This window comes from Pseudocercospora fijiensis, assembly GCF_000340215.1.
Source record: "Pseudocercospora fijiensis CIRAD86 unplaced genomic scaffold MYCFIscaffold_5, whole genome shotgun sequence".
Lineage (NCBI taxonomy): Eukaryota > Fungi > Ascomycota > Dothideomycetes > Mycosphaerellales > Mycosphaerellaceae > Pseudocercospora > Pseudocercospora fijiensis.
This window is the reverse complement of record NW_006921536.1, coordinates 5652452-5724540: the sequence shown is the minus strand read 5'-3', so window position 1 is coordinate 5724540 and position 72089 is coordinate 5652452. Positions and strand designations below refer to the sequence as shown.

Here is a 72089-nt window from a genome sequence, read left to right as displayed (position 1 = left end):
GTATACTATATTAAAAGCTAAGAATAAGGGCTTTAAGACTATACTGAATCTTAAGAAGAAGAAGCGGAAGCGTAGTAAAGGCCTCTTTTAAGAGATAAGGCAATAGGACAACAATAGTACTATATTCTTCTTATCTAAGAAGATTAATTAAGCTAAGGCTCTTTAAGTACGTAAAGAATAAGAGAAGGTTAATAAACAGGTTTCTAAACAGATAGAGAAGAAAAGGCACGTATAAAGGCTTAGTAGAAGAAGATTGCTATATAACTATATAAAGAAGAACGCTTATAGAGCGCTAAAGAGAAGGCTACCTAGTAGGCGGTTAAAGCGGCTAATAAACAACGTAATAAAGAGACTAAAGAAGCGGACAAACAGCTAGCTAATACTCTCTAACAGTTATTTAAGAAGCAGACTAGGCGCAAAGCGGTTGTTATAGAGCCGCTAGTTGCCCTATAGTTAAATGCGGAAGTATAGAAGCCTATAAGCCAGATTTTAGCAAATTTAAGACCCTAGCGTAAAGCAATACAACGATATAAGCTACAATTATAATTTCAATATTAAAATGAAGCGTATTATCTCTTTAGTCTACCCTTTTAATATAAACATTATATCTCTAGTAGTTATTAAGATATAGTGTCGCAAAGTATAGTAGTAACAACCGTAGAAGTATACGATACGCGGGACTATACGTTACGTAGGTTAAACTTCTACCCGCCTAGGCCCTAGTATAACCCGAGGCTAGTACTATTATAGAGTCGCCTTTATATAGAATTACGTACTCTTTCTATCTAATATAGGCTGTTTCTATTCTTACTTAGTATTATTAATAGGCGCGTAGCGCGTTATCTAAGAAGTTATTGCTAGGGCTAAAGAGGTTATACGTAATTGGTATATAACTAGGCTCGAGTAAAGCTAGGGTCTTAGTGCCTTAGGCAGGGCTTAGCACTTAGCAATAGGCTAACTTGCCTACCTTCCTCCCTCTCCTTCTAGTGCCTTATCGAATACTACTTGTACCTACTACTACCCTATCTACCTGCTAATATAACCCTTCTTATATAGTATTCGATCTACCCTTTAAGCGTAGCAGCTAGATAGTTCTTATTTCAAGCTTTTAGCGGTATACCTACGAACAAGACTAATCTAACTATATTACGCCCGAAGAACGGGACCTATACGTACTATTCTATCGAAACAACTATACTAATTATTAAGCAAGGCCTTCTATACGGCCTATTATACTAAGTTAAGCATACTAGACCGATATCTACTAATTCCGCTATATCCGCATCTTAAGAGCTAACAATATATTATTAGTATCGCCCCTTATAATAGCCAGTTTTTTACGAAGCAACAACCGCGGCGCCGCTAGTAGCGCTAGCAATAACAACGCCGGTAGTGCTCCTAGCAGTGCTAGCAATAACAATACTAGTAGCATAGTTCCCGCTAAAGTGCCTACTAAAGAGCCTACCGGAGGGCGTACTAAAGAAGAACCTATAATTCTAGGTAATAATCTAGAATTGCCTATTAACGACATTCTTAACAATATTATTAATCGACGATATAGCTAGCTAGCCTTTAGCTCTTAACTAGTAGGGAGACTTTAAGAAGCTACTTAAAACAGGCTTACTACCCTACGTTAAGAATAATAACTAAAGGATAATCTCCTCGAGATTCGCCGCCTATAGGAAACCCTAACAACTACTACTAGACTAGAACTAGTAGTAGGACCTTCTATTTAAAAGAAGGACGCTAAGCTTAAAGACTATACCGTATTTAATAGCTCTAGCCGCAAGCAGTATAATAATTATATACGCGATTGTAAATTGAACTAGCGGAATATACTAAGGGCCCTACTAGACGACTATTCGCTAGTCGTCTATACTATATAGTACATTAATAGAGACTTAAAGCGCACCTAGGATAACTATTTCGACTCCCTTACTAATTAGACCGCTGTTTAGTAGCAAGACTATAAGACTATTATACTAGACACCCTTAGAAACCCTATACTAAGGCAACAATACGCTTAGGACTTATACCTTCGAGCTAAACAAAAGACTAATTAATCGGCTCGCTTATTTAAGGCCTATTTAAAGACCCTCGAGGACGATTTGCTAGCTAAGACCGACTCTATCTAGATTTCCGAAATACGCCCTAAATTGCGATAGGAATTAGTCCTTAAATTAGACCGCCGTCGTGTGTTCGAATAGACTAATCTAACGCGCATTTAATTTATAGTCGAAGTAGAAATAGCCGAACGGGCTGTTTAGCTCTAATAGCGACTAGAATCGAGGATCCGACTAGCTAGTACTAACCGCGGCAACCGTAGTGCCCGCGGAGGAAACTAAGGTTCCTACTAAAACAATAGTGCTAATAATAGGAATAGTAACAATAACCGTAGGAGAGGCCGTAGCCGGCGACTATATAGAGGAGGCCGCGATAGGAGCCGTAGAAGGGGCTCGTATCCCTATAATACTAACCGCTTAACTAACAATAGTAGTAATAGCGGCTATAGCAATCCCCTAACTAGATTGAAATGCTTTAACTATAATAGTACTAGCTATTTACTAGGCTAATGCGACAAACCTAAGGATTAGGCCCGAATCGACCGTGCTACTACTAAACACCGTAAGCACCTTTTAGCCGCTAATACTACCCCTATCGGTCCTTCGAAAAAAGAATAAGCGCCGCACTAACTGTTAGCCTTATACGGCGTAAAACTATCGATATTGTACTAGCTATTATACGTACCTGCCTTATATAAGACACCTAGGGCACTAATTACGAAACTAAGGTTACGCTAGACTTAGGAAATTTAGTTAGTGCCCTTATTAACTATCGCCTAGCTAAGTAATTAGACCTTCGACAATTAAAGAGGGCTAACCTACTAACCCTTACTTAGTTTAATAACGCTCGGCACTTAACCTATAGAGCCTACTATATTCCTATAGTTCTAAAGGACGACCTCGGCAATAAGCGGTTATTAGACTTTACTGCCTATATAGTAGATATAGATAGCCTTCTATCTAATATTATTATCGGCAACCCTGTCCTTAAGCACTATACTATAGTTATAGACTTAGGCAGTTAATAGTAGCGATTTAGAATCGCTAGGAGAGAGGACATTAAATACATTAATATTAGCGAGTGTCCTAACGATATTAGGGTCCTGTTTATTAGCAACCTAACACCTGCCTTAGCTAATCCGATAGCTAACCTTCTCGGCGGTAATAACGATAAACCTATGCCCTCTAATAGTATAGACTCTAACTAACTTACTCGCATCCTATAGCCTATTCGCGAGACCTATATTAATATGTTTAAATACTACCTAGCATCGACGTTGCCTATATTTAAAGAGACGGACTATAAGATCGATATTATATAGGGCAAGGAGGTACCTTTTAGGCTACTTTACAATCTTAGTAAACGAGAGCTTGCTATATTGCGTAAGTACCTAGATAAGAACCTAGCTAATAGTCGAATTTAGTATAGCAACAGCCCTGCTAGTATACTAATCCTGTTTATTCTAAAGAAGGATAGTAGCCTACGCCTATATATTAATTATCGTAGGCTTAATACTGTTACTATTAAAGACCGCTATCCACTTCCGCTTATTAATAAGACCCTCGACCGCCTTTCTAGCGCCTGTTTCTATACTATATTAGATATTAAGGATACGTACTATCGTATCTGCATTCGTAAGGGCGATAAATAGAAAACAGCCTTCCGTACCCGTTATAGCTATTTTAAGTACTTAGTTATGCTATTTAGGCTAGCTAATGCCTCTGCTATATTCTAGTCCTATATTAATCGGGCCCTATTAGGCCTACTAGACTACCTTTGTATAGTTTACCTAGATAACATCCTAGTTTATACCTATTTACCTAATATTATAGAACACTAGGCTATAGTACGTAAGGTACTCGATCGTCTAAGGGCCTACAGACTATATTGTAAGCCTTCTAAATATACCTTTGCTACTAAGGAGGTAGCCTTCCTTAGCTTCCTCGTATTAACTAATAGTGTTAAGGCTAACCCTAATCGGATTAAAACTATTACTAAATAGCCTATTCCTACGTCAATTAAGGAGCTATAGTCGTTCCTTAGCTTCGCTAATTTCTACCGCCGCTTTATTAAGAGCTATTTACGGTACGTAATGCTACTAACTAAGCTTACTAAAACTAAGACTAACCCGACTAGAGAGTTCAAATAGACTAATAGAGCGCAAGCCGCTTTTAACGGTCTAAAGTAACGCTTTACCAAAGTCCCTTTGTTATACTATTTCGTACTAAGCAAGCAGATCCGTATTAAGACTAACGCTTCATAGTTCGCTATATTAGCTATTATGTTATAATAGGCTAATAACAATTACTAGCACCTAATCGCCTTCTTTTTACGGAAGATAATCGATATAGAACGTCGGTACGAGACCTACGAGTAGGAGCTCTTAGCAATCGTAGAAGCCTTTAAGCACTAGCGCTATTATCTCGATAGTGCTTAGTACCCTGTTTAGGTCTATACCGACTATAACAACCTACGTAGGATTACTAGGGTTATACGGGTTATAGGTCGATAGGCTAGATAGGCCGTCTACCTCGCTAGGTTTGATTTTAATATATTATATCGGCTAGGCGTAAGTAACCCTACTAATAGCCTATCGAGGCGACCTAATTACGATAGCGAGACCTAATACATTAATTCTTTGTTTCTAACCCTGTAGTACAAGATTGCTATAGACCTTACTATAAAGCAAGCGTAGGATAAGCGGACTTCCGGACCCCGCGGCGGTAACAAATACTATAGCGGAGTTGTCGTTCTTCTAGTATACGTTAAAAAGGACGTAGATCGCTCGAGCTATAACGACTCGATTAAAGATATTGCTATCTATAGCGATAGTACTATAGAAGAGGTTGTAGTAGTTCCGGCTACTAGTGCTATTAGATGTATATAATACGTACCTCGTTCGACAGCGAGGGTGCTATTAAATAACCTTGTAAATAGGGATAGTTAATCGTTTATAGATAAGCTATTACGGGCTTAGCAGAGGGACGCCTTTGCTATTAAACGTATTAATAGGCTTGTAAGTAGACGAGCGACTCGATCTAGTAAGAGTAACTAGTCGATCGATAATAAGGGTTACTTAAAGTTTAAGGGCAGATACTATATCCCCGCTAAACAATCGATTAGGTAAGAGCTTTTAAAGCGACACTATAATAGTAAGCTTGCTAGTTACTATAGTATAGAGAGGTCGCACGAGCTCCTATCGCGTATATACTACTAGCTAAATAGTAAGCGGTATATAAAGGAATATATATAGAGCTATATAGTATACTAGCGAGTTAGAGCACTAAAGTACTTACTATTCGGCGAGTTGTCTTTACTTCCCGTTCTAAAGAAACCATTTGCAGAGCTTATAATAGACTTTATTATAGGCCTTCCGCCTACTAAGCGTAGGGGTAGTAAGGACGTATACGATACTATCCTTATTATAGTAGATCGGTTTACTAAAGGCGCTCGTTATATCCCTACTCGGAAGGATTGGACTTCTATTAATATAGTAGAAGCGCTATAGAATAATATCTTCTATACCTATTAGGGAACCCCTAAGGGGATAGTTTCCGACCGAGGCTCGATATTTATATCTTACTATTAGAGTAAGATATGCCTATAGCTAAGACTTAAGTATCGGCTATCTATAGCCTTCTATCTATAGATAGATAGCTAAACCGAGAGGCAGAATGCTACCCTATAGTAGTACCTATACAGTTATATTAACGAGAACCCTAACGACTAGGTTAACCTCCTATAGCTAGCTAAATTCGTGTATAATAATAGTGTCTACTTATTAACCAAGGTGTTACTATATATAGCTATAATAGGCTAGAACGCTGCTATACTATAAGACCCCCTATCGCTCGAGGCCGAGCGTAAGGAAAGGGAAGCGGGTTAACCTAAAACACTAGCGGCTATTAAGAGGGTTTAAAAGATGCGAGAAATTTACGCTAAGATAGCTAACAAACTAGCAAAGGCCTAGGCCTATTAGAAGGCCTATTATAATAGACACTATACCCTAATAACCTTTAAGCAAGGCGATATAGTTATATTAAGCACTAAGAACCTCCGTATCCGTAAGTACCTATTACCCGATAGCAAAACAAGGCCTAAGCTCGTACTAAGGTATATTAGCCTATTCCGCATTCGAGAAGTTAAGGGCTCCTCCGTATAGGCCTATTAGTTATAGCTTCTACCCTATTATACTATTTATAATACCTTCTACGTATCCCTCCTTAAACTATATTACTAGCGCGAAGGCGATAAAGCGCCTACTAAGTTAGAAGAAGTCTTAGCCGATAGGGAAGAGCTATAGTCTATAGAACGTATTCTAAAGCACTAGACTAGGCAAGGCAAGAAGGAATACCTCCTAAGATAGTAAGGCTATTTACCTAAATAGGACTCGTAGGAAGCTAAAGACTCTTTTAAAGACATAACTAAGTTATTAGATAAGTATTAGACTAGTATAAAGAACAAGAAGAAGGCTAAGGGCCTATAATGTCGCCTAAGAACAATGCTACCCCTAGGGTGCTATTAGCTAACTAATTAGAAGCAAGCAATTGTTAGTAACGAAGGACAATAAGACTATACTACTATAGCGAACGCGTACCGAGTATTAACGAGCGCGCTATAACTGTCGACTAATCCCCTACTCTTTTAAGGGATCTACCTCTTTACTAGCGCACTCTATAAGACCCTCCTTTTAACGCCCCCTTTTATTCCTTCCTTATTCTATCGAGATCTCGAGGCCTAGGCGGTCGGCGGGGATAGTGCGCGTAAATAGTAATAATAATAATAACGACGGCGTAGCCGGCGCGGCTATATTAGTAACGGTATTACGGAGTGTATTACTATTTAAGAAAGAAAGGACATAGCTATATTAGTAACGGTATTACCGAGTTGTTATTAGTTAAAGAAGGAAATTAGAAGAAGGTAAAGTTAGCGCTAAGACGGCTAGCGCCGCTATTATTAACATTACCTACTATTGCTACTATACTTACGACGACAACCTTACCTATACTACGGCCTAAGGCTAGAAGCGTACTATACTAATTAAGTTAAAAGAATAGCTATACTAAAGGTTTAATTAAAACTTTAAGGCTAAGTTAAAACTTTAAGCCGCCTAAAAGATTGAGCGACTAATAGACTAACTAAGGGCAAAACTATAGAGCTAAGCTAGCCAGGGTCGATCTTACGGACAATAGGTTACTCCTCGATCTTTCCGACCCTTTAAGCGAGGCGAACCTTAACTATTACACTTATAATAGCCTTTACCTATAGAAACTAGGGGAACTAAGTTTTTTAAAAAGATATAATTAGTTAACACTTAAAGGCTGCTAAACCTAACTAATTAGGGCTAGTAAAACTACGATAGTAAATAATAGCCCTCGTAATAATAAGAGCAACCCTTAGAAACGGACAAACCCTCGGAGCGGACATTTCTAGGTCTTTTAGAGTAGACGCAAAGAACTCGGAACGACATTACTTAGAGCGGAGGCAGGGCTGCAATACCTCGTATATCTAGCTATTATAGTAGGGAAGACGCGCCCGTATTATAATTAGTCGATAGCCCTTAATTCTTATAGCTCTATATCCCTTTACTTTATTATATATAAGGATAGCGCAGTTAGAGTTATATATTGTATTGTGTTAGAGGTAAGGTTTAATATAGTTATATAATTAGGTAGTTAAGTGTTTAATTTAGCGCGGACTAGACAGCTTGTTATATCTGCTAAGTTAGTAGTAATAGAGGTCGAGATTAGAATATAGATAGGCTACGAGGGCGCGGCCTTTAGAAGGGAAGCGTATGTTAGGGCTAAAGAGGTTATACGTAATTAGTATATAACCGGGCTCGAGTAAAGCTAGGGTCTTAGTGCCTTAGGCAGGGCTTAGCACTTAGTAATAGGCTAACTTGCCTACCTTCCTCCCTCTCCTTCTAGTGCCTTATCGAATACTACTTGTACCTACTACTACCCTATCTACCTACTAATATAACCCTTCTTACAGTTATATTTCGAATTCTACTATAGGCCTAAAATTCGTATTTCTTTCCTCTTTTATAGTAGATCTCCTAGTAACTATTAAAAATAGCTAAATCTCTATTATATAAAAAGTTTCTTAATAATCTTATCGCTAGTAGCGTAGTAGAGATAGTAGTAGAAGGCGCGCTCTTAGTAGTAGAAGAAGGCGTACTCTTAGTAGTAGATAGTATTAGAGATATTAAAGTATTAAAAATATAAAAGACGCGCTATCGGCGGCGGTAAACCGTAAGTATTAAGCTATAGAAAGAGTTAAAAATATTAATAGACGACGCTTAATCGATAGTAGTAGATATTAAGTCGTAAGGAATAGAAATAGTAATAGACGGCGTATAATCGATAGTAGTAGATATTAAGTCGTAGGAAGAGGTCCGATTTATCTTAGAGATATGTATTCGAGGTCGCTATCGCTTACTAAGCCTACCTCGTAAGCGTATCGCTTTGTCTAATAATAGGTTAGTATTACTATAACCTTAGAAGTACCTATTCTCGCTTAAGGAGTGCCGCTATAGACCTTTACTACGAGAGTTAATATTTAAGTCTTATTATATCCTTATCGAGTACGTCTATATCTTTAGAAAGTTAACTAGATATAAGTTTAAGTAGTACAAGCTATAGAAGAGTAAGAATAAGGTTAAATATAGGTACCTCTTCGTATATAGTTACTACGGTTTACTAGATAAGCGTATCTAGAGAAAAGAGATAAGCTAGAAGTCGACTTTAAAGAAAATAGAGTATAGGTTCTATTTCTATACTATTACTATTAATCTAGAGTAGCTAGAAGGTTAATAGATAATTCGCTACTCTTTAGAAGATAGCTATTATTATTATAGCTACGAGAAGGACGATATTATCGCCCTTACTATAGTATAGTAGAAGTTAAGAATAGCGGCTTTCCTCGAGTAGTTAGAAGAGATCTTTAGTAAGCGCGAATACTAATATTAAAGATTATAGCCTATTTCCGCGACTATAGTATTATCCTAAAGCCTAAGAATATATATAATACTACCTAGTCTTATAGTATTAATACTCGATAAGAGATAAACTAGGCTTAGTAGATAGTTAAGTTATTAGACGAAAACGGTATGTTTTATAAGGCTAAAACTAATCTAGAAAATAGAGCTATTCGTGCTATAAATGCCCTCTACGGTCTACCTATACTTACTAGAAGCCTTTAAGAGCACGCAATATATACTAAATATTAATAGTACCTATTCTACTAATATCTATAATCTCGGGCTTATAGATATCGTTACCGCTAGCCCTAGAAATAATATAATTAAGCTTAGTATTAGTCTTATCCGTCTGAAGTTAGACAAAGCGGACTTCTTAAAGCTACTACGTCTACTATAGAAGGGCCTCGGGCAAGCCGGTTATCTAATACCTCTTTTTATTAGTACTAATCGTAAAGAAGCGCTTATACTAGCTATTAATAATAAGTTTCCGAAAACTAAGAATATCGTCTATAATAAGTATCTATAGTAAGATATACTAACTCGAGTCTATAAAGAACGAGGCGAATTTAGATAAGTTAAAGCAGATAATAGAGGCTAGATAGATAGTCCTTAAACTAGCCGCTTCTTAAAGCTCTTTATATATACTACTCGTAGTTAAATTATATAGGAGTTTAATAATAACGCTTAGAAGTTAGAAAACGTATATCCTATATTTAAGACGTACCTAGAAAAGAACTAGTAGCGCTATAAGATACGTATTATTTACTACTAGATAAACGAGGTTCTATACCTCGGCTATAAGACTACTTCTCGTATCGAGTCGACCTATAGGTAAATTAAATAATAGCTTTATTATAGTAGCCGCTACGATATCTTAAGAGCCTACTTAACTAATAGTACTAAGGTTACGAATATCGTTATATTCGTTTTACTAAGAATCTAAAAAGGTATAATAAGGCACTAACTAGACCCTTCTAGTCTATTATAGCTCGTATAATTAGTAATTATTGCTTACTCGAAGTAAAGGAGTAATATCTACGTATATTCGGCCTTCTATAGACTACGACTAATAATAATAGTAACGAGGTTTAGTACTCGGCCTATTCCTATACCTATCCTTACTATATCTATACTAGTAACTATATAAAATTAACCTATAGCTACTCTTATAAATACGATATTATATAGCTTCTTAATATAGGCGGCACTCGAGTTATACTACTACTATCTTACTTCTATTCTTGCTAGCTTATTAACTTCTAAAAAACGGTCTATTTACGAGAGCTAGAGGTAATCTATAGTAACCGCAAACCTATAACTAGTAAGACTACTTTATATAGTACTAAGAGTATAGTAATAGCTCGATAACTAGACGATTCAAATACTACTACTATTACTAAGAAGTAGAAGATAATAACTGCTAGAATAGTTAACTTTAAGTTAGAACTAGGCGTATCTCCTATATAGCTTCGGACGACGGTTACTAAGTACTATAAGTACGTAAAGAGCTAATACCGTACTTAATATTAAGTTAATAATATCCTTACTAGAGGGCTAACCGTACGTATAGCTCTACCTACTATCTAAGCGGCTTTAGGTACTATAATTTACGAGTCGAGTCTTTACTTCTAGCCGCTCTAGAGTCTAGAGCTACCCTCTACTAGTAAGCTATATCTACTTCGCCGAGAGGTTAAGGACCTATAAGTACGTAAGAACTAACGTCTATAGGTAGAAGAAGAGCGAGCGAGGCAATAAGCCAACTATAGCCGCTAGTAGGCGGTATTATATAAATAGTAATAACGAATTAGTTTATAGATAAAATTAAGAAAATCTCGAATCTGTATAAAGTATAGATAGTAGAGGCTACGTAGAAATAGAAGGAAAACGCGAATATAACGTAGATAGTACCGGCGCTAATATATAAGGTTAGGGATAAGATCTAGCTCGACTTAAGGAACTACTAGACTAATACCCCTAAGAAGAGCCTTAACGTAAAATATACTAAGTATACGGTCGAAGAAGTTCTCTCCCTAGTCTTAGTACGTCTTTCTAGGATTCTAAGTAATATTTACCTAGTATTCTTTACCGATCTCCTATATCTAGCGAGTACGAATCCTCTACTAGGGTAGGAAATTAATAATAAATAGCCGGATTCTATACTATTCGAGACGTATAAAGAATAGTAAGTCGAAGAACTCTTATATATAAGGAAAAGGAAGCGAAGTAAAGTGCTAGGTATACGGTTATAGTACGAAGGTATCGTAACGGTTGTACGGTATAAAAGTTAATGCATTCTCTAAGGTACCGCGAGGCAAGCTATCTATATAATAGTCCTACTATTAGTAGTAATAGCGACCGCAGCGGTTAATAGTAACCGCTGCCTACTATCGTATATGTAATAGTATTATATCGTAACAGCCTCCCCCCCTATAAAAAAGGTCGGCACTATCTATAGTGTCCTAAAACAAAGGTCCTTAGTAGGCCGCACTATAGGAAGGTTTAAGGCAAAAGAGCGTAGTAGCGTCGTACAAAGGCTAAGCCTAAACAGTATGCTAGAACGGTAATACTAGGTACAGAATCGTATCTCTCTAGTAATAACTGCGTCGGTTTTATACTTGCTTATTACGACGGTTACGAAGGGCGTCGCGTAAGCTAGTCGGTATAGTCTAAACCGCCTTTAGCTACGGCTAAGGCGCGACGGTCTTTATAGTCTTATTATTAGATAGCGAGGTATTAACTACGTCTACTATAGTAGTAGCGCGGTCTAACTAATCGATAGGGATATTAGGGAAGTCGGTACCTAGTAATAGTAGCGTATCGGCATCGCGTATAGCACCGTATAGCTTAAAGTAGTCGGCTATCTATACGTTAAGCTTCGCGATCTTATTTTTAGTAGCATTGCCTTATACGCCGCCGAGTAGCTTAAAAGCGTCCTCGCTAATTAGGTATAGTATAGGGATTGCCTATTGCAGCGCGACGCGTAAGAAATCGTAGTAGAGATAGGTTAGCGATAGCGTAAGAGACTCCTTTAAGACCGTAGCGGAAAGACGATACTACTAGGCTATCTAGCGCTTAGTTGCTTTACGGATCTATACCTTAGCTAGCATCTACTAAAGCTAGTATACCTCGGTTACTACTAACTCGGACTAGCGTATATAGTAGAGCGCTTATAAGTTAAGTATACGTATACTAATTGCCGTCGCATTATATTAGTACTATCTATACGCGCCTATAGTGTTTTCCTATAGAGCGGGTAGAGGTAGCAAGCGTATCGGAAGCGATAGGAGCTTATACTATAGCTATGTAACCGTATTATTAGGCGGTAGTAGCTAAGCCGCAACTAGAGCCTTCGTAGGTATAGAGAATAGGTTAGACGGTAGCGGCATCTTCGACGATAGGCGAGGCGCTAAAAACGGGCTAGCGGTTAGCTTCTAGCGAGTGTTTAACTTAGTCGATAGTAATACGCGTAAGGAATTTAGCTAGATCGCCTTAGTTAGTAGGGCAACGGCCGGAGGTTACAGCTTAGCCCGAGTCGCGAGCTTAGAAGGGATAATTTTGCCGAAAAGGTACGCGTTAGTAAGGTCGGTCTCGTCTAGCGAGTAGTCGGGTAACGGTACTAGGAATATACCTATAGGATCCTAAGTATAGTCGATATTATACTACTAGTAATTCTTATTCGTTACTATCTTATCGTACTTAAAAATAGTATTGCCCTATATAATACGCTCCTAGACGCTTAAAGGATCGAAGACTAGATCGGTAGAGGCCTTCTTCGGTAAATCGTAGAACTATAGCGTTAGCGCGGGCTCTAATCTATTAGGGATAGCGCCGTCCTTAAGCGTCTAGATATAGGCGATAAAGGTAGATAAGGCATATACCGGATCGCTCTAAGTTAGCTAGTAGACTAGGCTAAAGTCTACTAGGCATTAATAGTTAAGGAGCAGTAGAGGCATACCTTTGCCCTTATTAGCGGTATAGGTACCGTTCTAGTAGTAACCGCTACCTATAAGCTAAGCGTACTATTCCGTACGCGACGTATTAGTAGCCTTCGTGTCCGTAAGCGCCTTATTAGTATAGAGAGCGGATGTGTAGCCCTCTATTAGGACTAAAGAGGTTATACGTGATTAGTATATAACTAGGCTCGAGTAAAGCTAGGGTCTTAATACCTTAGGCAGGGCTTGGCGCTTAGCGTTAGGCTAACTAGCCTACCTTCCTCCCTCTCCTCTTAGATCTCTATCGAATACTACCTATACCTACTACTACCCTATCTACCTGCTAACAGACCCTTCTTATATAGTATTCGATCTACCCTTTAAGGGTAGTAGCTAGATAGTTCTTATTTCAAGCTTTTAGCGGTATAGCTACGAACAAGACTAATCTAACTATATTACGCCCGAAGAACGGGACCTATACGTACTATTCTATCGAAACAACCGTACTAATTATTAAGCAAGGCCTTCTATACGGCCTATTATACTAAGTTAATCGTACTAGACTAATATCTACTAATTCCGCTATATCCGTATCTTAGGGGCTAACAATACATTATTAGTGTTACCCCCTATTACAATAGCCGGCTTATTACGAAGCAACAATAACCGTGCTGCCGCTAGTAGCGCTAGTAATAACAACGCTAGTAGCACAGTGCCTACTACTAAAGTGCCTACTAAAGCACCTACTAAAGTGCCTCCTACCGAAGAGCCTGCTATAGGACCTGCTAAAGAAGAACCTGCAATTCTAGGTAACGACCTAGAATTGCCTATCGACGACATTCTTAACAATATTGTTAACCGTCGATATAGCTAGCTAGCCTTTAGTCCCTAACTAGTAGCGAGACTTTAAGAAGCTACCTAAAACAGGCTTACTACCTTGCGTTAAGAACAATAGCTAAAGGATAATCTTCTCGAGATTCGCCGCCTCTAGGAATCTCTAATAACTACTACTAAGCTAATAGTAGGACCTTCTTTACTACCTATCTAAAAGAAGGATGCTAAACTTAAGGACTGTACCGTATTTAATAGCTCTAGTTGGAAGCAGTATAACGACTATATTCGTAACTATAAACTTAACTAGCGCAACGCACTAAGAGCGCTACTAGACGACTATTCCTTAGTCGTACACGCTATGCAGTACATTAATAGCGACCTAAAGCGTATATAGGATAACTATTTCGACTCCCTTAATAACTAGACTACTGTTTAGTAGCAAACCTACAAAACTATTATACTAGATACCCTTAGAAACCCTATACTAAGGCAATAACATGCTTAGGACTAGTACCTTCGAGCTAAGCAAAAGACTAACTAATCGGCCCGCTTATTCGAGGCCTATTTAAAAACCCTTAAAGACGACCTTCCGCCTAAGACTAATTCTATATAGATCTCCGAGATACGCCTAAAACTTAGATAGGAGCTTATCCTCGAATTGGACCGTCGCCGCGTATTCGAATAAGCTAATCTAATACGTATTTAATTTATAGTCGAAGTAGAAACAGCCGAACGGGCTATTTAGCTCTAATAGCGACTAGAATTAAGAATCCGACTAGCTAGTACTAACCGTAGCAACCGGGGTAGCCGCGGAGGAAACTAAGGTTCCTACTAGGACAACAATGCTAACAATAGAAATAGTAACGATCGTAGAAGAGGCCGTAGCCGGCGGCTATATAGAGGAGGCCGCGATAGGGGCCGTAGAAGGGGCTCGTATCCCTATAATGCTAACCGCTCGGCTAACAATAGCAACAATAGCTACGGCAGTCTACTAACCGGATTAAAGTGCTTTAATTATAATAGTACTAGCTATCTACTAAGCTAATGCGACAAACCTAAGGACTAGGCCCGAATTAATCGTGCTTCCGCTAAATACCGAAAGCACCTCTTAGCGGCTAACGCTACCCCTATAGGCTAACCTTCGAAAAAAGAGTAAGCGCCGCACTAACTATTAGCCTCGTACGGCGTAAGACTATCGATATTGTGCTAGCTATAACACGCTCCTACCTTGTATAGGATACGAAGGGCACTACCTATTAAACTAAGGTTATACTAGATCTAGGAAATTTAGTTAGTGCCCTTATTAGCTATCGCCTAGCTAAGCAATTAGACCTTCGACAACTGCCGAAGACTAACCTGCCAACCCTTACTTAGTTTAATAACGCTCGGCACTTAACCTATAGGGCCTACTTGTTACGGATCTAATTGGTTAGAGTCCTTACATGATCTTAGAGCGACGCCAAGACTAGTAGGCTGAGCTGTCGCTCTATCTTACTAGGAGCGATAGGAGCGGTCGAGAGCGACAGCGTCGCTTACGTCGCTCACGACTACAGATAAGATGTCTCCTTTGTATTTAGGAACGCCGGAATGCCCTTATAGCTCGAGGCGTTCAACTTATATTACCTACTCACTAATTGGAATTACCTTTGTACCAATTATTCTGTCTCTGCCTCCCGCTTGTATTAGCCTCTCTAAAGAAGCCTCGGCTTGTACGTAATAAGAAGTTACCTGACGATCTGTCGCGAGTAACCGTAACACTTTGAACGCCCTCAGGATAAGTGCCTTATTACAAGTCGGAAGGGGAACTCCCGCCCCTAGCGAGATAGGCAGTACTCGACGTACTACCTCTAGTGCTAGCAATGCACTCGGAACCTATACCGGAAACGATTCTCTCAAGATCGGAAAGCCAGACTTTTATTACGGCGACCGAGACAAATTCGATACCTAGGTTAGCTAGATAGATATGTATTTCATGTTCAACCAGGTTTAAGATAACTTAAAGCCAGTCTTCGCAACGACGTTTATACGAGGCAGGGCTTAGCATTAGGTTAAACTATTTCTTAGGACCTATCTAGATAGCAACGGGACCGACAATTCGGATAGAATCTTCGCAAGCTACGAAAATCTCAAGCGTGCGATAAAGAAGGTCTTTAGATCTTCTAACGAAGTTACTACCGCAGTTAGGGTTATCTAATATTTAACTCAGAAGGGGTTATGTGCCGATTACGCCGCTAAATTTCAGGAATACGCCTAACTTACGGATTAGGACGACGAAGCTCTTATAACAATGTATCGGCGAGGTCTTAAGGACAACGTTAAAGACGAGCTTATACGCGACGGTAGAAAAATGGATAATATAGGAACATTAGTTAAGGTTACGATCGATCTCGACGATAGGCTCTACGAACGAGCTTTAGAACGACGTTACGATTCTAAGACTTCTAGAAAAGCTAGTTATACTCCTAGATACGATAATAGACGAAACTATAGTACCTACGATAAACCAAAAGGGAACAACTACTACGGTACGCAACTAATAGAGCTAGACGCTACCTAGAAGGGTCGAGCAATTAAAGGAAGAAAAGGCAAGAGTTCGCCTAAGAAAGCAGGAAGATTGACTTACTATACGTATAGCAAGGAAGGCTATATAGCACGGAACTGCCGCGGCAAGAATATAGTGCGACGCGAATAGTTCAATATAATACAACGAAAGGACTCGGGCAGAGAAGGCTACCGAATAGTAGTAGAGCTATACTCTATTAATAACGCGCCGAGGACCTACGCAGAGGTCGTAAAGGAAGAGCTACGACAAATCTATATAATAGCACGACGACAAGAACCCGTATATAGAGCCCTTTACTAGAGATTCTGTTACGACGACTAATGCTAAATTCATTATTCTACTAAAGTAGAAGCAGGATTTTTCCCTTAGATTAGGCGACTCGTACGAGAAGATGCGAAATCCTAGTTAGAAGAAGAAACGATTGATAAATCTTGCTTAGATACCGACGATAAAGAAAACCGAGATCCGGAAGCTTTATTCCCTCCCGGGGAGGAGTTAGGAGCTATCCTAGAAGTACCGGAGTCCCCTTAGCAAGAGGAGGAACAGCAAGAAGATTCAGAAGGAAGTCTAGATACCGAGGAAGAAACTACGAATAAAGAAAGTAAAGACGAATTCGGGATTAACGACGATACGATCCTTACGTTCACAATAGATGCACCTATAGCAGCGCGAACAATCGCCTTGTATCTAGTACGCAAATACGAGGAAATGTTTCTAAAGGTTAACGGACAACGGAAGGTCGATCCTATCCAATTTGATTATTTCTAGATAAGCTTACGGGCAAAATTCTAGAATCACCCCCGGATACCTATAGACTATGCGTACTATAACTTCATTACGGAGCGAGTACCGATAGGAAGCACAATTACGCCCTACGGATACGTCCTACCCGACGAAAGGACGATTATTACTTAAGATATGCGTTAGACGGTCTAGCGATTAAATTAGCAATACCGAAAGGCTATAGCAGCGTAGGGACAAGATGTATACAACGATACCCTCGAGGAAAAATTATATACCGAAGAAGCACGAACGGCAGGACTACGGATCCGTAACTAGTTAGAACAACGTTAGGCTACTAATCAGTCGGGAAACGGACTAACTCTCTAGATTAGAGCGTTCTAAGAGAGTTTCTTAATACCGAAAGCGCTCAAGCATTAACAGCAGTCTTCCGTACAAAAGTTATCGTTAACGGGCACCCGACGAGTGCATTAATAGATTCCGGAGCGAGCGGGAACTTTGCCTCCGAATTATTCGTTAAAAGCCGAGGGATCGCAACCCGAAGCAGAAGAGAAGGAGCGTATAAACTTATAGCAGTAGATAGGTTACCGCTACCTAGCGTAGAACGAGAAACGATACCGTTACTACTAGCTATCTAATAGCACTACGAGGAGATTGTCTTAGATGTTACTAACATAGCCAGTTATAATATTGTATTAGGTATACCTTAGTTGAGAAAGCATAACCTAGTCGTAGACTAGAGAAAAGGAGTACTTATATTTAAGGAATGCGACTATATAATCGGCATTCAACCTATATAGCGGCAGCGTTCGTAGGCAGATAAGATTAACAAACGCAGGGCGATTCGTAAGACATTTACGTCGATAGGAATTACGGAGAACCGTATTCAACCCGGATCGATACTACCGTTAGGTTAGGAGGGTTACAATAATAATCACGGGAAGGATAGAAGTTATACGCTATCGAAGAATGAAGCCAGAATCTCGGACCTAGCTATTCCTAAAGAGTATACTAAGTGGAAGCGACTCTTTAAAGAGGAGAGAGGCAAGGCAGCCTTACCTAAACACTAACTATAGGATCATAAAATACACTTACAGCCTAGGAAAGAGCCTCTATAGGGACCCTTATACGCAATGTCTAAGAAAGAGCTCAAAACCCTAGACAAGTAGCTAAAAGAGAAATTAGAAAAAGGCTAGATACGGAAGTCGACATCCTCGGCAGCCTTACTAGTAATGTTCGTTCCGAAAGCCGGATTAGACGAAGGACGGCTAGTAGTCGATTTTAGACGACTTAACGACATTACAATTAAGAATCGGTACCTACTACCGAACATCGAAGAAATACAAGACCGATTAACTGGATTAGACTAGTATACGAAGATTGACCTACGCGATGCGTTTTACGCAATACGTATAGCAGCTAGATACGAATGGATGACAGCATTCCGAACAAGATATAGGCTTTACGAATTCTTAGTTATGCCTATAGGACTTACAAATGCCCTAGCGTTATGTTAAGACCTTATGAACGAAGTCCTCCGAGACCTTCTAGATGTATACGTTATCGCATATATAGACGATATCTTAGTCTATACTAAAGGAGCTCTCGCGGACTATATACGAATAGTGTAGGACGTCTTTGAACGATTTACTCAAGTAGGATTTAAGACTGTACCTAAGAAATGCGAATTCTATAAGAAGGAAGTTAAATTCCTAGGATTTATTATTAGCACTATAGGAATCAGGATCGATCCAGAAAAAACCAAGTCAATACAGGAATAGCTAACGCCTATATACGTTAAAGACGTACAATCATTCCTAGGATTAGCCAACTATAATAGGAAATTCATCGAGGGCTATTCTAAGACAGCGGCACCCCTTACGGAGCTTATAAAGAAAGACAAGAAATAGAACTAGAGTACGAAGGAAGACGAAGCGTTTAGGCAGCTAAAGAAGCAATGCGTTTCTGCGCCAACGCTACGATTATTCGATAGGAGTAAGGCGGTCTAGATAGAAACAGACGCGTCGGATAGGGCTATAGGAGCATGCCTTATATAGGAGCATAACGGGAAACGACACCCGGTAGCCTATTACTCGAGAAAGATATCACCCGCGGAACAGAACTACGACATCTATAATAAGGAGCTACTTGTAATAGTTGTATTACTACAATACTAGCGAGTATACGCGGAAGGAGCACCAAGTCTTACGATTCTTTCTGATTATAAGAATCTGACTTACTTCACTACGACTAAAGTACTAACCCGAAGATAGGCCCGCTAGTCGGAACTACTAGGGCAGTACAAGTTCGAAATCCGCTATACCCTAGGACGCGAGAACGGACGAGCCGACGCACTAAGCCGCCGTAGCGACTATATAGAGGGTCACGAACTAGTACAGCAGCAGATATTAAAAGCAAACCAAGACGGAAGCCTTAGTACTAACACAAAAGAATTCAACTATATTATACGAGTTCTTTAGGATACAGAAGAACAGTTCCCAATCGAATATAGGAAATACTAAGTACCTAAGGAACGAGTTACGGAGTATATACGACAACACTACGACGGACTAGAAAATGGACACCCTAGAGTTTCAAAAACAATAGAACTAGTCAAGCGAAGCTTCGGATTCCCACACATGCGACAACGAGTTCTAGAATATATTAAGAAATGTCTACAATGTTAGCGTAACAAGGCTAATAGACACGCTAAATATAGATATATCCAATTTAGGACGCTACTAGATAAACTATAGGACGAAGTTACAATAGACTTTATTACGAAGCTACCGAAGTCTAAGGATCCGGTTACAGGACATAGCTACGATATAATACTTATTATAGTCGATAGGCTTACGAAATACGCACACTTTATTCCTACTAACGAAGCAAGTACGGCAGAGCAACTCGGATACCTCGTACTAGATAGACTTGTACGATACCACGGATTTCTAAAGACCTATATTACGGATAGAGACAAGCTCTTTACGTTAAACTACTAGAAGACGCTTATAGCGACGCTTGGAATTAAGCATAAGCTATTAACGGTATACTATCTATAGACAGACGGCTAAACGGAAGTTAAGAATCAGGCCTTAGAGGTATACTTACGGTACTACGTCAATTACGTACAAAACAATTAGGCATCGCTATTGCCTATAGTACAACTTACACTAAACAACTAACAATCTAAGACTACGAAAGAGACACCATTCTTCGCTAATTTTAGGAAACATCCGCAGCTGTTCGGGGAACAGTATTTACAGCATCTATACGCGGATAAAGCGATAGTCGCTTTAGAAGACTTGAAGCAGGTATATAAGGAATTGCAAAGGGCAATTGCCGAGTCTTAAGAAAAGATTACGGGGCTATATAATGCTAAACGAAAAATAGCACCTTAGCTAAAGAAGGGGGATAAGGTCTACCTCCTAACAAAGAATCTAAAAACCCGGAGATCGACTAAGAAACTAGACTACGTTAAAGTCGGGCCATTTTTGATTAATAAGCCTAAAGGACCAGTTAATTACCGACTCAAACTACCGGACGACGCGAAAATCCACCTAGTATTCTATATCTCTATACTAGAACCTGCAGACGCCGAAACACCGTATTAAGAAACATTTCACTTCTAACCTAAGGAAGAAAACGAGTTTGAAGTCGAGGAAATCCTAGATTAGCAAGGTCAGAAATACCTTATTAAATGGAAAGGATACCTACATTTAGAAAACACCTAGGAACTAAAAGAAAACCTGCAGAACTATTAGCAGATGATTAAAAAATTTCAAAATCGAACAAAAAAGAAATAACTAGTATAGGAATTGAACCTACGACCTCTTAGACCCTATCGATTATAGCGCCTTAGAGTTCTCAACGACCTAGGGCAGTATAGCTCGAGGAGCGGGGACTCTAATAGCGTACCCAGCAACTATGTCTTTTGTAGCTAAGAATTATACTACTAGACCAACTAGCTAGAAGATAAAATAGATAGGAAACATTGAAAATACATACCTTTAAGACACTAGACTCTCGGCACTCCTACTAGGAATTTCAAAGGTAGGCTAGGACGTCCTATCTAGACGACTCTAGTTATAAGGCGACATCTATAATCGGCTATCTAGGGGAAACGGCTCGTTAGTAGGCAACGAGAATATTATCGGCTCTATAGGCGAAGAGCCTAGCTCTCTTTCGAGCTCCTCCGCCTATTGAATAGAGGCTTCCTCTGCCTTAAGAGCTTGTACCTCCCGATCTTCCTTTATACGCAGCGACTTACGTAAGCGACGGACCTTTACGCGATACTCGAAAAGCTTCCGCGTAAGGAGGTCTTCCTCCTCTTCGGCCGCTTCGAGATCTTTAGCTATCTTTAGGCGCGCCTTCCGGATTTTTTCATACTCTATACGAGTAACTTGCATATTATAGGACTGGCCGTATAGGGCGCACTCGGAGCAGCGGCCGGAACGGAGATCGACTTTGTAGGATTTATCGGCCTATTCGCAATGAAAGTAGCGGATCGGCATTTCGAGGCAGTCGGTAAGGATATTATTTGCGATATTTTCCTTACGCTAACGAGAAGACAAGTCCTTTAATAACTTTAGCATAGCAAAGAAGTTGGAATTAGAAAGTTCCGGAATAAGGGACTATCCCGCTTAAGGAGGGGGATAGTGTTACGGATCTGATTAGTTAGAGTCCTTATATAATCTTAGAGCGACGCTAAGACTAGTAGGCTAAGCTATCGCTCTATCTTACTAGGAGCGACAGGAGCGGTCGAGAGCGACAGCGTCGCTCACGTCGCTTACGACTACAGACAAGATGTCTCCTTTATATTTAGGAACGCCGGAATGCCCTTATAGCTCGAGGCGTTCAACTTATGTTACCTACTTACTAATTGGAATTACCTTTGTACCAATTATTCTGTCTCTACCTCCCGCTTGTATTAGCCTCTCTAAAGAAGCCTCGGCTTGTACGTAATAAGAAGTTACCTAACGATCTGTCGCGAGTAACCGTAACACTACTATGTTCCTATAGCTTTAAAGGACGACCTCGGAAATGAGCGCCTACTAGACTTTACTACCTATATAGTAGACATAGACAGCCTCCTATCCGATGTTGTTATTAGTAACCCTATTCTCAAGTACTACGCTATAGCTATAGACCTAGGCCTCTAGAAGTAGCGATTTAGAATCGCTAGGAAAGAGGACATTAAATATATTAATATTAGCGACTGCCCTAACGATATTAGGGTCCTGTTTATTAGTAACCTAATACCTGCCTTAGCTAATCCGACTGCCGACCTACTCGGTAGTAGTAACGATAAACCTGTACCCCCGGATAGCATAGACCCTAATTAGCTTGCTCGTATACTAGAGCCTATCCGAGAGACCGACATTAATGTATTTAAACACTACCTAGCGTCGACATTGCCTATGTTTAAAGAGACGGATTATAAGATTAATATTATAGAGGGCAAGGAGGTTCCTTTTAGCCCCCTCTATAACCTTAGTAAACGAGAGCTTGCTATACTACGTAAGTACCTAGAGGAAAACCTAGCTAATAGTCGAATCCGATATAGCAATAGCCCTACTAGTGCACCTATCCTATTCGTGCTAAAGAAGGATAGCGGCCTGCGTTTATATATTAATTATAGAGGGCTTAACGCTATTACTATTAAAGACCGCTATCTACTCCCGCTTATTAATAAGACCCTCGACCGCCTTTCTAGTGCCTACTACTACACTATATTAGACATTAAGGACGCCTATTACCGCATCTGTATTCGTAAGGGCGATAAATAGAAGATAGCCTTCCGCACTCGCTATAGCTATTTCGAGTACTTAGTTATACTATTTAGGCTAGCTAATGCCCCTGCTACATTCTAGTCCTATATTAATCGGGCCCTGTTAGGCCTACTAGACTACCTCTATATAGTTTACCTAGATAACATCCTAGTTTATATACACTTACCTAACATTGCGGAGTACTAGGCTATAGTCCGTAAGGTCCTCGACCGCCTACGAGCCTATAGACTATATTATAAGCCTTCTAAATGCACCTTTGCTACTAAGGAGGTAGCCTTCCTCGGTTTTATCGTATTAACTAATAGTGTTAAGGCTAATCCGGATCGGATTAAAACAATTACTAAATAGCCTATTCCTACGTCTATTAAGGAGCTTTAATCGTTCCTCGGCTTCGCTAATTTCTACCGCCGTTTTATTAAGGGCTATTCGAGGCATATAATGCTATTAACTAAGCTTACTAAAACTAAGGCTAACCTAACTAGAGAGTTCAAATAGACTAATAGAGCACAAGCCGCTTTTAACGGCCTAAAGCAACGCTTTACTAATGTCCCCTTATTGCACTATTTCGTACTAAGTAAGCAGATCCGAATTAAGACTAATGCTTTACAGTTCGCTATATCGGCTATTATATTATAGCAATTAGATAATAACTATTACTAGCACCCGATTGCCTTCTTTTTATAGAAGATAATCGATATAGAACGTCGATATAAGACCTACGAGTAAGAGCTCTTAGCAATCGTAGAAGCCTTCAAGTATTAGCGCTACTGTCTCTATAGTGCTTAGCATACAATTCAGGTCTATACAGACTATAACAACCTGCGTAGTATTACTAAGGTTATAAGGGTTATAGGTCGACAGGCTAGATAGGCCGTCTACCTCGCCGGGTTTGATTTTAATATATTATACCGGCTAGGCGTAAGTAACCCTACCGATAGCCTATCGAGGCGACCTAATTACAATAGCGAGACTTAGTATATTAATTCATTATTTCCAACCCTATAGTATAAGATTACTATAGCCCGTATTGTTAATAAGCAAGCGTAGGATAAGCGGACTTCCGGACCCTACGGCGGCAATAAATACTATAGCGGAGTTGTCGTTCTTCTAGTATACGTTAAGAAGGACGTAGATCGCTCGAGCTATAATAACTCGATTGAAGATATTGCTATCTATAGCGATAGTACTATAGAAGAGGTTGCAGTAGTTCCGGCTACTAGTGCTATTAGATATATACAATGCGTACCTCGTTCGATAGTACGGATGCTATTAAATAACCTTGCAAATAGGGATAGTCAATCGTTTATAGATAAGCTATTACGTACTTAGTAGAGGGACGCCTTTGCTGTCGAGCGCATTAATAAGCTTGTAAGTAGGCGGGCGACTAGATTTAGTAAGAGTAACAACAATTAGTCGATCGACGATAAAGGTTACTTAAAGTTTAAGGGTAGGTATTATATCCCCGCTAAACAATCGATTAGACAAGAGCTTTTAAAGAGGCACTATAATAGTAAGCTCGCTAGTTACTATAGTATAGAGAGGTCGCACGAGTTACTATCGCGTATATACTACTAGCTAAATAGTAAGCGGTATATAAAGGAGTATATATAGACCTATACAGTATACTAGCGAGTTAAAGCACTAAAGCACTTGCTATTTAGCGAGTTGTCTTTACTCCCTGTTCTAAAGAAGCCTTTTGTAGAGCTTATAATAGACTTTATTATAGGTCTTCCCTCTACTAAGCGAAGAGGAAGCAAAGACGTCTTTAACGCTATATTAGTCGTTATAGACCGATTTACTAAGGGTGCTCGCTATATTCCTACTCGCAAGGATTAGACTACTATTAATATAGTAGAGGCGCTATAGACTAACATCTTCTGCACCTATTAGGGAACCCCTAAGGGGATCGTATCCGATCGTAGATCGATACTAATATCTTACTATTAGAGCGAGATTTGCTTGTAGCTAAGACTAAAGCATCGGCTATTAACAGCCTTCTTTCTATAGACTAACGGTTAAATAGAGAGGCAGAATGCTACCCTATAGTAGTACCTACGTAGTTACATTAATAAGAACCCCGAGGACTAGGTTAACCTCCTATAACTAGCTAAATTCGTATACAATAACAGTGTCTACTTATCTACTAAGGTCTCCCCTTATTTTGCTATAATAGGCTAGAACGCTACCTTACTATAAGACCTATTTACCTCGCTCGAGGCCGAGCGTAAGGAAAGGGAAGCGCGTTAAGTACCCGAAATACTAGCAGCTATTAAGAGGGTTTAGAAGATGCGAGAAATCTATACTAAGATAGCCGAGAAGTTAACAAAGGCTTAAGAGTACTAAAGGACCTACTACGACAAGCACTATACGCCGATAACCTTTAAACAAGGCGATATAGTTATGCTAAGCACTAAGAACCTCCGTATCCGCAAGCACCTATTACCTAACGGCAAAACAAGGCCTAAGCTCGTACTAAGATACATTAGCCTATTCCGTATTCGAGAAGTTAAGGGCTCCTCCGTATAGGCCTATTAGTTATAGCTTCCTCCCTATTATACTATCTATAACACCTTCTATATATCCCTCCTTAAGCTATATTACCTACGCGAGGGGGATAAAGCACCTACTAAACACGAAGACATACTAGCGGATAGGGAAGAGCTGTAGTCTATAGAACGTATCCTATAGCACTGGACTAGGAAAGGTAAGAAGGAGTACCTGTTAAGATAGCAAGGCTATTTACCTAAATAGGACTTATAGGAAGCTAAAGGTTCCTTTAAGGACATAACCGAGTTATTAGATGAGTATTAGACTAGCGTAAAGAACAAGAAGAAGGCTAAAAGCTTGTAATGTTACTATTAAGGCCTAGGATTAATACTACCCCTAGGGTGCTATTAGCTAACTAATTAGAGGCAAGCAATTATTAGCAATAAGAGACAATAAGACTATACTACTATAGTAAACGCGTACCGAGTATTAACAAGCGCGCTACGACGCGTTAATTAGTTACTACTCTTTTAAAGACTCTACCTCTTGTTCCTTTATTCTACCGAGGCCTCGAGGCCTAGGCAATCGGCGAGGACGGCGTCGCGCTTATAACGGCGCGGCCGGCGCGGCTCTATTAGTAACGGTATTACGGAGCGTGTTACTATTTAAGAAAGGAAGGATACAGCTATATTAGTAACGGTATTACCGAGTTGTTGTTAGTTAAAGAAGGAAATTAGAAGAAGGTAAAGTTAGCGCTAAGACGACTAGCGCCGCTACTGTTAACATTACTTGCTATTATCGCTACGCCTATAGACACAACCTTACCTACACTACGAGCCTAAGGTACCTTTAATCAAAACTTTAATTGAAAGCTTTAAGCCTATTAAAGGTTTGATTAAAACTTTAAGGCTAAGTTAAAACTTTAACTAAGTTAAAAGATTAAGCGACTAATAGACTAACTAAGGGCAAAACTATAGAGCTAAGCTAGCCGGGGTCGATCTTGCGGACAATAGGTTACTCCTCGATCTTGCTAACCCTTTAAGTAAGGCGAACCTTAACTACTACACTTACAATAGCCTTTACCTATAGAAACTAGACGAGCTGTGTTTTTTCTAAAAAGTAAATAATAGCCCTCGTAATAATAAGAACAAACCCTCGGAAGCGGACAACCCTCGGAAGCGGACATTGCTAGGTCTTTTAAGAGTAGACGCAAAGAACTCGATACGATATTACTTAGAACGGAGGCAGTGCTGCAATACCTCGTACGTCTACCTATTATAGTAGGGAAGACGCGCTCGTATTGTAATTAGTCGAAGGTCCCTAATTCTCCTAGTTATATATCACTTTATTATATATAAGGATAGCGCAGTTAGAGTTAGACATTGTATTGTATTAGAGGTAAGGTTTAATATAGTTATATAATCGGTAATTGCGTATTTAATTTAGCGCGGACTAAGAAGCTTACTAGACCTACTAAGTTAGTAGCGATAGAGGTTAAGAATAGAATATAGACCGGCTACGAGGGCGCGGCCTTTAGAAGGGAAGCGTATATTAGGACTAAAGAGGTTATACGTAATTAGTATATAACTAGGCTCGAGTAAAGCTAGGGTCTTAATGCCTTAGGCAGGGCTTAGCGCTTAGCGTTAGGCTAACTAGCCTGCCTTCCTCCCTCTCCTTTTAGATCTCTATCGAATACTACCTATACCTACTACTACCCTATCTACCTACTAACAGACCCTTCTTACACCCTCGCTACGAAGCGTATAGGCGTTACGGACTGTAACATACCGCTAGATATAAGCGACGACGTCCTAGGTAATAGCTAGGCGACCTAGGTTACGATAGTATAGGTAGGGCAGACTACTAGAGTTTAGGGAGGACTCGTACTACTTATAAAGCTATATAGCCGACTAGGCACTAAGCTCTATACCGATTAGTAGTAGCTAAACTATATAGTCCTTAAGCTAGGAGTCTAGTAGAGGTAGGCGTACTATCGAGAGTCGTCCGGTAGCTACTATCTATAAGAATTAGACTTCGCTATAGGTAGTTAGGTCGATCTTATAATGTTTTATCGCTCCGACGTATTTACTAATAGGTCGCTTGCCCGTCTTTTAGTATTCCTTACCGTAATCGCGGTAAGAGACGTCCTTACCGTTCTTGCTACGCTTATATAGGACTAGGTAACCGCCTACTATAATACTATCGCGATATTCTTCTAAGATATAGCGGTCGAACTACTCTCGTATAAGGTTAACTATCTATAGGAAGTATAGGATAGCGCGCACTATAAGACCGACTACTCTATTACGAATTAGAGATAGTACTAGCTAGAATCGTAGGTCGCCGGTATAAGTACTTAAGCTAAGGAAATTCTTACGTAAGCGAATAATGTTTACTAGGAGTAGATATTATAACTTCGCGTAGTAGAAAGTAATAGTTAGTAGAAAGTTCGCGTTAAGGTTAGCTAATTTAGGGAGCTCCTTTAATTCGCCCGCCGTCGTAAGTGCCGCGTACTCGCTAAAGCGTATCGCCTAGATCTCCTACTACGTATTATAACCGTCTAAGTAGAGGTCGGTCCTAAAGATAGAGTATTTATAGGCGTAATCGTCGTTTACGATTCGGAAGGAGTATAGTTACGTAAAGAGTAGGTTTTTAAAATCGGTAACTAGCTTACCTATATACTAATGCAATTCGCATAGAATCTAGAAGCGCCGATCGCCCGCGGTAAGGTATAGATAGTATAGATAATGCTAAAGCCTTACTAAATAGTATTTAACGATTCGCTTACGTAGGCGTAAACGAAAAAGATTAAGTAGCCGCCCGTTAGCGTCCTCGGCGTACGCGTTACGTACAAGCTTTACGGCCTAGATAAAGTATATATCTTTAGTCTTATTACGCTCTATAGGATTAGCGGCGATTAGTATATCGACTTTCTTGTTATAGTCCTCGTACTCTATATACTACCGGATTGTAGCTTGTTCGGGTATCTCGTCGGTACGAAAGAGACGCTTATTAATTAAAGTCTAGCGCGCGCGCTACCCTCGGAGTCGCCGTCGCTCGAACTTAAGTTCTTTAGAGGAAGGATCTAGGTGTTCTCTATATACCGACTCGATCGGAGTAGTAAGTAGCTTAGGGGGAGCTAGTACAGGCGCTTATAGCGAGCCGTTACTTAGCGCCTACGTTAGGGAGGCAGGTGCCTATAGTAGCGGTAAATTAGGAAGTATACGCGCTAGCGAAGATAGTAATTTTAGCGAAGCCGGTCGATTTACGGGTATTATTAAGAGTAGTACCGATTCTAAAGCCGAAGGCGTATAAAAAGGCTACGCGCTAATAGGATTAATCGGGCCGCTTTCTATACCGTTAACCGGGCTACTAGACGCGTAGGCCGCGGCGTTATAGTAGAGGGCAAAGAAGCTAGGCACGGCGTCCTATAGCTTCTTAGCCTCCGGAATCTTAACCTCTAACGCTTTGCCCTTCTAAACAAACTCCTATTTATCTAAATAGTATAGCGGAGGGTCGCCCTTATTAATAAAGTAGTCGGCTATAGCCTTATAGAGTACTCGGCCTATCTACCGTCTCTCGCCTAGTAATACCTTTACTAATTCCGTTAACTATTTCTTCTTCGTAGTAAGCGCTATAACCGCCTATATAAACGACTTCCTATCGAAGACGTAGTCTAGATTAACCGCTACGATAACCGCTAGTACGTAATACTTTAGAAATAAAAACCGTCTAACGTCGGAGAGTAGATAGTCTAGATTTAGAAGCACTATCGATAGGTTAGCGATAGTCTAACGCTATACCGTACTAAACTTACTACCTAGCGTTTCCTAGGATTACGGGCGAGCTATTATATCGAGCGATTCTAAATCGGACTCGTCTATATTATTAGCCGGGGGCAATAGTACTAAGCTTGCTATTAGCGTTTCGTTAATACGACTACGACCTAGGAATAACGGTACGTATCGCTATAATAGTTATCGGCCGGTATCCGTTAATACGTAGTATAACTCTATATCGGATCCGTTCTCGGTAAACATTAGGAAAGGCCGTATATACCTATCCTCGGTAGTATAGCTTAATACCGTCTAGACCTCGCTAGTACTTAAGCTACCGTTAGTAGAAATAAGCTATAGCGCTCTACGAAAGATCTATCGGATATTGCCTTCTACTAAAGCGAGGATTATAAAGCCTTCTAGCGTCTACGTTAGGTTAGTACTATATTCCTCTAGGCGCGGTTACTATAGGTTAAGCGCGGTATTATCTATCTCCCTACGATGCTCGCCGATCTAATCCGCTATTATATCTTCTTCGCCTACCGAATCCTTTATCGAGTTCTTTATATCTTATAGCTTAGGCGTAGCCGTACGTGTCTCGACCGTAGCGTTAGGCGCTATATCCTTTCTGTTCGTTATATTCTTAAGCTTAGCCGCGAGCGTAGGAACCTTAATCGAAGGATCTAAGGCTATATTCTCTCTACTCGTTATATCCTTAGGCCTAGCCTCGATTGTAGGAATCTCGACCGTTTCGTCTAATACTATATCTTCTTTATCCGTTATATTATCTGCCTCTAGCGTAGCTATACGACTTTCGACCGTAGTATCTAATACTATATCCTCCTTGTCTATTACGTTATCTAGCTTAGGCGCGGCCGTATAATTCTCGACTATAGTATCTAATACTATATCCTTATTACTTGCCTTATTCTCTAGCTTAGGCGTAGGCGTTAAGCCGGTAATAAATAAGGACTATCCGGCCGATCCTAGACCGTCTAATAGTAGCGGTTTACCGCGAGGAGCGTTAATCTTACTATTCCCTATCGCGGTATTCTAGGGTTCTCGATCCTCGCTTCTACGATATTCCTTAGCTATTACTTCTTAGAGGAGGTCGAACGTATCGGCCTTATAGTATAGGCGAGACGCGCGTTATAAATCCGCCTCGAATAGTGTAACGTTTAGGCGCTTATATCGCGATTAGTGCTATAGAAATTTTTACTAAAAAGCTACTACTTTACGTTCCCTACGACGGACGTAGTTCTCGCGCTCGAGGGCCGTTTCTATTCGTCGTTAGTAATTAATAGAAAGCTCTCTTATCGTAGGATACCGGAAAGATCGATACTAAATAAGAGATAGCCCGCGTCTACGTATAACGGTTACCTAAGTAACATAGTTACGATAACGATATAAGGGTACGCCTAGGTAGATTACGACTCTAAAGGAGGAGTCGCGCCGCGGAGTTATATCGATTTGCGACGAACCGCGAGGGATTGTCTAGCCTCGCCTTTATTAGCGGAGCTAGTAACCTCTAAAAAAGGCTAGCGAGCTCTCGTCCGCTTTACTACCCTATAGAGGGTACGGGATAGCGGTGCCTTCTCTAGAGGATATACGTTATCGTAGATTTTATATAGATTGTCCGCGCCCGTTAAGTCGTCGATATTGTACTATATATTATAGGCGCTCCTATAGCCCTTCTACTTTACTAGATATTAGAGAATAGGCTAGCCTCTTCGGATAACGGTCCGTCGCCCGAGAAAGCGCTCGATTTTGTAAGAATCGCCCTTATTACTAGAACCTAGACCGCCCTTAGCTACGACGGGCAGGGGCTCGTAATTAATAGTTCTCTTAAAAGGATCTAGGTCTTTAGGAGCTTTTTCTAACTACGAAACCGATATTACCGGATAGATACGCATTAATAGCGGCAACTCGAGATAGTAGGCTAGTCGTCCGACTTTCTTAAGAACCGTAAAAGGCCCTTTAAAACGGTAGCTAAACTTATACGACTAACCTAGCACTTCGTAACTATAGTATAGGCGAAGTATAATACGGTTACCTAGCTTAAGGAATAGGGGCTTATACTTGCTATTATACCGTTCTTTTATTTTTATATTCGCCTAAGTAATTGTATCCTAGACTTCCTTCTAGATACGACTACGCGCTACTGCCCTATTATACGGATAGTCGTATAGCATATCGAGCGAGTCGAGATTCGTCTTTACGCCTATAGCAACCTCGTTCGGCGACTAACTAGTAGTCGCATTGCGGGAGTTATTAAGCGTAGCCTATAGCTATAAGATAAACGTCGTCTAATCCTCGCTAGGATAATCCGCTAACTAGTAACGAATTGCCGTCTCGACCGTTTAGTTAGTTCGCTCGGATTAACTATTAGTCTAAGAGTAGTAGGCCGTAGACGTAGCTAGCTTCGTACGTAGGCGCGAAAAAACGCCCTTAAAGAAGTCGCTTAGCTAGCGAGGATTACGATTAGCGATAAGTACTACCGGCATACTTATATCTATTAAACAAAGCCTATCGATTAGAGCGATGCCCTAGTCGTAGGCCTTCTAGTCCTCTTTGCCTAGGACGACTACTATCCGCTTAGACGTCTTATAAGTAATCGTATATAGTATATTAAATCTATCGCTTATAACTAGTAAGGCGGTTACGAGATCTATCGTTGTAGTATAGTATAGGCCCTCTGTATTCTAAATCGGGTAAAGTTCGCTATAAGGAGCGTATCGGGGGGTACGTAAAAGGAGATACTAGTAATAATAATCTAAATAGAGGCGAAGGTAGCAAGCGAGTCGATATATAAAGAAGGAAGCTTAAATGCGGTCGAAGACGCGCTAAAAGCCTTAGTAGCAACAGTTATCGTAAGCCTACTCGAAAATCTCGCCTATTAAGGCCTAAGGGATATAGAGTCGCTCGCGCCCTAAAGATTAGTTATAGAAATATAAGAGGCCGTCCCTCTCGAAGAATCGAATGCCTAGCGGACTATTAAACTTATTACCTACGAATAGGTCCGGGTTTTTACTACCCTTATACTAAACTAACGTCTTTGTTACTAAAGATATATTAGCTCCCTCCGAATAGAGACGCTCTAGAGTATTCTACGCCTATACTTATCGAACTAGTTGCAAAACCCTAGACTAATGTTCGTTATTATCGTATGCTCGGTTTAAGCGTCGCTAGAAATCCGGATCTAGTTCTACTAATATCGTATAAAAGTAGGCTACTTCCTCTAAACCGGCCGAAGAGGGTATAACGTCGGTATAGTAGGAGAGCGGGTCTAAGTTCTCCTCGTCCGGCGTTAACTTAGGCGACTCTATATCCCTTAGAAGTCGACTAAGGGCGTCTAGAACTAGGTATATCCGCCCTAGACGGTAAACTATATTAACTCGATATTAGGAAAGGAACATCGATACCCTTACTAACTTTAGGTTCTACTTACCTATATCGGTAGTCGTAGTTATCGATACCGAGTTAGTAAGACCGACTACGGTATAGTAGTCTATAAAGATAGTCGTCGGCCTCGATAAAGTATATATTAAATAGCCTACCTTCTTTACTATCTATACGATTCCCGAGTATTTAAGCTCTATTAGCTAATATCGTATCTCTGCCTAAGTTAGGCCTCGGCTTAAGAATAGAATAGGCTAAACCTTATAGTAAGGAAACAACTGCGCCTTTCCCTTAGATAGAATCGGGTCTAGATCCCTATCGATATAGTAGAGTACTACGCTATAGCTAAACTCTTTTAAGGAATTTACGTTAGCGTATAAGCGATAATTAGGGTTGAAATAGTATAGAAAGGAGGGCTCGTAGAATATCGATTATAATAAGCGAAACGCTTTTACTAGTTCGTCGCGGTGCTAATTGTTCTTACCTAGCGTCGTAATAGCGACGTAGCGGCGACGACTATTGCTAGTAACTAGCGCCCCTTTTAATAAGCGTATCTTCTCCGCCTATAGAGGCGCCGCTATCTACGCGTAGTATAGGATGTATTGCCGTAACTAATTAGTTAGACCGAGATAGTACTCTAGTTTCTATACGCTTTCTAGGAACTAAAGCGAGGTAATCGCTACGATTTTCTCCTTACTCGTAGCTAAACCGAGGCCGCTAACGTACTAGCCTAAAAGGGTCGCAAAGGGGAAGCCTAAGAAGGTCTTCTTCGGACTAATGCTAATCCTTATAGCGTCTAATCTCTAGAAGACCGCTTCTAGATAATCGAGATGCTTAGGTAACGTCCGCGAAAACACTACGATATCGTCGATATAGGCCTACGCAAAGCTACGACAGTCGCGAAGGATTTAATCTAACTTCTACTATACGAACTAGATACTATTCGAATATCCTATAATAGCGACCTTATACTATTCCTAGCCGCGATAAGTATTAATCGTTAATTTATAACGATCCTCCGGCTTTATACCCTATTAGTAGAAGAAGGTTAGGCAATCTATAGTACTAATATACTAGCACTCTACTAATTGTGTAAAAAGGTCCGCCTAGAGCGGTATCTAATAGCTATCGGGGATCGTTACCTTATTTAAGGCGCAGATATCGACTACCGCCCGCGGCTTATTAATTATACTACCTTTACCGTTAGTAACGCGCTTCTATATAACAAACACTAGGAAGCCGAAGGGCGTAGGCTCGGTTATATACTGCATCTTCCTCTAGTAGTATAAGTCGTTATATATCTTGTCTACTACTTTACGATCCCTCTTGCCTAGGTTAATTATACGAGGGGGTAGTAACAGATCTAGGTAATTTAGTATAGTTAGGATAGGTATATAATCGTACTCGGGAATATTAACGACCGTTTAGCGATTAGTAAAAAGCTCCGGGTACCGCTCGACTACTATAGCAATTTAGTCCGCCTAGTTATCGTTACCGTAGATCGTTACGCCTATAGTATATCGGTATTCCCGCTACGCATTTAGCATATCCCGCGTAGCCGTAAAAGCGTTAGGACTTAATCCCGCTAGTCTGTAGTCGGCTACGTCGATATAGTAGGCTCTAGTAATAGTCCTATTACTTAACGAACTAAGTAGCTATCTAGCTCGAATCGTTACTAGAGTCGTCGCATCGTTACGAATATATATATAAGAAAAATTAGCGTCTACGACCTAATTATACGCCGTTACTAACGGCGGAGCTTATAACGACAATCCCTATACGTTGCTAGTTAGCTAGACTAAGAAACTAGCGTTAAGAATAAAATCCCGGCCCTTAGGGAGGTTACCGCTATACTTAACTAGCGCGAGAGCGACTATACGCGGCGCTAATATTACGTCCTTTACTAGCCTTACGGGGCGCTAAACCGACTTCCCTTTCTTACGCTTAACGGCAACTTTAAAGTAGGCGTTGTCCTAACTAGCTACGGTAACCGTCCGCGCGGGAATATCGATCTTTATTCCCTCTAGGGCAATCGTATCTATACCGACTAGGATCTTCGCCTTTAGTTTAGGAACTAGGTAAACCTTACGAGTTATCCGTACTAGGGAGACTGCACTGTCCGTCTTCGCTACTAGGACAAATATATCTAATACGACGTATTTTCCGGAGCGATACGCGCCGGTAATACCGCCGATTTCGATTAGTTCGCGTAGCTTACATATTTCTACGTCTAGGCGATAGCTTAAAATAAAGTCTTTTTCCGTAATAGTAAGCGTATAGCTAGTATCTAGGTAGACCTATACAGATATACCGACTAATAATAATCGAAAAGGGAAAGTTATATACTACTAATTCCGGAATACGTAACCCTACTAGGCTAACGGAGGCGCCTTCGACTAAATTACTTCCGGATTTGCCGATATACGTTCGATAATAGTAGAAGGCGTCGTTACCCCTATATACTCCCTACGAATATACTAGTATAGAAGGTTGCCTAACCTAAATCGCCGCCTATAGATCTTATAAGCGTACTTCGTAGAGGCAAATAGTTAGATTGCCGCTAGTAGAGACGCTTTAGCCTATAGTACCGAGTTTAATACTAATAGTAAGCGGTTACCTACGCCCGCAAAGTAAGCTCCTAAGCCCGGATCGGAGTCGTATAGGTCGGTAAAGTAGTCGGCGTCTTCTCCGGCGTTACCGAAATAGCTATAATTATCCGCGTCGGTTCTTCTATTATCCTCCTAACTATTCTCCCGATAGCCGTCGTCGGCTTAGTTAGTATTATTTATAGTATCGCCTACTTTCTTACTATTATCGGCAAAGTTAGCCTACTTACGAGCTCGATCGTTACGCTTTCTATCCTATCGATTAAATAGGCGCGAATTAACTCGCTTTAGGTCTTTTAGAAGGAAGGTAGGGCTACTACCCTTCGACGGTCCTTTACTATTTCCTACTAGCGGTAGGCGATTCTACTAAGGGGCGTTAGGTAGGCGATTCTGCTAATAGGCGTTAGTAAGGCGTAGTAGGTTCGGTCGGTCGATATCGCGGTTCTAGTAGTTAGGGGATGCTCTTACTAGAGCGAAGCTCGCTAGGGTATAAGAGGCGTTCTCTTCGTATTAGTTCTACTAGGTAGCCTTACTAGCGCAGCTATTATTCCTAGTCGTAGTATCTTAGTAACAATTAGACGAGGACGAAAGCATATACTCCTAGATTAATACCTACTTCTCGTAGTACGTAACCTACTTATCGACCTTTATACGACAATTTAGCTCGTCTATATTTAATTAAAGGCGCGGGTCTATTCGACGATAAGCTTCTAAGAGCTAGTTCGATTTCCGTATACCGGTATCCTTAGCGAGTCGTACTGTCTTAATAATAAAGTCTGTTACTAAACGCTCTAAAGCGATATCCTACCGGTCGTAGCGTTACTTATCGAGGAGATCTATCGCCTTTATCGAAGGGACCTTCTATTTCTTACTAAGATAACGTTCCTAGCGCTTTAGACTATATCCGCCGCGAAGCTTTACTCGGTTACAGCTAGAAAGGTAACTATAATACTAACTAAGCGCTATCCCTCGAAAGTAAAGGGAGAGGTTAAAACGAACCGTCTCTCGCCCTATAATATAAGTATAATCCTTAGCTACTTCGATAAAAGTATATATCGAATAGTATATTATCTTGTTCCCGACTAAGGCGTAGTCTCCCTCGCTATAATCCGTAACGCTAAGTAGAGGATCGAAGAATCCGAGATACGCTAGATCGAACCGTAGCTACTAGAGGCGGGCGTAGTACCCCTAGATATAACTCGCTTTAGAATCCGGCGTTTCCGCGTCGTAGTCCTAATAACGCTAACGGTAACTACGACGTCGAGTGCGTCTATAATAGCTATTATTAGAGGAGGTATCGTCGTCTAACGAAGATTAGTCGGAATCGTCCGAATCCTTGCTATCTAACGAGGATCTATCTTTACTCGGATTACCCTAATACTAACGGTGTTTCTAGCGTTACTTCTTACCTTTCCGTAGTAGACCCTATAGGTCTAATAGCGGAAAGGGCAAAGACTAATCCTACGCCGGTTTACGAGAGGGATCGCCCGGATCGAAGTTACTAGCTAGTAGTAGTAGTAGATAGACCGAGGAATTGCTAGGAGGGTTACTAGTAGGGTTACTAGGAGGATTACTAGGTAGATTACTAGGCAGATCGCCTAGCGCAAAGCCGCCCCGACGTAAGCGGCTATACCTATAGGCATTTATATATACGTCTACCCTCTACTAGTAATCGTATTAGCCTAGGTTCGGCTAGGGCGGACTTAGCTTATACGTAGCCGATAGCGGTAAAATCGCCTATTCTATTAGAAAGTCTAATACGACTTTGTTAAGATAAACTCCTCTCTGTCTAGCTAATTCGCGAAGATAATTACGACGCTAACGGTTTTATTATATAGCGATATTCGCCCTATCGATCTCCTCGGTTATCTACGAGGCATCTACCGGGGTACGATATTAGAAACAACTACGCGGCTCGTTAGCCTATAGGTCGGCGAGGCTATCGTTTATTAGAGGCAATTAGCCGCGACTAATATCCTAGAACGGCGACGTTAATAGATTAGAAAGCCCGGTTAATAGTTCCTTAGGCAAAGTCTTAGGTAGAGGCTCCCTTAGCTTCTAAGGATTCTCGTCCGCTAGGTATCGTAGCTTAAGTAGCCTCTATAAGAAAACCGATTTAAGCGAGCTATTAGGCGAACCGGGACGCTATTCCGGCGGCACGGTTGTTTCTACTATAGTAATAGGCGAAACTATAGGCCGCGCTAGAACTTAAGCTAGTCGAGCCGGTAGACGCTACTCTACTATAGGTAGTAGATAGATTTCTAGGTAGAAGTAACGGTAATAGCGTAAATCGCGCACCGTTAGGAGCGCGGCTTTAAGCTCCTTAACCGATTTAGTTAGAATTCCTTTATCTACTACCTACTGCCCTAGGAAGTTGTAACCGTTAAGGGTATTTAAGTAGAGTTCCTCGATCTTAGCCTATAGCGGCAGCGGATTTCCTACGAGCGGGTAATAGTATAGAACGTATAAAGTAAGTAAGTCGATCTAGCTATACTTTGCCCTAAGCTAGGTCGCGAAGTTCTCGCTATAATCGACGTAGTTCTAAATATAGGAACAGATACGTAGGATATAGGGCTCTATATCTAGTAATCCGAGATTATAGTACTAGGGCAGCGGTTAAACCGCTAGCTTAGCTAATTTCGAGGCTTCTACTAGAGTTAGAAGCGAGTCCGAAGGAGCTATAGTAAGCAGGTAAACTATTAGTAAGAGGGTAGAGGTAAGATAGTCTCTAGATGGAGGACAATAATAGAGAACCGACTAAAGGCGGAGGAGCGTAGCTTATCGGGGTAGGTCCTTCTAGGGAAAGTAGCTATCCCTAGACCCGGGTATAGGAGGCAATTGCTACTAAAGGTAAAAACTACTACTACCGTCTCTTCGTAGTACTAATAGGATCGCCGATAAGGCGCTCGCGCGTCGGTAGGGTATAGTACGGAAGGGTAGTAAATCGAATAGGTACCGTCGTAACGGGTAGGAGTTAAATCGTAGTAATCGGTAGAAGATCGGTAGGACCTATAGCTAATCGCGTCGATTCTCGTCGTAGCTATAATAACCGGGGTCGATTCGGATAGAGGACTAGTAGTTAGTATAGAAGCTAACTAAGTGTTAAGCGAAGCTACTAAGTTGCTAGGTATACGGTTATAGTACGAAGGTATCGTAACGGTTATATAGTATAAAAGTTAATATATTCTCTAAGGTGCCGCGAGGCAAGCTATCTATATAATAGTCCTACTATTAGTAGTAATAGCGACCGTAGCGGTCAATAGTAACCGCTGCCTACTATCGTATATACAATAGTATTATATCGTAATATAAAGGCTAGGAAGTACTTATTAAGTAGACTAGTTACTATAAACCTACTTAGGAAATACTAGATAATATTACAGATACCGTAGCGCTAGACGATTTTAAAGCGAAATACGGTATAATTAAGATATCTAATAAACTACGGACCCTTAGGAGACTAGGAAAAGAAAGGAAAATAGAGACGATAGGATAGAAACCTAGCTCTTTTCTATAAGAACGACTAGTATAGGTTTTACTAACTTATTATAATTTAGGGGTTTTATCGTTCTTTGTTTTAAAGGTTTAGGAAAGGGGAGTTAGGGATAGAAAGGTATTTTATTTAGATATTTATAAATAAGTATCCGCTTTCTAGATAGAAAAAGAATTAACCTACCTCTAGAATATAAAGACCCTAGTAGAAAACCTATACTATCCTTATTCGGACTTAGAAGAAGACTCCTCTAGGTAGTAGCGGCGAGTACCGAAGCGTAGAGTAGCGGACCTCCTACTAGAAGAAAAGAGTAGTAAGCGAAAGCAGACGGAGATAGTAGACTACTTACGTCTACGGCCACTAAGCTATTGTGTTTGCAACCGTATTCGTTACCTCTAAGGCTGCCGCTCTAGAGGGTTAGGTTAGCGAGGGCTTTATCGCGGAAATCGGAAAAGCAAACCTAGTATTAGCTAGTAACCGGCCCTATACCTATAGGCTAGTTTTAAGCGTATATAAGAGGCCTCCTTCTATAGAGTAGATAGATTATTAACCTTGTATAGTATATTGTTTATATTACACTTCTATAATGCCTATATTGTAGGGCTCTAGTTACTAGCCTAAGTAGCAGTCTCGTTATCCTATCTTGCTAAACATAGCTGCCTATATTACTATAGGTTATATTACCCTCGGTTGCCTATACTATTGCTACTAGTAGTAGTAGTAGTGTTAGTTTCCGTCCTTTATTAGAGCCGAAGGTAGGGCTATCTCTTTATATCTAATAGGTTTAGGTGTATTAAAGGTAGTCTCTAGGTACGAATAGCTATAACCGAAGCGAGGGTACGATAAGAGCCTATAATACAGACGATACCGAAGTATCTTAGGGGGCTATTACGACAAGCAGAGAAACCTCTTAACGAGGGCATCGCTTTAACCCTAAAAAGCTACAAACCCTTAGGACTATTATAGCTTAGGGCCTAGTCTATAACTATAGCTAGTTTCTAAGGACTCGGCTCCGGGTCGAAGACCTATTTAGTACCGCTTGCTCGAGATAAGCTACCGCTAAGCCTAAAGGGGAGATAGATTAATTACCTATCGACCTTAGCGGGCCCTACTAAGACTATTAATACGATAGCAATTTCTAGATTATAGGTCGGATACCTAGACAGTTTCCCTATTAATTAGGATAGATTGTTTCGGGATTCGTAGCCTCGTTCGGATAGTACTTAGCCTTCTACTAGAAAAAGAAGGTTCCCGCCCCCCTACCTAGCTAAAAGAGATAATAAGGGTTAGTAAAGGGGCTAGTTTCTAGGATCTAGGTATAAATAGAGATTGCAGTTCCTTCCTCTAAGCGGCTTTTATCTAAAGTTTACTAAATTAAAGCTCCTAGTAGTATCTAGGCGACCCCTAGGAGGCTAAATTCTAATACTACCCTAAGGGTAATATTAGAAGAAAATAGCGTAGTACACTATTTTCTTATATAGCAACATTAAAACAAACTAGTTAAAATATACTAAAAACACTTTCTTATAGTATTTTATTTTAACTACTTTATAACAATCGAATAAGCTCTAGCGAAAGCGAGTATTACGAATTAGCGGAATCTTTAGAATCTAAAAACGTACCTAACTCTATTAACGAAGAAATTAGGCGACGACTAGTTGTTATAAGCGCTATCGACCTAGGGGCTATCGAGCCTTCTACGCCCGAGGCTCTCTATAATATCGTTATAAAAATAATCTAAGGGCAAACTAAGCTTCTCCGTTAAAACAGGCGTCGCCTACTAGAGCTAGGAAGCGGTAGAGACCCTTTATTCGAAGGGTAGAACGCTACGGCGCACGTAGAACGCCTTAAGGACAACTTAGCCGAGTACGGGCTCGAAAAGGAGTCGGACTAGTATAAGGTCCAGTCCCTTACGAGGACTACTATTACTAAGCTTTACCGAACCCTTAGAACCCTAGTTAGCTACCTAGAAAAGGACGACAAGTCTAATACCGACTAGGAGGTCTTTAAGTAGGCCTTTATAAGTAAGTATTAGGATCGCGATAGCCGTCGTATTAAAGGTAGTCGTACGTAGCTTAAGAACCTCTATATAGAGAGGCGTACCGAAGATAACGACCTAAAGGAGTACGTTCGCGAGTTTGTTAAGTTAGCGGACGGTATCGACTAGTAGGACCTCGAGAATTCTTAGAGAACGAGGCTACTCCTTAAAGGGTTGCTGTAGTCTACGGCTAAGCGTATCTTCCGTCGCTATAAGCTTAGCGAAGCTAATCCTAAGACCTTTAGGAAGTATAAAGAGGTCCTAGAGGCTATTAAGGACGATATTAATAGCTCCGCCGATACGAAGAAGTTTATTTACGGCGAGGACCGGAATAACCTAGCTTAGGTAAAGAGCGACGCCTCGGGAAGTAGAGGACCTAAGTTCCTTCCTAAGTCGTAGAGCGGTCCTAAGACTATAACTCCTACTATTACTAAGCACTCTTAGGACGTTACGGACTTAGCTAAATCCCTAGCCTAGCTCAACCTTAATGCGAAAGCACTATAGCGAGTTAGGGAGGTTATTAATACTAGTATACTAAAAGATATACCGCTAGTCTACTAGGTTTCCGATCCTAACTACCCTAAGGCCCCTTTAGTTAACGTCTACGCTATACGGAAGATCTATTCTAACTTAGATAGTAAGTGCTAGATATATAGCGGTTTTAAACATATCTAATTAGACTACCCTATCTAGAAAGAGCTTCTTAAGAGGAAGCTCGTTATATAAGTAAATAGTCGGTTCTACTATACCGATACCGGCGACAAAATCGATTTCGAATAGGACCGTAGGGCCCTAAAGCTTCCTTAACTTAAGACCCTTCTAGAAAAGAAGTATAGCGGCAAGATCGAGTTTAAGGAGGCTAGAAACAGTACCCTCGCCGCTATTACTAAACGAGAAACTTAGAAGGTTAGGGCAAAGTAGGTTAAGGAGCGAAGTAGTAATAGTACTACTAAGCCCGTTAAAGTTAACTTTGTGTCTTAGGACTAGGACGTAGTAGCTAATGTTTACGCGGTTACTAAGAATAGTATAGATATCTACGCTACTATAAGGTCCTAAACTTAGTCGTCCTAAACCTAGTCCTAGGGTAAGAGTAAGGGCCTATAGAACCCTACCCGCCCTAGTACGGCAGCCCCTACTAGGATACTTAAGAAACAGGCAGCCGATAAGGCTAAGAAATAGCGGGAATTAGTCGCTAAGACTAAGACTCTCTAGATAGCTAAAGACCGTACAAACCGAGCTAGTATAGCTACTCTAGAGGTCCTAGAGACTCTAGATATCGATATAGAGGACGATACTACCGACTTTAGTAGTACTCTAGGCCTAACTAACCCGCCGGCCTATAAACGAAAGTTAGCCGACCTAAAGAGCTTTCGCTTTAATAGGTATATAAAGAAGTATAGTACCGGGCCTACTAACTCCTACGATATAAAGGCAAATGCTCTCTTCTAGGCTTTATAGTTCCTAGACCTTAAGTCTAATATGTCTATAGGAGAACTTCTAGTATATAGTTTGCCTACTAACCTATTCTAGAGCCGGATTCCTAACGATACTACCTTTATAAAAGACCTTGTAGCCCTTCGACGGAAATAGGGGCGAGAGGACTATATTAACGTCTCTTCCCTATAGTTTCTCTCTAAGTTTTTAGGTAGCCTAAACCTAGTAGAGGATAAATCGGAGATCCTTCCGAGCTAGGAGGATATCGATAATACTAACGAAGGAGAGGTCGAGGAGATAGGCCGAGGTAATAATAATACCTCGGAGCCTTTCTTAGTTTTAATTAAGGCTGTCCGATTTACTAGCTAACAAATCGGTCGATTAGTACTTCCTCGACCTAAGGAACTTTACTCTATCCCTAATAATATAGACCTTTCCGTAGTTACCCGTTCCTTCGCCGTTGTTCCCGCTATCTATATTAAGGTTACTATCGGGAGCTATAGTTAGAAGCAGATAGCAATGCTTAATAATAGTTCGGAGTTACTTATTATAAGTAAGCTTTAGGCTAAATAGCTTAAGCTACTAATAAATAGAGACGTCTCCCTCGGTATATAGGGAGTAAATAGGGAGGTTACGCTTATAGGTGCCTACTACAATATTATAGTAGATGCCTTTAGTATATACTTCTCCTTTACCTTCTAGATTGCCGCTAACCCGAACACGCTAATTATTCTAGGTCGACTATAGTCTCGTATAACCCGGGGTATCTAGCGCAACTACGACGATAGCTCCTAGGAAGGAACTATCGCTAACTAGAAGGGTAACTAAGTCGTATTTACTAGTTATATCGGGAATACTAGCTACAAGTCCTACGAGGATATCCTTACTACTTCTAAACGCTCTTCGGGAAACGCTATAGCGCGGTTGTAAGACCGGCAATCTACGCTATAAGTTAGTATAGCTTAAATAGGTTATATCTAGAGGTGCGCTACTCCGTACGTTAAGGCAAGTTCCTAGGCTCTATACTAAAAAGACGAATACTCGAGGCGATAGCGAGTATAATAATATAGTAACGATAACCTAGTATACGAATCTCGGTAATAATGCTATCGCAATTATCGCCGTCGGAAGCGGATCTACCCGAGCCCGAATCCGAACTAACTAATTAGAGCGCTAATCGAATACTACCCCGGGGGTATTATTAGGAATCTAACGTTTTCGCCGGGATTATAAATTAGGACTACTAGCTATATACCTACCGACTTAAGGAGACTTCTAATAAAGTTTACGCGCTGTTCTATTGCGCTAATCTCCGGGCCTAACGTTAAAGAGAGAGGGCTCGGATATTACGAACAGTTCGTATATATACCCTATATAAAAGGGTAGCTAATAAGATTAAACCCGTAAAAGGCAGCGTATATATAACCGATAGGTCTAATTCTAGCGGAAATCCTAACTAGCGATAAAAGTGCCTTAACCGAGAAGCGATATTAATACCTAGGAGTAGTCCGTACGACTAAAAGTATATTACTAAGAAGTTCTCTACTATTCCTAGGGGATCGAGGCTAACGCCGGAGAGGCTAGCGAATATTAAACCTAGTATCGAGCTTTCGGATCCTAAACTAGATCTACTATACGAGCTTCTATACAACCGCGAGGCCGTATTAGTATATAACTTTACGCATCTAGGTAGGATTAACCCGGAGGTTGCCCCTCTATAGAGGATCCGAACGATCGAGTATAAGCCTTAGGCTTACCTAGGGTTTAAGCTAAACCTAAGCCTAAGAGGTATAGTTAAGGACATAATACAGCAGCGTGTAAAGGCTAGCACCTTAGAGCCTTCCTATGCCTCGTATCGCAATCTATACTTCCTAGTTTAGAAGAAGACAGCTCCTAGGGAACTAAAGAAGTATCGGCTAATTAACGCTGCCTAGAAGTTTAATATAGTTACGATTAGAGATACTAATCTTCCTCCGGAGACTAATAGGTTCTTAGAAGCCTTTACTAACTATATAGTAGCCTTACTAGTTAATATGTTCTCGGGCTACGACTAGATACCTCTCTACCCTAATAGTAGAGACCTAACTAGTTTCGAAACGCCTCTTAGACTATATAGACAAACTACCCTTCCCTAAGGGGCGACTAACTTAGTAGCCTAGTTCGTACGTATTATAAACTAAGTCCTCGCGGCTTATATTTCTTATACTACGATGCCTTTCCTCGACGATATCGGTATTAAAGGCCCTAAAACTAGGTATAATAACGAAGAAGTAGAGCCTAGCATCCGGAGGTTCTTTCTTAAATATATCTAGAACCTCGATAGTGTCCTCTACGACTTAGAGTAGGCTAACTTAATAGTATATAAAGAGAAGCTTTAGCTCCTATATAAGCGTATAAACATTGTCGGGTTTGTTACTAATAAGAACGGTCGCTATCCTAATAATATACGGGTCCTAAAGATTGTATCCTAGCTAAACCCTACCTATTAGAAAGATGTCTGGATCTAGCTTAGCGTAGTCTCCTACTTCCGTATCTAGGTTAAAAACTTTGTATTAGTATATAAGCCTCTATACGCCTTGCTTAAGAAGGATACTAAGTTTAAATAGACCTCTATTTACTAAGTAGCTAAGGATACGGTTACTAAGGCACTTGTTAGCGCGCCTACACTTACCTCTATTAACTACTTAGAAGGTATAGGTCTACTAATTATTACTATCGACTCGAGCGAGGAAGGCTACGGCGAAATACTAATATAGTATAATCGTAAGGAGCCCTCCTTACGTTACCCTATCTAGTACGAGTCCGGTCTATAGAAACCTATTAAGGCCCGATACGATACTAGTAAGCGAGAGTGCCTTAGTGTCTATAAGGCTCTTAAGAAGTTCCGACCTTAGCTCTTTAGAGTATTCTTTCGCCTAGAAGTCGACGCTTAGACGCTAGTCTATTAACTTAACTATATAGCCTCCGACCTACCTAACTCTACGATAGCTTAGTAGGTTGCCTAGATCTATTTGTTTAATTTCGACGTCTTCTATATTCCTAGTAAGAAGCATACTAGACCGGATAGCCTTTCTAGGAGGTTTACTATAGAAGAAGATATCGCCGAAATAATAGAAGAAGAGGATATCGACGCGGTTATTAACCGCACCTTCTTTACTGCCTTCTATATTAACGCTATGCCGGTAATTACTAGGCCTACTACCGACGACTATACTAGTAATTAGCCCGACGAAGACCCTACTACTAATAACTATAGCGGCGATAACTAGGACGATACTAAGGCGAATAGACAAGAAAGGGATAATATCCTTAATAGGGTCTACTCCGACGACACCTATTATATCGCCTACTTCCTTACCTATATAAAGAGAGCTCCTAGTCTATCGAAGAGTTAATACCGTCGTATTATTTGCTATTCTCGGAGGTTCCTTATTAAGGATCGTATCCTTTAGCGATAGGCTATAGTTAATATACCGCTCTAGCGTATTATTAACGATCTAGTAGCCCGATAAGAAATCCTTCGTTCCGTTTACGATAAGCTCGGCTACCGGGCGGCGGAGGGTACCTTCGATATCCTTCGTCGACGCTACTAGTAGGACGGTATATAGGCTAATATCTCTCGCTACTATAAGAGCTATCCTAAGTGCAATTTTAGGAATAGCTACCGACGTCTAGGAGAGCTGCGTATTCCTACTACCTAATCGGTCGGAGAGCGGTAGTATAGCGATAGGGTTTATCTTAGCCGTAATAATAGCTTGTATATTATTCGAGAGGGTCTTTCTCGATAGCCGGAGGCCTATTATTTCTATAAGGGCTACGGTACTATTAATGCCCGGGATATAGCTACCTTCCTATTTAAGGATCTGTTCTACCGCTAGGGAACGCCTTACGAGATTATCTTAGATAACGCTATAAATAATATAGCTAAAGAAGTCTAAGCGCTACTTACTTCGTATAGGGCGAAGAACATTCGTATCTCCCTATACTATCCCTAGTCGAATGCTATTATTAAACGCGGCTATCGGTCTTTAATTAATGCCCTATCTAAGATAACTAATAGTAGAGACAGATTAGTTCCTATCTCTACCCGCGTCCTAGCCCTTCTCTAGGCGGACCGAACTACTATTATCGATACGACTAGACTTATACTAGCGGAGCTTATAATTAGGAGGGACGCCGTTCTTCCTATTAAATTGTCCTATCGTACGTATAGCGTTTACGATTAGGGGTCTGTTTGTACTAGGGTAGATCTTCTTGCCCTATAGGCTAAGGCTCTTAAGGATATAACTACGACTTCTTAAGAGGGTCTTACTCGATAACGTCGCCTTCGTAAAGAGGCTAAGTAGTATTTTAATAACTATAATGCTATTAATTAGGAACCTCTAAAGGTTAGCGATATAGTTCTCCTATACTAGTTAGAACTAGAATATAGTTACTCCTATAAGCTAGCCTTTAAGTAGAAGGGTCCTTATAGAGTAAAGGAGGTCCTTTACTCGGGTTCTATATATATTCTTTAGGAGCTAGATAGTGCTACCTTAAAGCATACTTACCCTCGGGCTAATCTAAAGAAGATCGTTAAGCTACGAGAACCTGTCCGCCCTCCGCCGACTAAGGAGGAAGTTAGTGCCTCTACGGACCCTCTACCGACCTTAGATACCTATCGAGAGGAGGATTCTACCGCTATTATAGATCCTATTCTGCCTAAGGACTATACCTATCCCTAGATTCGTCTTAGTAAGCTATTAGGAATAACTTAAGAACAAAGGGAGGGTTATATATAGGTTAACTATATATAGAGCGCTTCCGATATTAATTCTAATAGTAACCTAGACTTCTAGCTATCTAACTCTAACTCCGAGGAACCTAACTAGTCTAGCGATAAAGACCGCCTAGAATTATAGCTAGACGACCCTAAGACTAAATAATTCCCTATCTCTACTACGTTGCTTTTCCTTGCCTATTAACTATTCTCCGCGCTATTAATATAGTGCGCTGCCCTTTAGCTTTAGTCCTTACTACCTGTTCCTACGGATATTAATACTTTTAGTTATTGCCCTCTTTTGCTTTACCTTGTCTATTGTTTTGCTCTTTTATCTTCGATTAATATTACTATAGCTTTACTTCTTTTGTATTTCCTTAGAAAGAACTGTACGAGGTATAACTTCCGAATAATACCCCGGGGGTAGCATTCGGAAGCTAGCCGAACCTAACCCCCCTACCCTTCTAGGACTACTTCCCTCTAGTTACCTAGTCTCTAGCAACTACCCTTAGGTAGTAACGGTAATAAGATACCCCGCTAGAGAGGATTGTTCCTACCCTAATTAGTATTAGTTACGTAGGATACTAAGAAAGGGAGGATCCCTCTCCCTTCCTAGCTCTTAGATAGATATAGCAACCTAGGCCTATAGCCTCTAAGAATAGGGACCTTAGGCCGCTAAGCTTAGTATCTAGAAGAAAGAAGTACGTACGGGCTACGTTTATATACCTGCTACTATAAAAGGTAATGCTATATCTATAACGATAGTGCTATAGGCTAATATAAGCTACGCTAGGCCTAGGCGATTTGCTCCTAGAGTCCTAGTTGCCGAGTATCTCTAGAGAAAAGCTAATACTACCCCGGGGGTATTATTAGTCCCACTAGCCTTACTACTATAGATTACTACTAGGTACTCGAACTAACTAGTTATATTTCGAGTACGCAAGAATCTACGAAAGCTAAAGGTTAATAAAGGCGCGTAGTCGCTACTAGCAATTAGCTAGATCGATTATTAAACTTTAGCCTACCCTACTAATAAAGCATTCTTATATATAGCTTTATTTTTTAGGGTCTATATATAGTCGTTATCTGTTTGCTTTACCGGAATATACGGACTACGCTACCTTCGTACCCTATTTAAGGCGAGCTTTCTAAGCTTTTTCTTCTACTCGAATACTAACTAACTTACTACCGCCTACCCCCTTCCCCTTCTTCTATCTAAACCCTTTAATTATTATTAACAAGCTACGAACGTTTTTGCAAACTCGTTACTAACTCCTTTCCGCTCCGGTCGACTAAGATATCTTCCGGCGCCCTAAATCCGCTAGGCGCTAGTAGTAGTAGCAACCTACTAGCTCTTACCCTAAACCTAGCCGCGCTAGTCCCGATCGAAGCCCCCTCCGATAGCGCCTTAGTTGCTATAACGAGCCTCGAGTACTACTTCTAGATCGTTACCGCTATTAACGACCCCTAAAAGAAGATTAAGACCGCTTATACCTTGCTACGCGTTATCGATAGAAACATCGAGAAGGCCGCTATCTTAGTATCGTACGGTATAAATAACTTACGCTAGGATATTAGTAAGCGTATCTTCAAGCGAGACGTTCTTTAGGATATAGAGCTTTATTAAGCCTTTCCTATTGTCTATAGCCTCGAGACGGCGGATACTACGATTCGTATATGCTTTACGAACCTTAATTAAGCCTTCGAGTAGTAGGGAGGTCCGAGCAGTCTCCTAAAGAGCCTTATTAACTTCGCCTACGATAGACAAGAGCGTACTAAGTAGGTTGCGTCGTTCGTTAATAAGTATCCGGTCCGTCGCGAGGGAGTAGAGTACCTTTCCCGTACTATAATCTATCGAGTCTCTACTACCGGTAAGAAGTACGGCAAGTAATTAGTTAACTTAACCTTCGTACTTAACGACTTTACGATAGCCTACTAGAAGCGGTATAAGGACGTTATTACCGAAGTAGATCTTAACGCCTAGTCTACTAAAGATCTACTAAAAGAGAAGGGCTACCGTATTAATAGTATAGGTTTTATTATTAAGGGTTAAGAGGCTCCTATCGTAGATGTTCTCGAACGTAAGGTCCTTTATCTTAAGACGGAAGCCGATATAGCTACTAGTCTAGCGCTCGCTATAGAGATATAGGTATAAGATCGTCGCTCGATCCGTAACTATAAAGTTCTCTAAGAAGTTTAAGATAAGCGCGCTAAAGTAGAAGCAGCGCGTTAGAAGGTACTATAGGCTCGCTAGGTATTCTAGAAGGCCGCTAAGAAGTCTACTATACCTTCTAGTACTAACTATAGCGACTCCGATATTAATATACTAGATACGCTACTAGAAGACACTATTTCCTCCGAGGGTTCTTTTAGTAAGCGTAGGTATAGAGGCCTCTCGCTAATACTATTAACTAAGAACATCTATAGATCTTATAAGGGTAACTCTATCGCATATCTTATTACTAAGATCGATATAGTTCCTAAGGGCGATATAGGTAAAGCATCTATCGCCCTATCTATCTATTAGTAGTACGACGACCTTAGCAAGCTAGGCGAAGAGCCGTTTACTATATATACTAGCTATATTAAGAAGGCCGCTAAGGCGTATAGTCTCTATACTAGTACTAAGACGAGTATCCTTATTAGCCGCCTATTAAAGATTAGACGTAATGTCGCTAATTAAGATGCCTTCGCTGCCCTTAAGGCTAATTAGGCCTATACTAACTAGTTTCCTAGACGCCCGATTGCCGCCCTAACATCTCTAGGACTCTACGCATTTAACGCTACTAGCACTATTACTCGCGCCCTTACGCTAACAGATCGCTAGAGTAAGTTCGTTACCGGTATTCTTAGCTAAGATACCTCCTTCGATCGCTTTCGTTAGACTAGTAATACTATCTTCCCTCGAGTCTTCGGTTAGTTATAAGAACCTCGTAGAGTATACCTTCCTTTCCTTATCGATCTAATATAGGAAGAGTTTAAAATATACCTTTAGTATATACGTACGATGCCTAAGTCTAAGTAAGAAGGCCGCAATGCCCTTTAAACTTATAGTATAAGTAACTAAATCGTCCGCTAGTACCCTGCCTTATAGCTCTTAGCTGTCGCCCTTCGACCTAATTACGTATATAAGCTTATCTCCGTCCCTAAGCCTACTAAGTTCTTTAAGGTTAGCGGTACTTATAAAAACTATCCTTCTAAGGAGTCTGCTCGCCTCGGATAAGATATAGTTAAGCTTGTAGCTAGCGAGGGTGCTAGTTACCTACGTATTAAGGTCTACCTTATATCTAAGGATAAGACTAGCTACTCTACTATTATCGAAGGTATATACTAGCCCGAGGTCTTTACGAACTAGGTTAAGAAGCTTAAGGCTCGTAGCCTAGTCCTACTAAGTAAGATCGGTAAGCTTACTAATAAGTACCTTACCGACGACGACCTCGACTATATATTCGATAGTTAGCCTAATAGTAAGGAGTGTAAAGCGGAGTAGATCCTCAACCCTCTAAAGGAATACGAAGTCTCTATTTAGATGCTATACCTCCTATATAGTAATCTAAAGGCTAAGAGTAACTATATATTAATCGACCTAAGCTACTCTCGCGTTATTAACAGCACTAAGGTTAAGGGCTACGAGAACTTAATAGTCTCTTAGGTTGCTAAAGTGTACCGCAATCTAACCGCTCTCCTAGGCTTAAACTCCTTCGTACTATTCGCTTTCCTTATAGCTATCTTAGTCGAAGGCCTTAGTTACATCTCCGACGCCCTAGTTAGTAGGATTCCTTAGTTAAGTTACGTTATTTAGAATAAAGTTAAATAGATCCTCTAGCTAAATAACGAGGGACTTAAGGAATATCTATATAATTAGGAGAATACTACGAAGGAAAAGGCTACTAACCTCCTCGTTAATTAAGCTCTCTACGAGGGATAGTACTTCGGTACTAATAGCTTCTACGCCTACGGAGGAGATTTCGAGAGCCGACTAGTAGATAAGGTTATTACTAGCGAGGATTACGGTATAGTAAAGCAATAGTAAGTCTATATAGTAATTAGTTGTTTAGGAAGTTGTTTTTGTATAATTATAGTATCTAGGATTAATGCTACCCTAAGGGTGTTATTACGGAGTTCTAATAACCTTAGCTAAGAGCGCTAAGGATGTATATATATTTGTTTTAAGCGCGTAATATAAAACGTGTCTAGTTAGATACGAAGAAAGGGAGGGATATTAGCTAGTAACCGGCCCTATACCTATAGGCTAGTTTTAAGCCTATATAAGAGGCCTCCTTCTATAGAGTAGACAGATTATTAACCTCGTATAGCACATTGCTTATATTACACTTCTATAATGCCTATATTGCAGGGCTCTAGTTACTAGCCTAAGTAGCAGTCTCGTTATCCTATCTTGCTAAATATAGCTGCCTATATTGCTATAGGTTATATTACCCTCGGTTGCCTATACTATTGCTGCTAGTAGTAGTAGTAGTATTAGTTTCCGTCCTTTACTAGATAATAAACCCTACGACTAGAGAGACTTTAGGGCTTTCTAAGCCTTAAGTACCTTAAGGAGATCGGCGTAACGCTCCTCGACGCTATTAGTAGTCGCGCGAGGAAAGAGGTTATAGACTACGTAGGCTATCTAAGGACTAGAAGATTAGCGAGTATTTTACTATAGGAATCGAGATAACTTATAGTAGGACGTAAGTAATTCTTTTATAAGAACAGTTATCGTAGGCTCTAGAGCTAGCTAGCTAGAGGAAGTTAGAGATTTACGTACTAAATATAGTAGAGACTAAACTTACCGACTAGTCGATATAATTATCTCTAGAGTTAAAATAACCTACGTAGTAGAATCGACGTTAGACTATCTAAGAAAGTTAATTTTATAAAGAAAACTAAGAAAGAATAGGATAGTACCTTACTATAGTAATAGTAGTAGTAGTAGTAGTAGTAGTAGTAGTAGTAGTAGTAGTAGTAGTAGTAGTAGTAGTAGTAGTAGTAGTAGTAGCAGTAGTAGTAGTAGTAGTAGTAGTAGTAGTAGTAGTAGTAGTAGTAGTAGTAGTAGTAGTAGTAGTAGTAGTAGTAGTAGTAGTAGAAGGAATATATATAAAAAAGAAGATAAAGAATAAGGGAAGGAAAAAATATTAATACTACTAGAAACTAAGCTTAAAGTAAAGCTCGATTATAGTATAGAAGGTACGGTTAGAAGTAAAGCCTTTAGAAGGGCAGTTACGGCGTAGTAAAGAAGGCGGTTAGTAGGTAAAAGCGCGCGGCTTAAAAGTTATATATATAGTAATAGAGTCTAAACCCTAGGAGGAAGTAACCTTAACAGAAAGCTATAGAAATCTCGACGAAAGAGAAGGAAACCGTAGGCGCGTTACTTTAGAAGGCTTAGATAGATACGTACTCAAAGTCTAAAGTAATTACGTTTAAAACTACGATATATATCTTACTTTCTATAATAGAAATTATTATATACAAATTAACCTCCGCGGAAGACTAGGTACCAAATATTTACCTATATATAGGCCGTTACTATATTTAGAATATTAGATATAGGCGCTACTAGCTAAATAATTATTATTAAGACTCTATAGGTGCTTCTAAACTACTTTCTCGAAGTAATAGATACACTTTAAGAGTAGTTATAGCGGTATTACTATACGTATAAATATTAATTAACCTATAAATAATACTAACGATTACTATAGTTAACCTTTTTTATATACGACTTCTTCTAGGAGCATTTATACTAGGCGAATAGGATATACTCTATAGTACTATCTACGAGTACTTAAGACTAGGAGGCTAGATCGGGCTCTTTACTAGCTAGCTAGGGCGAAGACTTTCTAGGATACGGCGAGCGTAACGGTCGACTACTTAGTATATAAGAGACGGTACGTAATCGGATTGCCGTAGTAGGATTTATTAACGTCTAAGACGATCTTTTTAAGTATCCCTTAGGAGCTTAGCCTAAAGGTAAGAGACTAAAGTAGGCTAGAAAAGTTAACTAGGCGTACTAGAATACTAGCTTCGAGGGCTAGGCTATATAGTTATTAATAAAACATAGTATTCCTATGCCCTAGTCGGTAGATAAGGTCCGTATATATATTACGAAGGTTAGGTAGGAGTTTAAGTAGAAAGGACTATATATATATTATTTAACGTAAGTATATATAGGTAAGGAGATTAACGTACGTATACTAATAGGGAGTAGACAAAGAGTTTAGGCGCAAAAGTTACTATAAATATAAGGCCGATATAGTAAACTAATATTAGACGCTTTTTAGAAAAGAGATTTTAAGTATTATCTAAGTTCTAACCTTATCGGCGATATAAAGACCTAAGTAGTAGTTCGATCTTCGCTTAGACGTCCTCTATAGAAAAAAGTCTAAGTTTGTTATAAAGACTATAAGACTAGCAAAGAAGTATAGAAAGAGAACTATATCTATTCGAATCCGTATCTACTATAGTAAGCTACGGACGAGTATAGATTTTAACTAAGGACTAAATAGCGTAAACGACTAAAGCGATAGACCTTCCTAATAGTTATTCGGCCTAACACTTTTACGATAATACGAAAGCTAAGATAGTAGGCGAGAAATATAAGACTTAAATATTATTCTAAAGTCTAATAGCGTATATAGGGCAACGCACTTATAGAGTATATTAAGCGTAATTTATAACTCGGTAGAGAGAGGATATAATCCGTTAGAAGTTACTAGGTAGAAGAACGAAAAGTATCGTATCTAATTCTATAAAGATAGCGTATAGTATATATCGAGCGATAGAGTTAGCGAGCCGACTACTATTTAGGACTAAATCGTTACTACCGAGACCTCTACTACGGCGTATAGTACTATAAGATAGGGATATCTATTAAACGTAAGTATTGCCTATCTTATAACTAACGACGCTTAATATATATACTATACTTACTAGTAGGAGTATCTTCTACTCTAGGCGAACTATATAGGAAGACTTTCTAGCCCTTTTTATTACCCTAAGTGCCCTTCTTACTTCCTAAATCGGATCTCTATTAATATAGCCTTTTTAGAATCTCTACCGACGTTTAACCTAACGATATTATATTATTAGCTCTTAACTTCGAGACTATACGCCCTATCTAATATAGAGCGAGCTACTATCCTAATCTATACCGTCTATTAATTAATACTAATATACATAAACTCTACCTACTTCTACTCGCTAGAGAAGTCCACCTCCTCTCCCCCAACCGAGCACGTAACATTCGGTCTACTACAAATTTCCTTAAGCGCCAAATTCTCCTCCGCCAAGCCATCTGGAGCAGGCCACTGTTTGACATCCCAAGGTTTGACCCACACCCTATCAACATCAGCATCACTCATCTGCCTCTCACGCCACCAAGCCCACATCCCATCCCAATCGGAACACTGCATACTGATATTGAAATTAGGCGTGGGCTGCGATTCGCCTTCCATCCACTAGAAAGAAAGATATAAGCTCGGTGCGAGAACAAGAAAAAACAAAAGAAATTGTCGGAGAGAAACTTACGATCAAGGGATACACATCCATCGGAGCGCGACACATGACATCCTGCCTCAGCAAATCCACACAATGCGTCTGATGCGTGCGATGCCCAGGGTTAAGATTCCCTTTCGGCCAATAATGATCCGTCCAGACGGCTTTGCGAAGGACATCGATGCAATGGAGTAAATGATGGGCTTGACTCCCTACCATGCCCATACTCTCATCATCTAGCCACCGAGCGACGTAATCGAGGTCCTGGTTCAGGTTCTTCAGATCTTGCAGCGGGATCAGCATGGGATGGGAGTCCCAATTCTGGGTCCAGAGCTTGTCGCCTTCGTCGCTGGGTTCGGCTCGCCATAGTGAGGGGTGGGTATTCCAGGTGATGGCGTCGAGGGAGTGGGTGTGGGGTTTATATGGAAAGGAATCGTGGAGCGGTGCTGAGGATTGTGAGTGTTGGACTCGTGGACTAGAGAGGAGCGATGATCTTACGTACACCACGTCGTGAGCGCTTTTAAGTGTTCTGCGGGCGATATTGGCCAATACCGTCCCAACGCGAAGGATAGAGCATGGGTGAGAAGGAGTGATGATATCAGAAGGAGACGTGGAATACGCTGTAGGAACCCACGAGGCGGATGTGGATCTTCCAGCTCTTCGATATCGCTATAATCATCCGTGCGGGCTTTTTCATATGAAGTCATGATTGCCAGATAGGCGGCTTTGCATGGGCATTGTGAAGAGTCTTAAATACCACCCACGAGAGCTAGGAACGAGGAACCGATCCCTGCTATATTTTTGTGTAATCCGTCGTTCTGGTACATCGAGTTGCGTCGATGGTCGATGGACGTAATCGGCCGACGGCCAAGCGATTAGGCCATTCCAAAGAGAAGGTATCTGCAGCGTAACTGTTTGATGTAACACAGAAGTAACTACTAGGGTCTCTATACCGCCTGTTGAAGTCGGTGTAACCACACTTCAATCCTTGTTCTCGGCAGAGCTCTCGCGAATCCGAGTCTTTAGGATTCAGTTCTAGGAACTTTTGGGATACATGGAGCATTGTAGCAAAGTTGTGGCGATCAATCGTCACACTCTGTTCACAAAGGCCATTGCTGCTTCTTTACGTTCATCACATCCTCTTATAGTGGCTGACTCGTTGCGAGTCGACTTTCGACCGTATATCGGAGCCAAGAAATATCAAATACACCGATCAATCAGTGCGGATACTCTATATTCTGTACTTCATTCGATCTCAACAGATCTGCAGAGCCTTCGATCCGCAAGGATTATACGGTATAGCTACTCCCAAACTCTGATAGCGGTGTTCTATCATTGCCGTTCCTAGACAAAAGCCCGTATACCTCTCACAAGCATCGCATGGGAGCATTATAAAGGGTCCAGTGTGAAGACTTTCTACCAGGACCACTTCAAACACCTACCGCCATCGGGAAGTCAACCTTTCCAGCAGCCAAAATGCGGTTCGGAACCATCGTCTGCCTGCTTGGGCTGTCGACAGCAGCCGTTGCTAGGCCATTGGAGCCCGACACGATCGGTATGTAGAGTAATGGGTCTGATGCGAGACGATTAGTGCTAATTAAGAGCCCTAGCGATTCGGCGAAGATACTCGCCTAAGACAGAAGTCAGAGAGGTCGAAGTCACCGAGTTCAAACGAGATCCTTATTCCCCTAAAACAGAAGTCAAAGAAGTCGAAGTCACCGAGTTCAAGCGAGAGCCTTATTCCCCCAAGACAGAAGTCAAAGAGGTCGAGGTTACGGAGTTCTAAGGTGAAGTTTGAGGCTAAGGCTATTGCAAGCGGAGAGTGAAACTTCAACAATACGTAGAGGATGTAGGATTCCGGCCTCGCAAGTAGTGCTTCTGTCAGTACTGTTCTTCCTGTCCTATAGCCATCGACTTTCAACAGTCGAATCTGTAAAGCCGGCGAGCCTGATGTCGAGTTGGAAGTGGAAATGTCTAGTAGTAGGAAATGCAAATCGTTCCAGGCCGCAATTTTCTATTGTATCGAAAGTTCTGCGTCGGCTTTCCACGTCAAAGGAAGGGCTTTTGGCACAGCAGCAGACCCGAGCCGTTTCTCCCTCTCGGATTCATCCAAAGGATTGGAAGCCTGCTGCGGGACCTCGCCCTGCCCACTTAGGACGTAACGTTCCATCCTGGTTGTGAATGGCGTGCCGTCGGAGGCAGGTGCATACCAACCGAAGACGTAGCATGGAGTTTGAGGGTAGTGGCTGAATATTCCTCTTAGAGAAATAAGCTCGAGTTTAGGGAGCTTTCCAGCAATGCCGGCAAAGAAGGAATTCCATGAGTCATCCTTATCGGTCGACATGGAAAGATCGCATAGGCGCAGGCGCTTGAGAGTCTCCTTATGCCTCAGGAGGAACCCGATAAGATCGTCCGACGTCGTTAGCACGGACGAGATGTAGAACGCCTCCAACAATGGAAAGTGGATGCCGCCAACGACATGACGCAATTCGATTGGCGCCAACCTATAGCTCATCCCTGGCAAGCTCACCGCGAGGTCTCGCAAGACCTGAAACTTGCTCAAGAATGTGAGGAATGCGCCACGCGCGAAGATTCCATACATGTTGTAAACCTCGTCCTCGTCGAAGTCGTCCCCGGCATCGTTAATCACGCCATTATCGTCTTCTTCGCCGTTGCTAGGGTTCCATGTCGAGAAAGTGTCCCCAATGTCCCATTGAAACTGTTCCACGCGCTCCATGACAGAGGCGATCTTCGACTGGATGTTGGCTGGTTGTAGCAGCAAGTTGTAATGGACGTTTCCGAAGACAACCGTAGTCAACTTTCGCCCGCTATCGGCAGCCGCCAAGAGCAGCTGTATAGGCGCGAGGATTCCCTCGTCAACATTGGCGGCACGATTATCGTGTGGAAGGACCAGACCTGAGGCACGTCAGCATATCAACGTTTACCCAAAGGCTTATGATATTAAAGCCATATCCTACCTTTCTGGAACGATTTGCTGTTGCAAATCGTGCTTATCGGATCACCATAGGTAACCCACATGCTCGTCAAACCTGGACAGGCACGAAACAAAGCGTCCGCCCGATGTCGTAAGATGTTCGAGTGATCGATCTGCGCTTGCTGTTCCAAAAGTGTTCGATAGTATCGGTAGCTTGATGTCAGATGGTCATTGTCCTCGGTAATATTGCCATCCAGCATGGGGGGTTCTCCTTCAGAGGTTGCTCCTAGCTGGCTTGCATGCATGAGAAACGGATCCGAGTGTTGTCTCTTCCGCTCAGCATTCCACGCAGCAAAAGTAGCAAGATCCCTCAGACGGTCCGCTTGAAGCCAGAAAGAATGGATGCCTTTCGTTATGTCATTATGCTTGGCAACCAACGTGTCGAGCAGATCGAGGCTTTCTTGGTTGTAATGCAAGACGAGTTTCCCGATGAGATGGCGGTCGGCAGCCCCTCTAAAGCGCCGACTCACGAGACGGAGGTTCTTGATGGAAGTGGTGTCACAAGCCTCACAAATCCTGTCGAGGAGCTCGTTCGACAAACGCGAGAGACTGGCCATGGCTCGAAGCTGGGGATTTATTGCGCTTCAACCTCGCAACTGAGAGCTCCTTGTGGCAGGAAATATGAGAAAAGTTGTTGGAAAAGAGGTGCGGTCAAGACGTTTCACAACAAGTCAGGCACATTCCGTCTCCGCTTGACGCGCTAGTGCACGATTTCACGTGACAATGCAGAACTTCGCAGCCGCGAGGAAGAGCAGTACTTGCTACTCAATGAACAACCTTTCAAATCTCCGCGGCCTAACGAAAGAACTATCTCCATCCCACAAGAGAGTGCAATATGCTACCTTCAGAATTTTCGACTGGTCATCCAGCAGCGAGAGCTTCTCCTTCTCCAACCAAGCCCACACCCTTGGATACCCTTGAGACCATCATCTGTCGGCTCATACGCTGATTCTTCAATGCAGAGAGGTCCAAACCAGTGATTCAGTCATCATTCAAAGATCTCTTCATCATCTCCATCGCTTGCTTCATCAAGCAATCCGGCGACATACTGACTGTATCGGGTATTGATGACTCTTTGTGTCTCACGAATCCTCTCTTCATGCTCACGAACTAGAGTTGGGCTCCTGTGCCACTCCGATTCCAATTGTGCCCGAAGCTCTTCCATAGTCATCCAGGGCCTTAGGGTTGTCGTCCGTATGACCACTTGGAAGGCTGGCATGTGATCAGGTCCATCCCGTTGGACCGCCTCAATGCACGCGAGTAAAGCTCGCGCTTGGTATTGATCCGACCACCTGGACACAAGAGCCTCGGTCATATCCGCTGGCTCACTCATACAAGAACGCCAGAGTTTTGAAATCAGGTGTTTTAGATCTTCGCGCTTGCGACGACGCGCAGCCTGGCCCTCGTTCCACTTGCCGTCCAGATACCACAAGATCTCTGGTACGCACATGCCACAGCGCCGGATCCCTCGCACCAATGCTGGCGTGGGGTAGTAGCTGGGGCCTGATGCATGGTGCAGACGCACCATTAGAAACAGACATACTTCTTGCCGCTCAGTCGGGGGATGGGACAATAGCGGTTCCTCACGGCTGTCTGATATTCCAGTCTCGTGAAAATTCTAGCATGACGAGAGAAATTGTTTTATGGCTTGCAAGCGCTGCTCTTCCGTCGGTTCGGGTTTCGGAGGCCAACTGAATCCTCCGCCTAGAAAATGGTCTTCCAAGCGCCGCAAAACCTCACGAGTGCCTTCGTAGTTGAGCGCGTGTCGAGTGGCGCCAAGTTGCCTGCAGGCTCGCTGGTACGGCAGGAGCTGCGAAAGTAGATTCAACGCCATCTTGATGTAGCGTCGCGGGTAGGAATGAATAGTCGTGCTGAGGTCTGCCGGCGATGTATCGATGCGTGGGATGATCTGTTGTCTCGACGATGAGATGCCTGCAATATGAGCATGCGCATACAAGAAGAAGAATGCATGAAGCAAAGAGGCTGAGTCGGAGAAGCCAAGAATCGTTCTAGAAGGTGGGAAAGTGCGATAGAATCCAGGCACAGAAGGCGAACGGAAAAAGGCAAGTCCATTACATGACCACCCTTCCACTCCCCCTCACTCCCGACCTACGCCTTCCGATCTTCGTCGGCCATAGGCGCGCATCCTCAAGTCCTGCAGACGCGAAAAGATTGAGTCGGCGTGCAGACCAAACTCTCCAATCAACGGCGCCATACGATTTCGAAACGCGCGACGCATGTCCCGAGTCGACGTGTCCCGCTGGACAACCAGTCTCTGGTAAAACACCTCCACAAGGCCAGCCAATATGCCGACTTGCACCTCACTCAAATCTCCATGGTCGACTGCCACTGTCTCCATTGTCGCAATCCTGAAGCCCATTTCTTGGCAGACCCAGAAATAGTTGAGGACTCTTCGTATGGCTGCTTGAGCTTCGCCGGACGGACTTCGAGGTGGAGGGGAGTGTGCGTGTCGTGTTCTGCTACGGCCCCGTTGCTGGCTTTCTGGAGCTTGTGCCAAAAGGTCGCCCACAAACTGCGGAAATTCGAGACACCCCTCATAACTCAGCTGCACGCTTGCACGTCGTCGTGGCAGTGGTCGTGAGTGTTGTCTTGGCATTTTGGTGTCTTTGCCTGCATGCGCAGCGTGATGTGAAGATGTTGGGGCTGCTTCCAAGCTTTTCTGTCCAACGGCTCCTTGAAGATGTTGTGAATGCTGCTCCAACATGGCATGCGCTCACGACGTTGAAAGGTTCCTGTCGCATGGTATGCGCCCTTTCCAATGTCATGCGGGTACTCATGCCGAGTGTAAACTTATCCCGCGGTGCACTCGGCGCTTTGATGCTGCACTATTGCGACCTTGAAGACGTCAAAATGGCCAGGAACACATCAACTCTGGTCATGGCATTCGTTAGTGGTCTTATCTGGGTATGTATACATACGTTGCGGTCGAGCGCCACCTGCGCCGCGCTTACGCAGAGTATGGGTATCACAAACGCCCTCCTTCCACATCCAAGCTCATGAGAAAACACTTCCGCCAAAGCTCCCACTCAACCGCGGACTGCCCCTAGGACTTCCTCTTCCCTTTTCGTACAACCACTTATTGTTCAGTCCGACGCTCGCTCTCTTCTCTTTTGACGGCGTAGAGCCGAAAGAAGACGAATCGAAGGCGCCCAAGGCCAGCGGACTTCCCGAATTGCCGGTATAGCTTAACCTCCTCCTTTCCGCACCACTTCTCAAGCCTGCAGCTGGACCTGACAGCGGACTGCCGCTTTCTGCTCTCCGTAGAGTTTGACTTGCGAAAGGTGAACCAGATCCAGATCTGAAGGAGCCGTCGAGGGGCGTGCTTCTACCACTTAGAGGAGAGCTCGATGCTTCGGCGCGTAGGCTGCTAGCAGGCGAGCTTCGAGGTGTCGAGTTTGAAAAGCGTGGCGGGGTGACGTATTGCTCCTTCTCTTGCGGCGTCGCTGGTCGAGACATGGGTGGAAGACCGAGAAGCTGTCGTTGCTGGGGCGTGAGAGGAACATCTTCGCATGCGTCGGGTTTTCGGAATAACGGCAGCAGAGCGATTCCAATATTGGCCACCAAGACCGCCTGCAGCAGCCAGATCGCGTAGAGAGGGTATGGATGCACTGCTCTCAGCCAGGAAAGGGGGAAGCTGTGGTATCAATGAGAGAATGTCTAAGATGGCGCAGACACGAACACTTACGTGTACCCAAGTACGCTGCGCAAGAAGAGGGAGACGACGAGGAATGCAGAGCTGACCAGAATGCTCTGCATGTTACTGCTGTCGAAGTTGGTGGCATTGCGCCTGCGAATGACTTCGTCCATGCGCGGATGCACCCATTGTCCCGTCTGCTGCTTTGGTGTTTCTGGATTTGATTTATGCTCCTCCTTCTTTGGCGTCAGGTTCAATGTTGGTAGACTCGACATTGTGCTAGTGAGCGGCGATGAGCTCTTCTGCCCGGATGCGGTCTGCGAAATGCTCTGTGAAGTCGGCGCGAGTGCTGTTGAAGACATTGTTCGAGTCGCGTACTGTCGTATTTCCGGTCGCGCGTTGTCGGAGATAGAATTGCTGTGTGTGTTAGTATGCACGTCCCGGGATCTCGCCTCGCCTCGCCTCAATGCATTCTATTTGCTGGGTGTATGCCTTGGAAAGGCGTGAGGTTTCTGTCTTTGTAGTGAGGTGACTTCAAAGACAGCGGTCCGTTGCTATGCACGATGCAATTCTACGGCGGATCATACCGATTCTCATGCCAAAACTCACCTCCGTACTCCTCCCCGCAGGGTCCAAGCTTCACACGGACCCCACCTGCATCTGGCTGATGTCTGATGTGGTACCCGGAAAGTTGGAAGCTCTGTGTGTTAACTGCCATGCCATAGTGCTATATTCCTCCTGGTGAGCAACACATCCCAACATGTCTCTCGCCTCGCTCGACCAAGCAATCTCAAATGTCCTCGCCGACTGGGGCATCACAACCACCATTCTAGCACTTGCTCTGGCAGCATACCTAGTCTATCCAGTCGTCTTCCCACATGAACCAGACACACATCCGCTTTTGCTAGCCAGACAAGCTATAGCGAGTCCCGTGAGAAAGAAGGGGGAGTCCGCAATCTACAGATCGCCAGAAGTACCACACGGATATCCTCTGCGAACAGGGCTTAATGTAAAAGATCCATCGGCGCCAAAATGGGCGGCAGGAAAGGATGGAGACATTCGAGATATATGGAGGGAGGTGCAAAGGGGCGGTAAAGCTGGTGATGACGGCAAGCAGATACCGAAAGGATTGATACTGAGCGTATTCGGCAAAGAAGAGCTTGTGGACCACGACATTGATGACTTGAGCAAGGAGATCAGCACAATTGGAAACCACTTCAAGCAAGCAGGTATCAAGAAAGTGGCCATCTACCTACCCAACAGTGTAGAGTACCTCTTGACGCTTTTCGGTAAGACCAGCCATCCTGTTGCAGTGGGCCATGCTGACAAGATGTAATAGCTGCCACCTTTTACGGTGTCACACCAATACTCCTCCCATACAATCTCCCACACCCGAAGGTCTACCACTTCCTCAGCGGTACTGGTGCCGATGGCCTCGTCTGTGCAGCAGGCAACCTGCCACTCAACGACTTATCCCAGGCATGCAAGAATCTGCGGCTTCTGACATGGGTCGTGGAAAAGACAAGTAGACACATGGACTGGAATGGCGTGCCAGATGAAGCTGCTGGCCGATTGGTGGTCTCGGTCTGGCACGATGTGGTGGAAGAGAACAAGGCTACTGCCACAACAGAACTTCCAAGCAATGATACCGGTGACACACCTGGCGACATTGTCACTGTATGGCAGCCTTCGAATCCTGCCATCCTCCCTCAAATCGTGCCATTCACGCAGACAAACATGGTCGCCGCCATCGCTGCCCTCGTCACAGCTATTCCGATGCGACAGCGACTGTCTCCAGCCGACCTGGTCCTCCCCGCCGACACATTCACACACAACTACGTCCTCTGCCAGACGCTTGCCGCACTTTACATGCATTGCAGTCTAGCCATTACATCTGTTGCAGCACCCGGCGTCGACTTGCAGGTCGCAAGACGAGGCGTTGCACCTACCGTCATCATTGCTTCCGCCGAGACCATGGTCAAGTTGCACCAGGAAGAGACCGCGGGCATCTCATCAGGCCTCCAGCGCTTCGGCAAGTACTCTCAAGACCAGACAGTTGCCGCCGGTCGCATGCCTACCGATGGCATCCTCTTCAAGCTTCTCGCTCCAAAATCAGGAAGCACGGAGCCTGGCAAGCTTCGCCTCATCCTGACCTCCGACCGTCTTGGCGCTGGCTCGCCTACTCTCACATCAACCATGCTCAGCGATCTACGCATCTTCACCAGAAGCCGAATCATCTACGCTCTTACAACCGCCAGAGTTGCAGGCGCTATTGCGCAGACGAACGTGTTTGACTATCGACGAGTGGATGGCACCGAACCCAGCCACTTCGGTGTCCCGCTCGGCAGTGTCGAAATCAAGTACCTCAATCCCGACGAGAAAGCTCTCAGCTCTCCCGAGCCAAGTGGCAACCTGGTCGTCATGGGCCCGGCTGTCGCCGGAGGGGAGGTGAAGCTTGATGTACAGATGAAAATGCGCGAGGATGGTTGCATTGTATATGGATGAATAGCAGTACGTACCTCCATCTAAAACTTGGACATAGCAATCAATCCCCATTTCTCCTTCTTCATCCCCCTCACAACCTCCACCGAAGGCTTGAATTGCCAAGAGGAGCATCCCAATGAGGCTTGTATAGCTTGGCCCGTCTACTCAAAGATAAACCTGCTCCAGGTACCTCCAACTTTCGTACGTGGATTCCTCGCTCTCAAATGGCAATCGGCCGCAGGTCATACAGGCCAAGTGACAAGTCGGGCGGTATGCTTGAGCTTTGATACTCCGTCTGGTCCGCGATTCGCTTAACATGCTCCAGGTTTCCCGCCGGACAAGAAGGTCCAGCTCTTCTCTAAGTCTCAAACGCGATCAGCTCCTCCAATCCATCATCCTCAGAGCAAGAAGAAAGCCGAAAGGGTCTGGGCAAGCAAGGACTTGGAATGTGGATTGAAAGCATCCTTCTTCCTGTCTCCGGGAACCGACAGACGTCAGGACTGGACACGTTATGTTTCAGGTGATCTGGAGGAAGATTGTCCTCGATGGTGCATTCATGATCTCTGCACGGTGTCATATCTGCGATGACAATGAAGAGAGCAGGACGCCGCTCGTGAGCTTCGATGCTAGAATTCCTACTGCTACTGGCTGTGGTTCAGCGCCCCAAGTCTTTGCTTTCTTGAAGTTCATGATATGATGATTACACTGAGAGTAAGAGAGGGAATGACGCGAATAATCTGGCTCATGTTAATGCAGTGCGGTTCTGAGAGAGACAAATTCAAATTGGCTCGTCCACCTTTGGGTCCATTCAACCCCCATGCACCTCGAACACTTGAACGCCTGATACAGGGTCCCGACTCCTTCCCTCTCAGCTAATCGGTGGAGATTGTAAACCTGCGAAAGCCATATTGCGGACCATCTTTCCGAATCATACCAGATCTATGGAGCTGATGACAATTGAAACACCTCTCTGGAGTTTGGTCCTCTGCCTAGTATGTCTTGCTCGCCCTGACTTGGATGGTCGCGTGCTGACCCAATATCCTTGAGAGCATTCAGGATTAAGCACTGACGATAGTTGTGCTTTCAAGCGCAGTAATCATCGATCCTCTGATGCACGAGAGCTCTTTCCTTACGCCAAAGTCGTCAGATTCTGAGAGCTCGTTCACCCTGCTGTGCCATATCTCGATCGGAGTCGCAACTTGCTCCTGTGATAACTTCGTAAGTCAAGTTGGCTGGCTACCGATTTCGATGACCTCCACAAACTTGGCAATTCTCTGATCGGGGAGCCTCGCGGGTATTCCATTACGATGGCTTCTTTGCCGCAGTGTAGTGACGCGACGACCTGATGGACGAGAATCGCAGACAAACCAAAGACACCTGGCCATATGAGTTTCGTAGTTCCGCGAACGCACCTGCGAAACGGCCTTGACGAAGTCCCCCAGTTTCATATCGTGTTTGATGACAAAATCGCAGACGTAGCCGAAGGCCGCCTCCCACTCTGCCGGCCAGACGCAACTCCGAAGATCGTCTGTTACCCATTGCCGAATCCGAAGCCCTCTGCGTGATACCCGCAACTTGATGTCACGCCAGCTGGCATTTACAAAATGGAAGGCCTTAGAAAGACGGGCTTGTTTCCATGGGAGCTTTTTCGTATTTCGCGAGCCGAGATTAATGGTTGGCATGTCGTACGCCGCCTTCTTGAGCACACCCGGTGGAAGCAGCTTGCACCACCCGCGCTGGTCGGAATCATAATCGCCAAATGCACATCGGAGAGCTTGCAAGTTTCCAAGCTTGCGGGGTCCGACTTCACGTGAGATGTCGCTGTCGAGAGGCGCAAGCAACATGTACTGGCGCAGCTTTGGCGATTCTCGGATGGTGTTGCGGAATGTGCAGTTCACTCGCTGCCAGACGAAGAGAGCCTTGACTGGCAAAGCTGCATGCGACTGGCCGACATCTGTAGCTGCGCGTTGAACGAGGATATCTTGGAGAAGCTCGGGAATGCCAAAAACCCTGCCGACCGCGCCTTGGCCAGATGCTTGTGGTGGTGCAGCAGCGACTTGTCGGGCTGACTTTTTCTGCTTGGACTTCGTATGCTTGCGTGGCATTGTTCATTGTGTTAATGAGCAGACTTCGGAAGTGTCGAGGTCGAGTTTTAAGATGTCTACCAATTGAAAAGGTGAGTCCAAGCTTCGAAGCGGACACTAATGCACGTGCGTCGGCAACACCCGCCTTTTGCATGTGATAGCACTAAGCTCAAGTTCGAGGTCAGCACCTGGCTAACATGGAAGTCAAACCTTCTTTCTTGCAATATGCTGCCTTCGAGACTATCAAAAGCCTCCACTTCGCACTACTAGCCTCCTGAAAGTTACCACAGGTACGCTCTATCTATCATATGCTTGAGCGACTGCAGCGCAGTGCTGACGCTTTGCCACAGAGAAATCAGGCATCAGCAGCCTCTCGAGTGTTTGCGATACAAGAACTACTCGAGGAGATCATTCTTCTTGTCAACACTGGCAGCAGGGCACGGGAACCCCAATGCGATGCCGTCGAGGGAATCAAAGCCGCAATTCATTCTCTAACGCGTGTGTCGCACCTTCCGAAACACGATTCTCGGTTCCAAACTCATCTAGAACTACTTGAAGAGTGTGTGTGTAGGCTATTACGTACATGATGCCTAAGGCTGCAACTGTGCACACTTCATCTTTAGGCTTTCTATAATTAGCCCTTCTTCTAAATACATTATAGTTTACATTAAGTAGTTATAAGCCCCCTGCGTTTCTAACGCATATAATACGTTTACTACGTATTCTAATAGTTACTCCGACTGCTACGTAGCTAGCGCTCGTTACTAAAAATTGCGCTAATACTAATATTATCGCCGCTACCCTTATAATCGCCCTCGAGGGTTCTAGTAGGTACTAGTCCGACTCGAGTCGGTATAATATTAGTGTTAGCTATCCGCTATACTAGAATATAGGCGCGCCTATCGGCGACCTCTTAAGACAAGTCTATAGTCTCTTCTATACTATCGCTATCGCTATCTATAATAGTACTATCGACTAGCGCTATAGGCGCCTATATAAGTAACATCCCTAAGCTTAAGAACAAAGAGAACTATCTATTATAGTTATATGCCGCTAAAGGCGCCCTTAAAGGTATGTCGGTCTAGCGCTATATATAAGGCACCTACCCGCGACCTCTTACTAAGACCTCTATTAAGACTTCTAAAGAATTTAAAGACTGTTAAGATGAATAGGACTCTAAAGATTAAACAGCGCGTACCTAGATCTTTGCTAATTGTGTTAGTAATATTTAACAATTACTGCTTAGTCTATCTATATTCTAGGAAGTATAGGACTTCCTTAAAAAGAAGTATACTAGTAAAGGTAGGTCTACTAAATTCATACTCTTCTAGGACTATATTACTCTTCGCTACGATAGCAAGGACGTTAAGAAGTTCTATAACGAATACAAGAAGAAGCTCGGTGCCTTAAAGGATACTAAATTAGCTATTAGCTAATATTAGGCTATCTATATATTTATTATACAAATCGCACTATTCTACGAGGCATTCGTATAGATACGCCGTAAGCAGATGCGCGCCTCGGAATACACTATTAATAATAGCACCCTTAACAATATTATTAGCGCGTTGCTTAATAAGAATATAGCTTAATTAAACTAGGCCTAATATAATAGCTTCTTCGGTCTCTAGCGCTAACAAGGCAATAGTAATAGCAATAGTCGAGGTAACTCGAACCGTAGCGGTCGTAGTAGCCGCGGAAACAATAATAATAACAACGGTCGAGGCCGCGGTAGAAACAACTAGAATAGTTATTAATCTAACCGTAAGAAATGTGCCTATTATTAGGGGTTATATCCCTCTAACCGCTACTATAATAAGTGCCCTTATTTAAAAAAGGAAGACCGACTACGACGTAAATAGTAGAAGGCTAAGAAGAAGTAGCAGCGTATACTAACTGCTTAGTAATAGCAACTACTACTACTACTAGCTCCGCCTACTCCGGCTTTATAGGGTTTGTATACTAATAAGACACCGCCCTTATTCTATAACGATTCTCGTACGGATATAGCACCGCCCTCGAGTAGTTACTAATAGTCTTTTAATACTACTATTACGGTTAGCGATTAGGCCTCTATAGTACTAACCGCTACTATATATACTACTAACTAGGTCGTAGACTTAGGTACTAGCATATATATAGTTAATAATGCCTCGCTTCTAGTTAAATACGAAGGCTGCAATATTCCTATACGCTTTAGTAGTAATACTAAGCACGCTATACTTATCGGCATTACTATTACTAAGGTAGTTAATAAGTATAGTACTATTAGCATACTGCGGCTATCTAAGACACTATACATTCTAGGTCTTATAGCTAACCTCCTATCTACCGAGAAGCTTGCTAATAAAGGCTGCTTCTACCGCAATAATAAGCGGATTCTCTTTATATACGATACTAATAACAATAAGGTTACTATCGCTTAAACCTACCGCAAGGATAGCCTCCCCTTCCTACTTATACCTACCTCTAGATAATAGGCTATTGCGCTTCTATCGAAGAAGGGGGTACCGGCAGGCACTATAGATAAGTAGCACCTACGCTATAGTTATATTTACTATAGCAAGCTCCTTTAGATAGAGGCTAAGGGTTAGATTGTTATTATTAGAGGCAAGAAGAACTTCCGCAACTATATTACTTGCCGAATAGCAATAGTATATAAGGAATACAACCGCCTACTACGCCTTCGACTATCTATAATCTACTATATTGTCTATATAGATATAGTTACTATTACTAACCCTAGCCTATTATAGGAGCGATATTTTATACTCTTTATATATACTAAGTCTAGTTATCGATATAATTATACTAGCATCCTAAAGTTAGGTGCTACTATAGCAATTAAGCATTACCGTATATATGTTTATACGTAGACTAGATATTTAATCCCTATATATCGTCTAGATAGAGGGGGTAAATACGGTAGCAATTAGCTTCTCGAGTAGGCTCGTAACAATAGTATTGTCCTATAGGTTACAGCTCCTTATTCTTCTACGTAGAACGGTCTTACTAAAGTTAGCAATTATATTATATATTCGACCGCTCGGAAGATAATACTGTATACTAATCTACTAAAAGCTCTATAGCTATACGCTATTAGCGCTACTACGCATGTCCTTAATATTATACTAAGCTAGTTATTTAGTAGAGATAGTCTATATACTATTGTTGCTAAGGAGCTTAATTAGTTACGTACGTAGCTACGCGCTTAGTATCTACGTGCCTATAGCTGTATAGCTATTGTCTATAATTATAACGTTGCTCGTAGTAGGAAGCTCGACAGTCGTAGTCTTATTAGCAAACTTATTAGCTATACTAAGCACTCGGTAGACTCCGGTAAATACATAATCTACCTGCTAACTAAGCATAAGGTAGTTACTTTAAAGGATGTCTAGTTTATTAAATCCGGTAAGCTCTTACTGCCTAATAGCATAGAGCTATATACTAACCCTAATAACCCGTCTAAGAGCGAGTTGTTACGGTTACTCGCGACAGATCGTTAAGTGACTTCTTATTACGTGCAAGCCGAGGCTTCTTTAGAGAGGCTAATATAAGCGGGAGGCAGAGACAGAATAATTAGTACAAAGGTAATTCCAATTAGTAAGTAGGTAATATAAGTTAAACGCCTCGAGCTATAAGGGCATTTCGGCGTTCCTAAATACAAAGGAGATATCTTGTCTATAGTCGTAAGCGACGTAAGCGACGCTGTCGCTCTCGACCGCTCCTATCGCTCCTAGTAAGATAGAGCGATAGCTTAGCCTACTAGTCTTAGCGTCGCTCTAAGATTATATAAGGACTCTAACTAATTAGATCCGTAACACTATCCCCCTCCTTAAGCGGAATAGTCCCTTATTCCGGGACTTTCTAATTCTAACTTCTTTGTTATACTAAAGTTATCTAAGGATTTGTCTTCTCGCTAGCGTAAGGAAAATATCGCAAATAATATCCTCGCCGACTGCCTCGAAATGCCAATCCGCTACTTTTATTACGAATAGGCCGGTAAACCCTATAAAGTCGATCTTCGTTCTAGTCGCTACTCCGAGTGCGCCCTATACGGCTAGTCCTATAATATGTAAGTTACTTATATAGAGTATAAAAAAATCTAGAAGGCGCGCCTAAAGATAGCTAAAGATCTCGAAGTAGCCGAAGAGGAGGAGGACCTCCTTACGCGGAAGCTTTTCGAGTATCGCGTAAAGGTCCGTCGCTTACGTAAGTCGCTACGTATAAAGGAGGATCGGGAGATACAAGCTCTTAAGGTAGAGGAAGCCTCTATTTAATAGGCGGAGGAGCTCGAAAGAGAGCTAGGCTCTTTGCCTATAGAGCCGATAATATTCTCGTTACCTGCTAACGAGCCGTTTCCCCTAGATAGCCGATTATAGATGTCGCCTTATAACTAGAGTCGTCTAGATAGGACATCCTAGCCTATCTCTGAAATCCCTAGTAGGAGTGCCGAGAGTCTAGTATCTTAAAGGTATGTATTTTTAATGTTTCCTATCTATTTTATCTTCTAGCTAGTTAGTCTAGTAGTATAATTCTTAGCTATAAAAGACATAGTTGCTAGGTACGCTATTAGAGTCCCCGCTCCTCGAGCTATACTACCCTAGGTCGTTAAGAACTCTAAGGCGCTATAATCGATAGAGTCTAAGAGGTCGTAGGTTCAATTCCTATACTAGTTATTTCTTTTTTGTCCGGTTTTGATATTTTTTAATTATCTGCTAACAGTTCTATAGGTTTTCTTTTAGTTCCTAGGTGTTTTCTGAATATAGGTATCCTTTCTATTTAATAAGGTATTTCTAACCTTGCTAATCTAGGATTTCCTCGACTTTAAACTTATTTTCTTCCTTAGGTTAGAAGTGAAATGTTTCTTAATACGGTGTTTCGGCGTCTATACGTTCTAGTATAGAGATATAGAATACTAGGTGGATTTTCGCGTCGTCCGGTAGTTTAAGTCGGTAATTAACTGGTCCTTTAGGCTTATTAATCAAAAATGGCCCGACTTTAACGTAGTCTAGTTTCTTAGTCGATCTCTAGGTTTTTAGATTCCTTGTTAGGAGGTAGACCTTATCCCCCTTTTTTAGCTAAGGTGCTATTTTTCGTTTAGTATTATATAGTCCCGTAATCTTTTCTTAAGACTCGGCAATTGCCCTTTGCAATTCTTTATATACCTGCTTTAAGTCTTCTAAAGCGACTATCGCTTTATCCGCGTATAGATGCTATAAATACTATTCCCCGAATAGCTACGGATGTTTCCTAAAATTAGCGAAGAATAGTGTCTCTTTCGTAGTCTTAGATTGTTGGTTGTTTAGTGCAAGTTGTGCTATAGGCAATAGCGATGCCTAATTGTTTTGTACGTAATTGACGTAGTGCCGTAAGTATACCTCTAAGGCCTGATTCTTAACTTCCGTTTAGCCGTCTGTCTATAGATAGTATACCGTTAATAGCTTGTGCTTAATTCTAAGTGTCGCTATAAGCGTCTTCTAGTAGTTTAATATAAAGAGCTTATCTCTATCCGTAATGTAGGTCCTTAGAAATCCGTAGTATCGCACAAGTCTATCTAGTACGAGGTATCCGAGTTGCTCTGCCGTACTTGCTTCGTTAGTAGGAATAAAGTGTGTATATTTCGTAAGCCTATCGACTATAATAAGTATTATGTCGTAGCTATGTCCTATAACCGGATCCTTAGACTTCGGTAGTTTCGTAATAAAGTCTATTGTAACTTCGTCCTATAGTTTATCTAGTAGCGTCCTAAATTAGATATGTCTATACCTAGCGTATCTATTAGCCTTATTACGCTAACATTGTAGACATTTCTTAATATATTCTAGAACTCGTTGTCGTATATATAGGAATCCGAAGCTTCGCTTAACTAGTTCTATTGTCTTTGAAACTCTAGGGTGTCTATTTTCTAGTCCGTCGTAGTGTTATCGTATATACTCCGTAACTCGTTCCTTAGGTACTTAGTATTTCCTATATTCGATAGGAAACTGTTCTTCTATGTCCTAAAGAACTCGTATAATGTAGTTGAATTCTTTTGTATTAGCACTAAGGCTTCCGTCTTAGTTTGCTTTTAATATCTGCTACTATACTAGTTCGTAACCCTCTATATAGTCGCTACGGCGGCTTAGTACGTCGGCTCGTCCGTTCTCGCGTCCTAGGGTATAGCGGATTTCGAACTTATACTATCCTAGTAGCTCTAACTAGCGGGCCTGTCTTCGGGTTAGTACTTTAGTCGTAGTAAAGTAAGTCAGATTCTTATAATCAGAAAGAATCGTAAGACTTAGTACTCCTTCCGCGTATACTCGCTAGTGTTACAGTAATGCAACTATTGCAAGTAGCTCCTTATTATAGATGTCGTAGTTCTATTCCGCGGGTAATATTTTTCTCGAGTAATAGGCTACCGGGTATCGTTTCCCGTTATGCTCCTATATAAGGTATGCTCCTATAGCCCTATCCGACGCGTCTGTTTCTATC

The 72089-nt window shown here is 42.0% G+C and overlaps 8 protein-coding genes across 8 annotated transcripts in view; 2 read left to right on the top strand and 6 right to left on the bottom strand.

The window, feature by feature from the left end:
• MYCFIDRAFT_208140 (uncharacterized protein) overlaps window positions 1-4325 on the bottom strand; it is a gene marked incomplete at its 5' end in the record, with an annotated part of 10414 nt that extends 6089 nt beyond the window's left edge. Inside the window, one exon of the mRNA XM_007929671.1 lies at window positions 4319-4325. Coding sequence (XP_007927862.1) covers window positions 4319-4325 — 7 coding nt within the window. The remainder of the gene's footprint in view (window positions 1-4318) is intronic.
• A 49771-nt stretch (window positions 4326-54096) lies between these two features.
• On the bottom strand, window positions 54097-54799 carry MYCFIDRAFT_40328 (uncharacterized protein; the record flags this gene model as incomplete). The annotated part of the gene is made up of 2 exons (XM_007928800.1): window positions 54097-54360; window positions 54431-54799. Coding segments are annotated over 2 exons (633 nt in total), but the record flags the coding sequence as incomplete, so codon positions are not given.
• Window positions 54800-56411: 1612 nt separating this feature from the next.
• MYCFIDRAFT_197618 (uncharacterized protein) lies at window positions 56412-57592 on the bottom strand (the record flags this gene model as incomplete). The annotated part of the gene is made up of 2 exons (XM_007929670.1): window positions 56412-57313; window positions 57376-57592. The coding sequence occupies 2 exons, from the start codon at window positions 57590-57592 to the stop codon at window positions 56412-56414; spliced, it is 1119 nt and encodes a 372-aa protein (XP_007927861.1).
• A 39-nt stretch (window positions 57593-57631) lies between these two features.
• Window positions 57632-58372, top strand: MYCFIDRAFT_176064 (uncharacterized protein; the record flags this gene model as incomplete). The annotated part of the gene is made up of 2 exons (XM_007929669.1): window positions 57632-58095; window positions 58132-58372. 2 exons carry the CDS (start codon window positions 57632-57634, stop codon window positions 58370-58372), a joined length of 705 nt encoding a protein of 234 aa, XP_007927860.1.
• An 8-nt stretch (window positions 58373-58380) lies between these two features.
• Window positions 58381-60009, bottom strand: MYCFIDRAFT_82422 (uncharacterized protein; the record flags this gene model as incomplete). Its single annotated transcript, XM_007929602.1, has 3 exons — window positions 58381-58895; window positions 59133-59401; window positions 59495-60009. 3 exons carry the CDS (start codon window positions 60007-60009, stop codon window positions 58381-58383), a joined length of 1299 nt encoding a protein of 432 aa, XP_007927793.1.
• A 398-nt stretch (window positions 60010-60407) lies between these two features.
• Window positions 60408-61409, bottom strand: MYCFIDRAFT_82421 (uncharacterized protein; the record flags this gene model as incomplete). The annotated part of the gene is made up of 2 exons (XM_007929601.1): window positions 60408-61047; window positions 61099-61409. 2 exons carry the CDS (start codon window positions 61407-61409, stop codon window positions 60408-60410), a joined length of 951 nt encoding a protein of 316 aa, XP_007927792.1.
• A 398-nt stretch (window positions 61410-61807) lies between these two features.
• MYCFIDRAFT_40463 (uncharacterized protein) lies at window positions 61808-63552 on the top strand (the record flags this gene model as incomplete). The annotated part of the gene is made up of 2 exons (XM_007928809.1): window positions 61808-62336; window positions 62387-63552. 2 exons carry the CDS (start codon window positions 61808-61810, stop codon window positions 63550-63552), a joined length of 1695 nt encoding a protein of 564 aa, XP_007927000.1.
• Window positions 63553-64278: 726 nt separating this feature from the next.
• Window positions 64279-68731, bottom strand: MYCFIDRAFT_176061 (uncharacterized protein; the record flags this gene model as incomplete). The annotated part of the gene is made up of 12 exons (XM_007929668.1): window positions 64279-64294; window positions 64328-64470; window positions 64498-64572; window positions 64602-64745; window positions 64785-65624; window positions 65661-65718; window positions 65757-65855; window positions 65904-65935; window positions 65964-65985; window positions 66015-66106; window positions 66135-66211; window positions 68725-68731. The coding sequence occupies 12 exons, from the start codon at window positions 68729-68731 to the stop codon at window positions 64279-64281; spliced, it is 1605 nt and encodes a 534-aa protein (XP_007927859.1).
• Window positions 68732-72089: the final 3358 nt, after the last annotated feature.